General features: G+C 41.5%; 3 protein-coding genes across 3 annotated transcripts; 2 read left to right on the forward strand and 1 right to left on the reverse strand.

Annotated features, from left to right (window-relative positions):
• Positions 1-24,311: 24,311 nt before the first annotated feature.
• Positions 24,312-33,411, forward strand: FBP1 (fructose-bisphosphatase 1; the record flags this gene model as incomplete). The annotated part of the gene is made up of 7 exons (XM_079548255.1): positions 24,312-24,481; positions 26,499-26,661; positions 28,346-28,438; positions 29,463-29,606; positions 30,804-30,941; positions 32,116-32,235; positions 33,220-33,411. The coding sequence occupies 7 exons, from the start codon at positions 24,312-24,314 to the stop codon at positions 33,409-33,411; spliced, it is 1,020 nt and encodes a 339-aa protein (XP_079404381.1).
• Positions 33,412-38,472: 5,061 nt separating this feature from the next.
• Positions 38,473-56,585, forward strand: LOC306957069 (fructose-1,6-bisphosphatase isozyme 2; the record flags this gene model as incomplete). The annotated part of the gene is made up of 7 exons (XM_079548432.1): positions 38,473-38,645; positions 41,219-41,381; positions 42,221-42,313; positions 47,542-47,682; positions 48,857-48,994; positions 54,330-54,449; positions 56,391-56,585. 7 exons carry the CDS (start codon positions 38,473-38,475, stop codon positions 56,583-56,585), a joined length of 1,023 nt encoding a protein of 340 aa, XP_079404558.1.
• An 8,687-nt stretch (positions 56,586-65,272) lies between these two features.
• CTSL (cathepsin L) lies at positions 65,273-68,619 on the reverse strand (the record flags this gene model as incomplete). The annotated part of the gene is made up of 4 exons (XM_079548734.1): positions 65,273-65,637; positions 66,412-66,529; positions 66,818-66,986; positions 68,548-68,619. The coding sequence occupies 4 exons, from the start codon at positions 68,617-68,619 to the stop codon at positions 65,538-65,540; spliced, it is 459 nt and encodes a 152-aa protein (XP_079404860.1). The 3' UTR covers positions 65,273-65,537.
• Between the last annotated feature and the right edge of the window lie 3,470 nt (positions 68,620-72,089).

Genomic DNA, 72,089 nt, shown 5'->3' on the forward strand with positions numbered 1-72,089 from the left:
GATGCTAGCCAATATGAATAGAGTCACTCTGATTATCTGTACATTAATGAGTTGCATAAAAACACAAAGAATGGGAAATAAGGAAGAAGCGATACATGGTACTTGGATAACATTGCATTTATACTTACTACAAGCTTGAGTCATATGCAAACCTGGGAAAAGATTCCAGGTTAAAAAAAAAAAAACAAAAACATGGCTGCAAAGCAGACAGGACTGAAAAATAAAAGCCTGAAAAAAAAGCCTGGAGAAGAGAAGGCTGCAGGGTGACCTCATTGCAGCCTTTCAATACCTAAAGGGAGCCTACAGAGGGGAGGGCAATCAACTCTTCGAAAGGGTTGATAACTGCAGGACAAGGGGAAATGGTTTTAAGGGATGGAACATTTGGTTGGATGTGAGGGGGAAGTCCTTTACAGAGAGAGTAGTGAGGTGCTGGAACAGGCTGCCCAGAGAGGTTGTGGATGCCCCGTCCCTGGAGGTGTTCAAGGCCATGTTGGATGGGGCCCTGGGCAGCCTGGCCTAGTGTTAAGTGGGGAGGTTGGTGGCCCTGCATGTGGCAGGGGGTTGAAGATTCACGACCCTTGAGGTCGTTTCCAACCCTGGCCATTCTGTGATTCTTTGACTGTTTCTAACTCAGTGCAGCTACCATTTATAAATACCATTTGCAATGTGAAAAGTTATTTTCCTGACATTGGAAACATAAAAAGCAATCTTCTCTTGCCAATGTTGACACTCATAGACTACTCCTGCAAGTCAGCATGACCTGTAAAACTCAACTTCATTGTGAGTGAAGGAAATAACACACACAACTACAAGGGATGCTCCAAAAGTAATGCCTCTTATGTTATTATTCAGGCCCATGACATCAGTGGCAGATGATTGTAGTATGACAGTAGAGGCTGAGGCTTCCCACCCATATTCCACCCTACTTTGTTTCTGTGCAACAGATGGCAGCACAGGGGCAGTCTAACAAAATGGCATCTGACATGGAAGTGGTTATCAAACAGAAGAACATCAATGAATTCCTCCATGCAGAAAAAAAATCACCCACTGACATTCACTGATGCTTGCTGAACATTTACAGAGACCAACCAGAGGATGTGAGCACAATGAAATGGTGGGAAGTACATTACAGAAGCAGCAACAGCTGGTGCATATTTCTATAAATAGAACACAAATTCATAAAATCATTGAAGTTGAAAAAGGTCTCGAAGATTTTCTAGTCTAACTGTCCACCTACCACCAGAACTGCCCACTAAACCATATTCCTAGCACAACATCTACATGTTTCAACTCTTGTTCATCACTGGCAAAAATGCATAGCTAATGGTGGTGACAATGCTGTAAAACAGCACTTTGTAGCTGACAATTTGCTCTACTAAATAGTGTTATTGTGCTCTTTGCTGTCACTTCCATTGAAATAACAAGGAGGCATTACTTTTGACTTACATAACACTAAAATCTTCAGATGAATTACAAAATACCATTTATTAAGGTACTAGTTTTACCTTCCATGCTTCCAAGCATTAGAAGAAGCCAGTGAACAGAACAACTTGTTAATCACCTTGAAAGCTTTAATATATCACATGTCAAGTTCTTTCAGGAAGTTACACTTAGCAACAGTCTTACAAGAAGGGCATGGATTCAAGCTGTATAAACAACTTTTAACAAGAAAAGCAAATAAGGTCAGTAGCAACGAAAGACTAGAGCTTATTGCTGATTGCCCACTGCTTCTGACTGCGTTTTCTCCGCTCTCCTGTTTACTGCAAACAAGTTTACTCAAAAAGCTGGAGCGGCAACTTTGCCTTCCAGGCTTCCAGAAGCGCTTTGCGCCAACCGGCCCGGCAGTAGGCTGTAGGGCAAAGCCGGCGGCCCCACGGAGGGCGGTTCGGACCCCGGCGGGCACCGCGCTACTCCCGCAACACGGGTACCGGGCTGAGGGCTGGAAGCGAAAGAAGGCCGGCACACGCGAGACAGACAATTACTCACGATCGCTATCAATACCACTCCTCGCCGTCCCGGGAGCTCGACTGCCCGCTTCTGCAGCTTTACCCAGGCACGCTCTCCACCGAGCCCACGCTGTCCTACAGCTCAGCTGCGGCGCATATGGGTGACGTTATTGACATCACCCCGCCCCCCAGGTCCCGCCCAAATGCGCGGCCCAATGGTAATCGCCCCGTCCCTCGCGCTTGGCCCCGCCCATGCCCCCTCAAGGAGTCCTGGAGGGGCGTGGTGTTCGCTGTAGGGAGCGGTTTCTCTTATGTCCGAGGACCCAGGGTTCTGCTGACAGGTTTAGCCCAGCTGCATCCTAAAGACTCATACACATTAGCAGAGGAGTGGCTGCAGCGTGGTGTTCAGCATGTGTGGCCACACAGCGGTGACTCCACGTTGCTATCCTGTTATGAAACCAACTAGTCAAACAAAAGGATCCCCAGAATTCTGCATTTTGCAAGCCCATTAAAAATAAAAAACCTGTATTTGTCATTAGGAGATCATTTGTCTTTGGAATTCTAATCCTTTGCTTTAATTCTAAATGTCTAAATGACTCTGATGCATCAATATTTTTGCACTCACATGATGCAGTATAGTGCTGTTAACATGCTATACCGTTTGCCACACCACCAAATGTTGGGTTCCAACTGTGTGTGGATATAGTTAGTGAATTTCTCTACATCTTTTAGGTGTCCCTGTGCTTTCTTCATTTCAATCCTCTTAAAACCTGATCAGTCTTCATATTTTGTCAACATCATTTAGAAGATAATAGCACCTCTTTCATGAAAGCTTCTAAGGCCTAGTTCCCTACTGATACACTTTACGTAGCTTCATTTTTCTCAACAGAGACGTGCCAAAATTGTGTCCCTCTCTGTGATATTTCAGAAGCTTTGCTCCGAGTGTAGGCTTACAATTTTAATCACAGCCACTCCAAGAGCAACTTCCTACAATGCATGATACAAATAAGAACAATATGCTTATTATCAGCAGACCAGACCTCATCATACAAATTTAAGGTTGAATTTGCTTTCTCAAGGAATAAGCAATAAAGAAAAAGAATAGAAACTTCCAGACAGCTGATGACAGATTGCAGCCTCAGAACTGCCTGGTTACTGGTACTGCTCTTTGCAGTCATGCTAGGATGACAAGATGCAAAAGTGTACTTTTTTGCACATTCAGATGGAGCACTATCATTACTGTTCAAGATAGCAAAAATCCCATTGGTGTCAGCAACTTATTTATTTTCACATAACAAATTTATCTAGATACTTCATTCTGTCGCTTAGTTTGGCAATGAATAGTTAAGTTCCTGAAGCAATTTATCATTGATTAACTATTTTCACAGCTACCTTGCTTCTGTCTCAGAGCACACAGGGTGCTGGAGCTGTTAGCTGGCTGCTGAAGAAACCAAGGATGCTTAAAACAGGCAAATTATTTTGTCACTTCTGTCTGCAAAAGGAATAATCCCTAAAAATATCCAACAGTGCCAGCACTGAATCAAATGCAGATTAGGGGGGGTAGGCAGCCAACAGCTGTAAAAATCAAGAAATAGTTACCTTATATTTGTGGTGCTTAATTTTGTGACTCTTTCTGCTTTGAGACCTACTTGGAGCAATCCCATGTGCTAGGGTGTTAGAAGGTAAGGGAACCTGTGAGAGCAAGTCAGCATTTGAACAACACTTCTTCCAAGCTCAGGATTGGTGTGGCCATATGAGTAAGAAATCAGGGAAGGGTGGCAGGAGATCTGTGTGGATGAGCAAGGAGCTTACGCATAAACTCAAAGAAAAGAAGAAGGTCCATGAAATGTAGAAAAAGGATCTGCATGGGGAAGACTCTGACTTTCAGGAACATGGTCAGAGACATAACAGCACATCAGTGTGGTTAAAAGCTATTAGTCCACTTTATTATTAAGCGCTATTCTATTTATACATGTTAACAGAGCATTCTGCAAAACACTCTTCATTCACACAGACGCTTAGCCAATCAGATCCATGAGACGTTCTTTGTTCTTCAAAGGTGTCTTTGGTTCTCATACTGTTTATCTTGCTCCACAGCTGCTGCTCTGAACAGTTTTTCTCATATTCCCACACATCTGAACACTTGGGAAGAATATAAGGAAGTTGTCTAAAGTGCACCTGGAATGAATCTGGCAAAGGAGATAAAGGATAATAAGAAAGGCTTTTTTTAAGTATGCCAACAGTAAAAGGAAGACTAGAGAAAACATGAGTCCCCTACTAAATGAGGGGGGTGTTCTTGTAATGGGAGATGCTGTGAAGGCAGATACTGAACACCTTCCTTGCGAAGACTTCACTGGAATCGTGGACACTGGGGGTAAGGGAGAGAGTCGGGGAAATGGAAGGCTTTGCTTTGGTGAGGGAGGAGATGGTCTGAGAGCGTCCTGGCAACATCAATGTGCATAAATCCATGGGCTCCATTAGGGTGCATCCAAGGACCAAGGGAGCTGGCAGAGGTGATTGCCAAACTGCGCTCTATCATCTTTAAGTGGCCTTGAAGAATGGGAGAGGTGCCTAAAGACTGCAGGATAGCCAGTGTCTGTTATTCAAAAAGGGCAAGAAGGAGGGTCAGGGAAACTACAGGGCAGTCCATCTCACCTGTGTCCCGGGAAAGGCAGTGGAACAGCCTGTTCTAGATGCCATCTCCAAGCAACTGGAAGAGAAGAAGGTTATCAGGAGTGGAGTAGTCAGCATGGGTTCACCAGGGGAAGATCTGCACAACCAACCTGGTGGCATTCTATGATTTCAGTGCTGGATATGTAGATGGCAGGAGAGCAGTGGATGTAGTCTGACTTGATTTCAGCAAGGCATTTGATTTTGTCTCCCACAGCATCCTGATAATGAAGCTGAGCAAGTGTGGGATAGGTGAGTGAATGGTGAGGTGGGTGGAGAACTGGCTGACAGGCCAAGCTCAGAGGGCTGTGATCATCAGTGCGGAGTCCAGCTGGAGGCCTGCAGCTAGTGGTGTTCTGCAGGGGTCAGTGCTGGGTCTGCTCTTGTTCAACATCTTCATCAATGACCCGACTGTGAGCACACAGTGTCCACCCTCAGCAAGTTTGCTGATGATACAAGGTTGGCAGGAAGGCTGACACAGCAGAAGGCTGTGCTGCCATTCAGCACGATCTGGACAGGCTGGAAAGCTGGGCAGAGGGGAACCAGGTGACGTTTAACAAGAGCAAGTGTAGAGTCTTGCACCTGGGGACAAATAATCGCATGCACCAGGCACCAGTACAGGCTGGGGGACGACCTGCTGGAGAGGAACTCTGTGCAGAGAGACCTGGAGGGCCTGGTGGACAGCAGGTTGGCCATGAGCCAGCAGTGTGCCCTGGTGGCCAAGAGGGCCAATGGCATCCTGGCGGGCATTAAAAAGAGTGTGGCCAGCAGGTCGAGGGAGGTGATCCTCCCCCTCTGCACTGCCCTGTTGAGTCCTCACCTGGAGTACTGCATCCAGACTGGGCTCCCCAGTACAAAAAAGACAGGGATCTCCTGGCAAGAGTCCAGCGGAGGGCCACAAACATGGTGAAGGGCCTGGAGCTCATCTCTTACGAGGAAAGGCTGAGAGACCTTGGTCTGTTCAGCCTTGAAAGAAGAAGACTGAGAGGGGATTTGATCAATGTCTATAAAATCTAAGGTGTGGGAGGCAAAGGTACAAGGCCAGGCTCTTTTCAGTGGTGCATGATGATAGGACAAGGGGAAATGGTCACAAAGTGAAGCATAGGAAGAACTTCACAGTAAGCGTGACAGAGCACTGGAACAAGCTGCCCAGAGAAATTGTGGATTCTCTTTCTCTGAAGATACTGAAGGTTGTGCCTATCTGTGCAACTTGGTCTAGGGAGACTGCTTGGGCAGGGATACTGGACTAAATTATTTCTAGAGGTCCCTTCCAGCCTCTACAATTCTGTGATTCTGTGATTATGTGATTTATATATTCCCAGTCTGCAGATGCCCAGGCTTCTTGGTGATGCCAGCCTACGGAGTAGGGAAGAAGGAAGTGGAAACATCTCCCTAGCTTTTCTGGTATCAGATAAATAATAAAATATTCATTGGAATAAGGCTTCAAATCTAATCTTCCAGAATAAATGCCTTAACCATAGCTTGGCAAAGACAGATTCTCCTTTTGTTTAGCTCCATGAACATGTAATTATTTATGGCAAGTGGAAAAATTTTGAGAGTACCTCCCAGAACACCAAGTTGAATTCTCTGCTTCATTTCTAGGCATGCAGGAAATCTAGATTCCTTCCTAAACTGAGAAATTTGCAAATAGATTTCCGTGTCCGAAAGCAGGTGTGATTATTCTTGAATTATAGTAAAAGGAATGCAAGCATCATCTTTTGTGCAGATGTTACATTCCCATTAGTCAGGGCACAATACTCGGGAAAACTGAGGAGGAAGTGTTGTGAGAATCCTAAGCGAAAGGATTTTAGTTATAGGTATATGTATTTGGAGCAATGCAGCACTTAAAATACATTGCTTTCAGGGTTGAAACTTAAGTGGATTCAGTTACTGTTGCTAGCAGCTCAGCACTTGTAAGAAATAGCTATTGATACAATTTCTAAATTTAGCATTTATCTATGGCCTTACTCTCACATCTCAGATTAGTATTGTGATCTTGCTTGCAGGAAACAAAAATTATTTGCTGAAAGTGTGGGACTCATTGTTCTTGTTAGAGAGATCAGCTCATTGAAAACCTTTTTAGCTAGTATTCACAAGCAAAGTTTAATGGAGTGAATCATCACCATAGAGGGGGAAAAAGAAAAGTCTATTCACTCTCTAATCTCCAAAATAATGTAAATAAATAACATAAGTAAACATATGTATAATTTAATATTTTCCTTCAGGCCTGTAAGCGTTAGTAGTATCAAGTGGCTAGTCTCTAGTAAGTTGAAAGAGAAGATTCAGGAGAACATGGGATGCCAGAGAGTCGGAATAAACGTAATCACACAAGAATTTCAAGAAGATACTATAATTTGAATGGCCACAAAGCTTCTGAAACTTAGCTGTGAGGAGGAGAGTGGCTGTGGGGAATTGCCATTGATGTTTTAATTTCTCCAGCTACTCATGTGTCAGAAAGAAATACAGTTGCAGTCCTGAAGTTTGTGGGTTACCCTTCCAAAATGACTGTTACTCATGATCTAGAGACCTCTCAGTGTGCACCCTACAGTTTTTAATGAAGAAGATTAAGAAAATCGGCACCTTGACAAGTGTTGGCACCTGGGGCCAGCTGGACAAAAAGGCTGCCCAAGATGTGACTATTTGTCTGTCTTTCCCACTAAGAGCCTTCACCCACCTCCGCCAACTGCATCTGTCCCATTGCCTACAAACCTCAGGAGCAAACTGATGTCTTTTGCCGCAAATGGGGTAACATTTCCAGACAACACCAAAAAGTATATAGGGTTCATCTGTGGAATTTAGCTCAGTTCTCTCCATCATTTTACTCAAAATTGACAAGAATCTTTGTGCAGGGCTGTTGAGGAGACAGGTGGGAGAGCCTTAGAGAGCAACTTATGCAAAGGCCCATATTTCTTTTAGGCCATGAAGCACTATCTCAATGTTCAGGTGACATACACTCCTGTCTGAGAAGGATGTATGTAATAATGACTGAAACTGAATGTAACGTAACTTGGCATGAAACTGTGACAAACTCATCTACCCTGTTCTTAACAGTCTTTCAGCTAATAAATCTGGGAACCAAGAACTCAGAACTGGAAGAGCTGCTGCTCTGAGAATATCAAAGAAGATAGTTCTTAAGGTGATAGTTCTTAAGGTGATTGCATTCAGAATTAATTAGAAAACCACTCAGTTTCCTTCAGCTCATTCACTAAGCTTTCCACACTTAAGCGCAGAGCCATGAACTCTTCATGCTAGTTGCTCTCACATGTTTTGAAAGGAAATAAAATAGATGTAGTGAAGATAGAATTTCTGTTTTAAAATACTTCTGAGTTGTTGAGATATCAAGGTGATGGGTGACATAAAAAGCATTGTGCCAGCGTTACAGATTAAACTGTGTATATAGTTTTAATAAAATAAAGCTGCTCACCTTCTGATTTTATGGGCATTTTGGACCTTTTTGAAAGGATTTGTGAAAATCCTTTCATTGGCTCTTAGCACTTGGAAGACAGTGTCTGGGGAAGCTGACAATGTGCTTGCTGGGTCTGCAGTACACTGCATGTATTCAGGCCTATCAGACCCTCACATCAGCTCCAGTCTGGGGTAAAATTAAGAACAGAAAAAAGAAAAAAAAAAAAAGTTTAATTAAAAAGAAAAATTTCTCATTGCTTTCATAGGACTTGAGAGTAAGATTTTTCCTTATTTAATTTATCTGGTACATAGACTTGAGAGCTTGTAGGATTAATTAACATTTAATCTGAATCTTCTGTCTGACACAAGTTGAGGAATTTCAAATCTGAAAGTTATACTAAGTGGACAGTACAATAGGAAGCAAATTCTTGAAAAGTTTTCCGATATTGTATTAAGCACCGTGTTCATGAAAGCAAAAAAAATGTTTTTTTAAAAATGCATATTGCAGCTTTGAGAAGAGGACATATTGCTGAACACATGCATAGTATGACTCGAATGAACTGCTTTCATACCTTATTGCTAGGTGCTGTAAATGTAGAAAGATAATTTTCCCTGAATTATCCATAAATTATAGATTTCATTATCATGAGTTGGACTTTGATCAATTATACGCTCCTGTGTTACTTGTACAAATTCAGTTATGCTCTTTACCATTCCTTGGAGTTCCTGTCCCATTAAATATGAGAGTTACGTGAGAAAACACATTAGAAAAGCTCTTCTTCATCAAGTTTGTTTTCTTTCAAGAGAGAATATGAGATTAAGTTTCCTAAAGCAGACTTCTGAATTAAAAATGTTGATGAATTCTAGAGGAGACAGCCTCATCTCCTTCTATGGACTAGTGGCCTGCCTGGTGGAAGACAGAAAGGCTACTGACACAGTCTACCTAGAGTTCAGCAAAGACTTTGACACTGTCTCCCACAGTACTCTCCTGGAGAAGCTGGCAGCCCTTTCACGGGTACAATCCTTGCTGGAGAAAGAACTGGCTGGAGGGCTAGGACGAGAGAGTGATGGTAAATGGAGTCACATCCAGTTGGCAACTGATCACTAGTGGTGTTCCCCAGGGGTTACTGGGGCCTGTCCTGTCCCATATCTTTACAGGAATTCCTGAATGAAGGGATTGAGTGCACCTTCAGTAAGTTTGTAGATGACGCCAAGTTGTCAGGAAGACCAAGTGCTGGGTCTTGCACTTTGGCCACAACAACACTAGGTAATGCTACAGGCTTGGGGCAGAGTGGCTGGAAGACTTTGTAGAGGAAATGGACCTGGGCATACTGGTCAACACTCAGCTGAACATGATCCATCAGTGTGTGCAGATGGCCAAGAAGGCCAATGGCATCCAGACTTGTATCAGAAATGGTGTTGCCAACAGGAACTGGGAAATAATCATCCCTCTGTACTCAACTATGGTGAGGATGCACCTTAAGTACTGTGTTCAGTTTTGGGCCCCTCACATCAAGAAAAACACTGAGGCTCTGGAGCATGTTCAGAGAATGGCAGTGGAGCTGGTGAGGGGTCTGGAGTACAAGTCTGATGAAGAGTGGGTGCGGGAGCTGGGTTTGTTCAGCCCAGAGAAGAGGAGGCTTATGGTAGATCTTATTGCTCTCTACCTGAAGGGAATTTGTGGTGAGGTGGGGTTTTATTATTTCCAGGCATTACTGGTCTAGGACTGATGTTAGGAGTGGGAATAAGATTTGTTATAAGGACAGCTGACAAACTAGGTGAACACAGGTCAAGAAGCAGCTGCTTGGATAAATGACAGTTTGGCTGAATTTAAGTTTTAAACTAAATTTGGGGCCCAAAGGGTATGATTAATTGCAGTTAGTGCTAGGTCCTGAAGGGGGCCCTAGTGCTAATCTGACTGGTGATAATAGGGCCCAGATGGCAATATTTTATACTTTGGGATAAAGGGATCAATTAATACCACAGAAATGTCAGATTTGGATTATGAGTCAAACAGCTGCAATGTGGTTGAGGCAATGCAGAGATTATTGGGTAGATGAAAACTTTGTGCTTGAGAACATGAAAACCTGAAAGTGGCCAACATTAAATCTCATGCGAGTTCTGTATGTTCAGCATCAGGCTGTAACCACAGCCCTCTGCTCTCGCGTGGCAAAGGTGCCTCACCACTACCTGTGGATCTGGTGCTTGCAGGAGACAAGAGGTAAGTGTTTTAAGAACCAGATTTGGAGAGAATGCGAAAGTGGGATCTCAAGGTCTTTTGCCTTGAATGCTCAAACTCCTGACTGAAAATTCCACCTACATTTTTTTATGGGTCAGTAGAATTTGACCCCAGGGAGACGCTTTCTGTGGAAAGGCCATTCTGCATGACAAAAAAACTGGGAGACGGGCAAGGACCACTCAGAAGAATATAATAAATTATTCCTGATTTTGAGGAAGTCTAGGCAGTTTGTCAAAAAACACTCTTTATCATTCTGATTACTTAATATTATTACCTTGCCACCAGTTTAGTTAGAAAATGAGGTTAACCATGAACATTTTCAGTTTTAGGAATTGAAGATCATATTATAAAAAAGTACTATTTAGAATAGTAACCAGGAAGAATATAGTTCTCATACAGGTCTAACAAAAAAATTTTAGAACATAGAGTTAGAACTGGAGAAACTGTATATTTCTGCGGTGAAATTTTCGCTGTTATTCAGTGTTATTCAGAGATTTTCTCTGTTATTCTGTGTTCAGAAAGCAATGCTGATTCCTGTTAAAAGTGCTGGCATAAAATTTGTCTTCTTTCTCTGCTCCACTATTAGCTCGTCCTCATCCTTCCCCTTTTCTCCTTCTTTCTTTTCTCTTCTTCCCTGCTTAATGTCTGTATTTTTAAAAATTTTACCTAATTCTTTTGTTTCAAAAGGAACTTCCCCAGCAAATTTCAATTTGTAGAACTACCCGAAATGCTATTAAAAAACATTAGCAAGAAGCTGTCATAATGCACAACTTTTTGTGCCTCATTTGCTGTGTGCATTCTCAGGGGCTAATCAACCTTTAGATGCCAGGCTTGCAGTGGATCTGTAAATCCTATTTACCTATAAACGCTTATAGCCATCCTCTTATATAAAGCATCCTCTTATATAAACGGATGTTTCACACTCTGTCTACCTTTAAGGAACGGAAGAGATCCTACGTCCTGTATAAATTGGAACAGAAGCATCATTTGTCCCCAGTATGCTGCAAAGGTACCAAACCTCACAGCTTTCCTTCTAGATGGTGGTGTCTAAAGCAGGACTTGTGTACTCCTGGGAGTGCTGCAGACAATCTACTGTGGTATTGGAGGAAAAGACTTTTTTACCATTCATAAATGTTAAAATGTCATCCTTCTTTAATTTCTGTTTTTCCCTGTGCTTTTATATATAATTTCTGTAATATGTTAGTATAGTACTACATACATATAACTTTTAAATAAATATTGTGGGATTGCTTACTCTTAAATTTTTAATAAATAGGGGTATGTGATCAATATACGTTTTGAGACCACTGCTCTAGAGCACTGGCTCATTTGGAGCACTATGTGAATGTTTTGTTTGTTACAAGTAAAATACACACAACCATCTGTCTAGATCTGTGACACGAAATAGGAATCCAATCAGCCACTATGTGTGGGAATTAAATGTTGTTTCTGCAGTAGAATTGGATAATATTTTTTTTATTTCATGATCTCCGCTGTCAGTTTTTTTTGGGAGTTTTTCTACTTGGGGATGATCTCTGATAGTTTACATCACTTATCCTCTAGACTAACATTGCCAGGAATGCACACTCTGTATATGGGTGTATATGTGTATTTTGTCACACACACTGCAAGAATATCCTGCATGGGACTGATTAAACCAGAGAACAAGTCATGGCCTGCCTGAGGAAGAGCCTGAAGAGACATTGGAAGGCCTGACATCAGCCCTGCCCTCCACCTCCTCCCTTCCCCCCCGCGTGCTCTTTGTTTAATGAAGAATTTGAAAAAAATCACAATAAATGTGACAAGAAGAGCACTGAGACATCTTGGAAACAACAGGATGGCTGCTGACTGACACTAGATAACAAATAAATTATCAATAACAAATGTAAACCTTCTGATAAGATTGTGAACCTGGAGTACCCAACCAGCGGGGAAACAGGGGAGGAGGGGGAGGCAAGGGGGAGAAAACAGGGTATAAAGACTCTCATGTTGTGTCCATAGGTTCGCCATTGCAATCACAAATGAAATCTGCTTTTATCAGAGATACCATCCTGACAAAAATTATTTGGACATTTCCAACATATGGAACATCTTCTTTCCCTGTAAAGACAGGCTAAATTGATTTCTAGCTGTGCCCGGTTGTGCCTCATCCTTTGCAATTCAGGCACAGTGAAAGCCGTGGATAGAATTTTATGACTCCTTCTGTCTCAGAAGGATTTCATGTCACAGAATACACATGGCACCTATTTAATTGGTATTCAGCCTGTAAGTGGCTGAAGTAGTGATCTGGTCTTTCACATGGAAGTACTGGATATGCAAGGACAGCTTCCCATCTTTTCTTTACATAAACTTGAAGCATTTGGGATGCATTATGTGGCAATCTTACCCAGTTCCTGCACTGAAAATGAGCATTTCCAATTCAATATATGCTATTCCTACAAGTTGCTTGTTGATTTGTTTGCATGTTTGTTTCAAATTTATCATGGGAGAATTTTTCTGAAAGTGATGTGTTAGTACACATTAGCAAAATGCCACACGATGCAATGCCATGACTAACATGCAAAATGCAAAGGAAAAAGCTGACGGTGATTCAGAATGGCAGAGGAAGCTCTGTCCTTGCAAGCATTGCAGCAGCTCATTTGAAAAAAAGGAACATTCACATCTTCCTGCTTTTTTCTCTTTTCTCTCGTTCTCGGACGGCAGTCTGCATGGGACAAAGTCTGTGATTTACTTTCCTGTCTGCAGAGTGCCAACAATTCTGTTCGTCGCTACAAAATTATGCCCTTTCCTCAACGCACCGCAACCTCACTTCGTCGGGGCTTGTTGCAGAGGAGCACTGCCACCTGACGGTCACGCTGTGGTGCTGCACAGCGGTCCCTGCTGCTGCCGAGCTTTTAGGGGCCTTTTTCTCGAAGGAAGTGCCTGGGATGTTTGCCCACGGAGATGGTGGAGTCACGGATCCTGGAGGTGTTCAAGAAACGTTTAGATGTTGAGTTGAGAGACATGGTTTAGTGAGAGCTATTGGTGATATGCAGACAGTTGGACTGGATGGTCATGTAGATCTTTTCCAAACTTGGAGATTCTATGATTAGACTTCACTTATTCCTACATTATCTTTATGCTAATTTTCTTCTGATGAATATCCTATTTTCCTGAACGAGTGGCAGGAGAGCAGTTGTTTTAATATTTGCAACGTGAAAAACCCTTTTCATCCCTAATTTCTGTATTTCTAGCTTCTCCTTGGAGACAGGATACTGGAATCTTTTGCTCTGCATTTGCTTCTTCCTTCTCTGGGCCTTCTGCAGCATCACTCACAGGCATTCAGAAAGGTGGTAGCTTTAAGCTTCTCAGCACTTGTGCCAAGTTTTTGGACGGTTTGTACAATTACGAAGTGCCACACTGCTTTTTCAGGTGGCAGATTGTACAGATGCTCCTCACAAAGCCTGCAGTCATGTATTTCTGTCAAGAGAAGTGGTTGCATTCTCCACTGTATACTTCCAACAGTGGATTGAGTAACTGTCTCAGCCTTCCTACTGGAAACTCTGGCTTCCAACACTTCCAGCTCCCTGGTTGGCACAGGAGACTATCCTTCCACTCAGGACTCTGCTCTCACTTACAACTCTATGGCCATCAAAGAAAATGCAACAGGTAAAGAGTGCTAGACTTAAATAACTCTGGGTTAGGGCTATATCTTGCAATACAATATGGAAATGTATGTTTGTTTTAAACTTGCTAGGCATGAAGCTCTGTAAAACTCACAGTCCCTTGAAATCTGTAAAAAAAAGCAGTGGCAGGACAAGAAGCCAGAGAAATGATTGGGACAGGTGCTGGAAAACAAGACAGGAAGAACCATGAGATTCTTGGTGCCTAATGGAATGCTGTGTGCTCCAGTGTCAGGAAGGATGCAGAGGGTCTCCTGGAATCTGAAACTATTAGCAATATGGGTTGGCTGTCCTAGAGGAGCAATAAAAAGCCTGTCAGTGTATGAGAAGACTGAGGTTTACGAAACCCCAAAGATGACACATCAATGGAATGAAGTGCTGTTGTTCATCGGAGCCTGCAGTGATAAAACTATGGGGAACTTGCTGAAACTAGAAGAAGATTAGCTGAAAGACTATGAAGGAATTTTTACATACAGTGAGTAGTGAATGTCTCAGGCTTTCTTTAACAGAGGATGTGGACCAGAGCTTTAAAGCAGGATTAGAAGAATGCTAGGGTAGTGACTTCTAAAGGAATGTAATGGAGCGCAGCCTCCAGCACCTTTTGTGGCCTTTCATTATCTTTCCAGTTCATTCCTGATGGAGTCCTGGCATATGATGATGGCACGTTTCATACAAGTCTCTGCCACGTTAGTCACATGTTCTTTTTCATCTGGATCCCGGGAGTTGGTATAATCATCCAAGTTAATCCCGTGCATAATCTCTATCACAGTTAGTTCTTTCAATTACTGGATACTTTTCTTCATGGTAGTCCATTTGCCCAGGTAAAATATAAAGTCTTCCCTAAGGGGGCATCTTTCTTTCATGGTTGACAAGGGTCACTGCCATAGAGTGAAAGACTTTCCCTTTTTCAATTTTCAATGCTTTGTCAATGCCACTTTCCCTAGAAAGATGTCCCAGCTGCTTGGCTTCACTGACCACTGAGTCCAGGCTACTGGCCCCATTATCTCAGCACCAGAGTTGTCAGTTGTCAGTGTGCTCACCTGGCTGACATCTGTAATCTTTTTGCAAATCTCACAGCTCATTCAGTGTTGGGATTTGAGTGGTTCCTGTTTCTTCCTCCTCCTCCCACCTTTGTGAAGGCCCCACTCCATCTTCATCTTCTTCTTCTCTGAACTTACAAGCTATTTTCTTTGCTAAACATTCTGACTTTCATAGACATTTTTTTCATCTTGCTTATAAGCAAGATATCAGAGACAGTATCAGGGGTGCTCTAATTGAATTTACCACAGGGATTGGAGTGACCACAGGACTGGTTGTGAGGGTCATGGCACCTGCATGACTCATGAGGAGAGTTAGAGTAACTGCAGGGTCTGTCAAAAAGGTCTGAGAAACTGCAGGACATGTCGCAGGGGTTGAATCAGCTGCAGAGTTTGTTGTGAGGGCTGGAGCAGCCATCGAGCCTTTCACAGGAGTTAGAGGAGCCACAAGATCAGGAGTTGAAGGAGCACCAGGGCTCATTGCAATGCTTGGAGCAGCCACAGGACCTGTAGCTGGGGTTGGAGTAGTCACATGGCTGTACCTCCTGGCATTGTGCATTTTCCTCAGGTGGATTTTTTTCTTTTTCTTGTCACAGTACTTGTAATAGCCACAGGACCTACAGCAGGAGCAACTACAGGGCTCATCACAAGGGTTGGAGTGGCAATACAGTCTGTTTCAATGCTTGGAGAAACTGTAGGACCTCTTGCAGAAAGTGGAGCTGCTGCAGGGACTCTATCACTGGAGTTGAATGGTCTGTTGTATTGTCTTCACATCCAGAAGTATTCTCTTCCCCTTGAGGATGCTGAGTAATATTTATCAGAAGATATCTGTAAGCACAACCCAGGCCCTAACACATGCAATGTGTGCCTCTTTAGGGCTTCTAGGGAGACAGAAAATCTTTTCCAAACATTCTACTAGTTTTTCTAGATTCTGCAGTTGTTTAGAGGTGAAGTTCCAAATTACTCGGAGTGCCCATTTCTATAGGCACCTGCACATACCATCCCACACTCCCTGCCACTTAGAAACATCCCACCTCAGGGCAGATCTCCAGATATTCTTAAATAATTGTTTTATTTAAACATAGACTGAAAGACATTTGTGACACATGGCAGTAGGAGGATGCTGGTTTGATCATCCCATGGATATACAGAATTCTCAAGAGCTATTGTAATTAGCTCTAGAGCACTAGGTAAAGAAGGAAAAGTGAAAGGAAGGCTGAAGAACTGCTGGAAAGTGTCCTCCTCTTTTTCCTCCATAGCCAGGCCCCCTTAGGAGACAAAGCAAAGGGGGTAATTACTAATAGTATCAACAGTATTATTTCTGTAGCCCAAAGATGACTGCAATACCAAATATTCAGAAAACATTAGTCTATTGGTTGCCTCACTTACAACTCAATGGCCATCAAAGAAAACGTATATGCTTTTATCATGGTGTAAGCCAGAGCCACAAAACATAGCAAAATAAAAACCTTAATCCAGCCCCCAGAAATGACAGTCCAACAGGGGAAATAAATAGCAAGGTGCTACATAGTATTGTTCCATGACAGGACTTTCAAAGAACTCCATATTTATGGGAAAGAATCAGTGCCATGACTAGCATTTGCCAAACTACCACAACACCCTTGGTTAACATGCTCCAGTCAAGTCTGCCATTATTTCAACTTTTTGAGCCCCATGTTGAGCATCAATTTGACTGTTGTGATTTAACCTGGCAGGCAACTCAATTTGACTGTTGTGATTTAACCCGGCAGGCGACTGAGCACCACACAGTCTTTTCGCTCATTCCCCCTTCCCAGTGGGATGATGGAAAGAATTAGGAAAAAAAGCAGAATTTGTGTGTTGAGATAAAACTATTTACTAAGATGCAAGAAAGAAAAATAGTTATGACTGTATACATATATATATATACAGACATATGCAACAAGTGGTGCACAAGCAATTACTCACCCCTCTCAACCAATGCCCAGTTAACCCCGTGAGCAGCAGCAGAAGAAATAAACTCCCACCGCCATCACAACTCCTTCTGCTCAGTGTTCCCTCCCAGCTCCTTGGGCCCTTTGCTGCAAATGGCCCTGGCTCTGTGCAGCACCGCTTAGCAGCAACTATAGACAGCAGTGTCTTATCAGCATTGTTTTCCTCCTAGATTCAAAACATAGCATCATACCTGGCATTCTGAAGAATACAATTTTGTCCCAGCTAAAATCAAAACAGCATTCCTAATCCAGTCACAGATATCAGGGAGCAAGAGGGGAATGAAATGCAGAAGGAACTCTGGCACACAGTTGCAGCTGCCGCTGTAGAGCTGAACCCAGAGTGAGACATATGCCTCACTTTGTTCCTTGTGCCCTAAAGCAAATGGGGATCCAGCATGCCTGCAAGCTGGAGGATGAGAAAGCTGAAATACACTTCCTAAAGAGAGTGAGCAGTCAAAAGCTTGACTACAGCAGTTTCCCACTACCCATAACTACCTGTGCCAGTTTCCCACTACCCATGATACATGCTGTGTTTTTATTATTGACCTTATGCTGTGTGATGGACTGGCACTAAGAACTGCACCAGCACATTTGAAAAGCAAATTTTGCCTACACCCATTCATGCTGACGTGAGTGACGAAAATAAATTCTAAAGCAGTGTGAAAAAATTACCCTTCCCATTTCAATCCTATGTGTGTACTCATGCACAGGTGAATTGAGTACTACCATGGATTGCTTAATCAGGACAAAAGCATGCAGGGTCATGAAGAAGTTCTACAGTATGTTCATCAGTCAGGCCTGATGACTTCTTTTCTGTGTTGCAATACTCCAGCTGCAGATCAGGCCTAGTGTACAAAGATAGAACACAATGGTGACACATTCAAGATTGTATTATAAAAGGAAATGTTTTTGCTACTACTGCCATTGGTAAAGTGAGGCTACTTGCAGCAGTGATGGGAAATTGTGAGAAAAGATCTAACTTCAGATCAGAATTTTATTGCTAACTATAGCTACCTAGCTAGCTAGCTAGCTAGATATATATCAGTTAATTGAAAAGGATTAAGCTGCTGTTTATTCACCTTATCAGAACCAAGCAGATTCTGTATAGTGATCTGAAGAAGAGGTTTCTTTCTACTCCCCTCTCACTCCCATTTCTAAAGTCATAACACCTCACAGTGGAGCTCAATCTAAGTGGGCTGAACTTTCTTGCTATTTATGCAGAGTCAACCTAGGAAATGCCTGACATCTTCCTTCTCTCCTCTGCATTAAAACACAGAGAATGTCACAAGGGCTGTTACTTGTTTAATAAGTGCTTCTTTTTCCTATTCGCTCTTCTGTCTCTCGGACTGTGTAAATTCCTGACATAATCAGGAATTTTCACTCAGGTTTCCTCTCTGGACCAGGATAAAGTCTTTTCCTTGATCTTCTCTGCTTGCCTCTTTATTTCACAAGACAGCTACACTGATTAGCTGATGCTTAATCAGAATTTAGAAGCTGTAGCAAATGATGCAAATTATGGATAGAATTAATTTTAAAAATGTAGAGATTAGAATTCATTTTCAGAAGCTTTGCTGCCTGTACTTTTGTCATGTAACAGAATACGTTCTGTAAAGAACAACAGGGAGTAACTGTTAGCAGTCAGTGTCCTTTCTTGGCCATGTATTTCACAGGCTTACATGGAAGAAGACTTTTGTGAACATTGTGCTGCATTTCTGTATCATTCTGTAGTCTGTGTCTCATTAACAATCATTTCTGATCATACCCCCCCTCATACTACAAATAAAACTGGAAAGGAAAACCACTGTAATTTCATAAAAGACTTGTGCTGGTAAACACCTGTGACTATATGGAAACTCTGTACAAAAGTAAAATTACTAAAGCCAAACAAATGTTCAAGTCAAACCCTCACAGCTGAACCTTCTGTGCTAACATTCATTTAAGATGTGCAACAGGATCTGAAACAACTGAGCAGGCTGCTCTTTAGGGTGAAGTGACATAACTATTTAATCTGGCAGTGGGACATGCAAAGACACTAATGACACATTTGCCCAGAAATCTGCCCTAGAGGTAGCACTAGAGTCTGAGCAGAGAATTTGATCTTTTCCAAAATGTTCTGGCAATTCCACTTGAATTTTTAGGTTCCCTTTTTAAATATAGAAAGGCAATGCTTTTCCATTTGATTGTTGCACTGAGAAACCATATCATGTAACCATGGAATTATGTTGAGAAAAATTATTTCTTCCTGCAAAATGAAGAGTCCAAATACTAACTCTACCATTTGATCAACTTAGTGAAGAGTGCACTGAAACTTCTTCAGGTTCACAGCAGTTTTTGAATCTTGTTAATGTAGCCTTGCAGTGATTATTTAACAGGCTTTACTTTATGCATTTTATAGGATGGGAAATGATAGCATGAGTAATTTCAGATAGCATAATCTTTACTGTGCTTAGAAGGTAGGATCTAGTGGTTCAATAATAAATTCAAAGTTCTAAAAATGACAGTAAAAACTACAATTCAACATTTATTTTTTAGATGAATGTATACTTTATTTTCAGCACAGTGTCTGCGTGTTACATACTTCGTCAGCTTACAGAGAAATCCAAACGTTTCTCAGAAGAGCCTCACATTACGACACTGAGTGATCACACGCTGCTTCCACGGGAGGGCACTGTACAAGCACTGCAGGGCGGTGTAGAAGCACAGCTTGGAAACCCCTTACATCAACATTTATATTGATATTGGCTTTCCAGTTCAATCGGCAAAGTAATCTAACACATGATATCAAATTAATCCCATTTTGTATTTAATACACTAGATATTAATTTTTAATCAATTTGTCCTTATAATTGCATCCTTCTGAAGTTTGTGCCTTCTGGTATATTCCACTTGTGTCCACTGATGTGATGCTATCACAGTCATAAGCAAATACTCTGGAATGCTGGCCCAACATGCCAAATTCATGTAATAGATAAATCCTAAAGCTAAAAAGAGGAAAGATTTATTGCGTGGATATAAATCCACCTGAGAATTCCCCACATGACACCTTCCCCTTCCTGAAAGACTGTAAATACTTCTGCAATTTCTCCAAATCCACCTCTCAGAGCAAATGATAACCAGCCTCAGGCATCCCCTTCACACTGTCGCAGTCCCACTCACAATGGCACAGGAAGTTAGAGATACCATCTGTTAGCTATCACCCTCTGTGACTGTTAGATCTGACTCACACCATGAACCTGAAAAGAAATTTCCACATCTGTCACACATTTCCACAAACGGAATTTCTCTCAGCAAAAGTGGGATTTATATCTCCCTATCCCACGTGGACACTCTTACTTTGGGGGAAAAAAAATACCCTTTCTGAAAGCACTTTATTCCCCTTTTCCTTTTGGCTCTCACTTGAATCTACAAGAGGCAAACTTGGTAATAAGGTACCTGGGAATCATTATATGTCTTATTTTCAACTTAATAATAATTTGTTTAAAAATGTTGTGGGTTTGCACAATTACAGCTCTAGATCAGCTGTAGGCTGCGCCTAGTTTGATATCATCTGTTTGCAAATGAGATTATGTTTTCTTCTGAACAGAACTGACAGTTTCAGCAATGTTTAATCAACCAGCACTGACCTTTCTTCTCACATGACAGAAATTCGTTTTCAATAAATGTTTAACTACTGATTTCTAGGGGAAAAGTTCAAAATGTGTACAGAATCCTATTATGTAGTCTGAATCTACCCTCTTTTGGTTTAATCCTATATTAGTTTTACAGTTACCACATAGCATGATTGCTGTAGGAATTCTCATGTATTTTAGGATACAAATAGAATTGTTCTGCAGTCCAAGGATTTTCTGACACTTGCATTCTCTACCTCTTTTTTTTTTCTTTTTTCTTTTTTTTTTTTTCCATTTTGCTCCTGTTATTTACACTGTGTTCTGAGGAACTGGCAGATGAAGTCACTGTCCATCGTATTTGAAAGGTCATGGCAGTCTGGTGAAGTTCCCAATGTCTGGAAAACACATAACCCCCATTATCAAGGAGGGAAAAAAAAATAAGATCCAGGGAACTACAGGCCAATCAGTCTCACCTCTGTGCCTGGCAAGATCATGAAGCAGATCATCCTGAAGGCCCTACTAAGGCACATGAAAAATAAAGATGAGGGTATGGGTGCTAATCAACATGGTGTCACCAAGGCCTGACAAACTCAATGGCCTTTTATGGTGGAGTTATAGGATTAGTGGATAAAGAAAGAACAACTGACATCATCCACCCAGACTTGTGTGAAGTGCCGATGGTCACACTGAGAGAGTTGCAGTCAGCGGCTGTATCTAAGTGGAGACTGGTGATGAGTGGCATTCCTCAGGAATCAGTGTTGGGACTGGTGTTATTTAACGGCTTTGTAGACTACATGGACAGTGGGATTAAGTGCACCCTTGGCAAGTTTGCAGGTGCTTGGTATAAGCTGAGTGGTGCAGCTGACATGCTTGAAAGATTGGATGTGATCCAGAGCTTGAGAAGTGGACATGTCAACCTAATGAAGTTCAGCAAGGCCAAGTCAAGATCCTTGCAGCTGGGTCAGGGCAATCTCAAGCACAGATACAGGTTGGGCTGAGAATGGCTTGAGAGCAGCCTTGAGGAGAAGGATTTAAGGATGTCAGTTGATGGGAAAGATTCAACACGAGCCAGCAATGTGCACTTGCAGCCCAGAAGGTAAACCGTATCCTGGGTTGCATCAAGAGAAGTGTGACCAGCAGATCGAGCGAGGTGATTCTGTCTCTCTGCTCTCATGAGACACCACCTGGAGTACAGTGTCCAGTTCTGGAAGCCCCAGCACAAGAAGGAATGGAGTCGTTGGAGCAGGTCCAGAGGAGGGCCACAAAGATGATGAGAGGGCTGAAGCATTTCACCTACGAGGATGAGAGAGCTGGGGGTCTTCAAACTGGAGAAGAGAAGGCTCTGAGGAGACCTTGTAGAAGCCTTCCAGTACCTGAAAGGGGCCTACAGGAAGGCTGGGAGGGATTTTTTCTAAGGACAGGTAGCAACAGGATGAGGGTAAATGGTTTTAAACTGGAAGAGGATAGATTTAGGTTGGATATTAGAAACAAGTTCTTTACTGTGAAAGTAGTTTGAGCAGCCTGGCCTTGAGGGATGTATCCCTGCCTATAGCAAAGAGATTGAAATTAGATGATCTTAAAACCTTCAACTCAAACCATTCTATGATTCTGTGATCTTTTGGTATTACCTTAAGATATTTGAAAATACTGACAAAGAGACAAGAATTTATCCCATGCTACAGCACTTGGTAAAATTACTAAGTTCTCTTTTAGCAAATGCATATTTGGGAATTGATCAGAATCACCTCAGGATATACCCATGTTATTGTCTAGGTAGAGTGCAGAAAAACTGAGCCAGATGTCTTGGCTTGATAACCATTTCTCATAGTAGGGAACAAACCGTATAGTGCAGACTCTGTCTGAAAAGTTGTGTGAACATTAGGCTTACGGAGCTAAGCTTTACCTTCTCGCAAGTCGCAAATGTCCTTGACTACTAGATCTTAATTATTTAATGAGAAGTCCACTTTCTACAGATAATAAAATCCCAGAAATGACCCGTATATGGGCATACTCTTGGACCATGGACATGAAAATATGTTGTTTTGACTTCACAGACCATAGAACCATTGAATGGCTTAGGTTGCAAGGGATCTTAAATATCATTGAGCTCCACCCCCCACTATGGGCAGGGCAGCCACCCACCATATCAGACTGCCCAGGAGCCCATCTAGCCTGCCCTTGCTGTCTCCAGAGTTGGGGCATCCACAGCTTCTCTGTATAGATTGTGCAGTGCTGCACTTCAGAAAATTATAAACACAATATAACTGATAGAAATAATTAAGTTACCTCTCCACAGTGGAAATGCATATCTGGATGGGCCAGTATGAAATCAGCACTCTTTCAAGTGACTCTCTCAGTTCACTGTTTGCTTGTTTCTACCTGATTTCCATGGTAGGAATGGAGGAGAAAACTCTTGCCCCAGTTCCTCACCACCACCAACAGGGCATGGGTTTCCTTCAGAACCTGACGAGATCTTCCTGAGAACTGTTAAGAAGGTGAAACCTTAGGTTGCAACTGCTCTGATCATGGTTATTTTATACAAAAGTATAGCTTTTCTTACAGGTTACTGGTATATTTGTTAGGGTCTTCACAATAAAGGTCTTTGGTCCCCTTGTTTTCCTAGTTTCTGTTCACAGGCTCTCGTCTCTACACAGTTTATGCCTTCTTATCCAAGCTTTGCAGGATGCTTGTTATTAATTGTTCTCAACAATGTGGACAGATGTAGTTGTCACAGATGGGTGTAAAGAGCTAATAAGATATTTTATAAGGCTTCCAAAAATCCACCAGCATCTCCAAGAAACACCTTTATGTTTCTAGTCTGGAATATGAAGTACTGAATCATCCCCTTCTGAAGAGCATGACACCTACTTAAATCTGTGGCTTTCAGTCCTGCCTATAATGCTGGGCATGGCTGAATTAGGCCAAAGCTGCGTGCACTGGGCAGTAGTAGGTGTTTATGCAGACCTCTGGTGTAGGAAAGGTATGGATAGACGAAAGCATATAAGCATGTGAAGATGTACCCTGCATTTCATAGTATATGGAATGATTTGAGCCTGCGACTTCAGTTTTCCCACCCAAGTCTGTGCCCTTCCAAATAATGGATAATCTTAACTAGTGTAAATAATCACAGTTTCTTGGACTCATCTCTTCAGATAATGTAAATATCAAATTATGGGCAACAGAGGAACTCTACTTTGTAACAAGTAGACCACTTACATCCATATTTATATTTTTCAGATTGAAGAGAAAGATTGTGCTCAACTGTTGAGTAAGCTTGGTTTAGTGTGTACATTTTTTCTGATCAAATAAGCAGTGAAATGTATTGTTTTGTTTTACTGCACAGTTCAGAAGACCAGAATCAAAAGCAGTGGGATTCAGGAGGGTCTCGGTTCCTGGGGCTGTTTTGTAACAACAGTATTTCATAGAATCACACTACACTCCGAGTTGGAGGGGACGCACATGGATCATCGAGTCCAACTCCTGGCCACACACACGACCGCCCCAAATCCAAACCCTACGCCTGAGAGCGGTGAGCAAACGCCCTCTGAGCTGCAACAGCCCGGGCCCGTGACCCCCGCGCCGCGACCCCGCAGCCGCCGGCTCGCTCCGTGGCGCCGCGCCGATCCCAGAGAAGGACCGGCCGCTGTTGGTTGCGGGGCGGAGCGGGGGGTGGGAGGAGCGGGGAGCGGGCGGAGGAGCGCGGTCCCGCCCTCGGATGTAGGTGCGGAGCCGGCGGCGGGACCGCGGTGTCTCTTGACCCACGCCGGCAGCATGACGGACCGCTCCGCCTTTGACACCAATGTCATCACCATGACCCGCTTCGTGATGGAGGAGGGCCGGCGGGCGAAAGGCACCGGAGAGTTCACGCAGCTCCTCAACTCGCTCTGCACCGCCGTCAAGGCCATTTCCACTGCCGTGCGCAAGGCCGGCATCGCCAACCTGTGAGTGACGCTCCTGCCCCGAGCAGGGGGTCGGGGCTGCCGGCTGGGCGCTGCGGGAGGTGGGATGAATATAAATCATCGGGCTGCGCTGTCGTCCCTCCGCTCTTCCCACCTTCCTCTCGGGACTGCGGCAGCATTTCGGACAGCATCTCCTTCCAGGAGCAATGAGCTGTATTATTTGCTTTTTGGTCCCCTTAGCAGACGTTGCTGCTGATGGACCCTCACACACACCTTCATCAACTAGGTGTAGGTGTTTTGAACAAGAAAACCAAAGGAGCGGGATGAAAGGCAAAGTGTATTCAGTTGAATTATTGCTCAGTGGAGTTAATAGCTCATATCAGTGCACTGCTTTGTGCTATGTGGCACCTCATCAAGCTGTGTTAGTTTTGAAACCAGACCTCACAAGGTGCTAAAACAAAAGTAAAACTATTGTAGATAACAACTCAGTGATATAAATCACCGTAGTATGGATATAAACTGCTTCATTACTTAATGAAAGGTAGCAGTACCGTGCTATGTACACACTATGTAGTGGAAAACATAGTATGGGTGAAGGCAATACAGAGTAGTATTTATTACAAAGTGTATACTACTATTAGAGAGTTGAAAAGTTTCGTGAAGTTGACAAAATAAACGCAACTCCAGGAGACAATAAGGATATTCCACTTGACGCATTTTTGAAGTAGTTTGCTCTGTCTTGACTTCTACTTTTACATGATTCCGATCACTTTCTCACTGTTACATTCTAGCTCCTTCCAGCGCCTGCTCTTCTGATCATTGAGGACAGGGATTCCCACCTCCACCCTTGTTTGCTATGGCTGATGTACCATTCCTCATGTCTCCCTTTGCTGCTGTGCTGAGCTACCGCAGGCTCCATGTCTGTGTACTGCGTGTCCCACAGGCTGCATGCTGGGCATATCCCCTCTCAGCCCCAGCACTTTGGGTGTGGGATCTTTAGCTGCTGGGCACATGTGGAGCATACTCCCTACCTTCCTCTCCAAAGTTAGAGTTGGAGGTACAACACTCTCTAGAAACGCTTTTGCACTTGCAGAAAAAATGTTCAAGGTGCCACAGTGAAACAGAGGCAAACAGACACATAGGGAGTCATGGCAGGTCTCCTGCACGCAGCACACTGCTGCTTTCCTAAGTTCAGCATTATTGCAAAAGACCTGAAATACCAGTATTTGGATTGATCAGTGTATCTTGACCGAAGTACGTTGCAGAAATCTCAATGTGTGCAGAGCTGGGTCTTTGTTTTTCTCTGCTGAGAACTGAACTTCCTGGTCTCTCTTCTGGACGCTTTCAACATCGCCTATCACAAGGTCTCCCGGTACTTCCTGATGCCAGACAGAGCAGTTCTGATTAGCTGGCAAGGCTTTATTTGTGCTTTGTGCTTGTGTTTCTCAGTTTTGTTCTCAAAGACATGTTTATAGCTTGAAGTGAAAAGCTGAAAACACTGAACCATAAAATTGTTGATTTATGTGTGAGCAAAGTGTTTGTTCTGGAATTTGTACATGGAACAGCTTATCAAGAGCAAATTATGCTGAGAAGTTACAATGTAACTCACATGGTGACATTCACTTCTTAAGTATAGTTTCTAGCAAAATCTTAGCTTTTATAGTAAACAGCTGTGACTGGAGATAGGATGAAGGGACAATTTATAGTTTATAGTTTATATAGTTTATAGTTTATATAAAGTAACCCAGATTTGTAATTCAGCCTTCACAGCCTGCTGTGGCTGTATGTGTCTATAATTCAGGGACTATTGAAAAATGATTTCTTACTTTGTGTACCTCACCTTCAGTTCTAGATTTTTCATGACACAGGTAATGCTCGCAGGTATCAGCAAGGATCCATTGGACAGCAAATAAAAAACAGGTGCAGAAACCTGAGAGCTCACCCCTTAGTACTGTTTCCTCTGCAGGATGTTGTTCAAGCACAGACTTGTCATAAGTGGGCTGCTTTGGAAGCTGCAGTGCCCTCCTCTGACCAGTCGCTCTCTCCTTGCCTTACCTAGGTATGGGATTGCTGGTTCTACCAATGTGACAGGAGATCAGGTGAAGAAGCTGGACATCCTTTCCAACGATTTGGTGATTAACATGCTCAAGTCATCTTTCAGCACATGCGTTATTGTGTCAGAAGAAAACAAGGATGCTGTAATAGTGGAAGCTGACAGAAGGGTTGGTAGTGTTAAAAATTCTCAGTACTCGATTTTGGATCAATCTTTATAATGGTATCTTTTCAAGTGTGGGAAATTGAAACTGAGCCAAAAATTTCAGAGACCATGTCCTTTTCCATATAGGCACACACAAACCATTTTCAGTTAGGTTGTTCTGTAGATGCGTGTGTTCTCCTGTCCCTGTGTTTGTCCTGTCTGCTATTTCTGTTCCCAAGACCGGATTTTTAAATTTGTTTCTCTCCACTTTCTTTCTTACCTACTTTTTCCTAATTGCAGAGGAAGTGTTTTTCATGTTTCTTTCTCCTGATTTCTGGAGCTGCACTCTGAGTCCATCCAGCACTTTTGTAAAGGAGCTGTATCAGTAAAGCACTGGGTACCTATTTGTTGCAGATCAGATCTTCTGTTCTCCAGTTTGGGCAAATTCTCCCAGAAGCCCTGAAAATAAGATTTTACAATGACACAAAAAATCATTCTGACTTTTTGATCTTAATTATATGTCCTGGTCTGCATATACTTCTTGAATGCTTGTAGTTCCTTTTTGCTGAGTAATATTCTGGTATTTTAAAAAATCTGAGCAAAAAAATATAGAGAAAACAAACAGCAAACATAATCTAGGAAGTATAACATTTGCTATACAACAAAGCAGTTGTCTCTTTCTTTGCTGAGAATCCCTCAAAATGTATTGTGTTGGCATTGGATAAATTTTAAGTCTGCTTTAGATCTGAATGAATGTGATTACAGATCCTCACAGATCACTGAGGGAGGTTCGATGCTAATGCCTCTTTTTAAACAGAATATGAGGTAATGTGGCACTTTTCTCAGAATTCCTACCCATATGATAGCAGAGTATAGCATTTCTGGGTTTAAAAAGGTTTCCGGTTTACAGGATTGAATTGAATGAAAAGCAGACATGCAAACACAGTATGCATGATTATTAGTGATTGTGGACGGGATAAGGGAAAAATGAGCTACATAAAAAGCACAGCTGTTTTCCCTGTACTGGCAGTTTCCTTCGTCTGCAAGAATCCTTAATACAGCCATAGGCAGAAACCACTCCTTTCTGGGGGGACGAGCATCCAGCCCACAGGGCAAAACCAGGAACTGGCTGCAATAATTTCTGAGTGCCTGTCCATTCTGAGCAGAGGGCTTTGTTAAGCTGTTAAAGTAGAATATGCAGTAAACGTTAGGTGTCATTTAATCCCTCTAGTTTCAGCTCTTAATAATAATAATAAAAAAAGATAAATACTCTTGTCTTTTTCCTTAAAATTCAGCATGCAGTCTCATTAGGGGTGAGAAAATGTAGGTTAAATAATAGATATTAGAGGATGTCTGTGAAAACGGATCAGCATTAACTTGATATACGAAACTAAAGTAATTACTTAACTATTTAAATAAAAAATAATAATAAAAATAAAAAAACCCAATAGCTTTGGTGTTTCATCATTTGTTACTTACTTTAAGGACTCCCCAGATTCCACTGTGGCACAAATCACAATTGTAATCAAGAATGAAATGCAGGTCACATTTCTTTCAATTATGGAATTCTGTTCCTTCGTAATCTACAAGAGCATTTTAATTTATATTGATTTGGAAATGTCTGAGAATGTTAACCTACTGAATACTTTTATTTGCAGGAGGTAAGCAAATAATGTTACTATCTTATGTCACACGTTTTATATTTTTAGGGTAAATACATAGTCTGCATAGACCCTCTGGATGGATCATCTAACATTGACTGTCTTGTTTCCATTGGGACCATCTTTGGCATCTATAGAAAGGTAAAAATCTTTCCTATAGAATGGGAAACAATATTATTGTGCACCTTTGAATGAAATAGAATTGCATATGAAAATTTAATAAAATCTAACTACTTATTTGTGAGAGAGACTTTCCACGACTGACTGTAAGTTAAATCTGCTGTTTCAGATGCTTGTATAAAAGATTTGCATCACTGTATTAGGAGATGAACATTAGAAGAATATGGAAGACTTACTGATACTTAATTAGTCAGCTAGAGGAGTCACCCCTTACAAACATAGCTAGTATTAGATTCATAAATAATTTTCTTGAGACAAAATACCATGTGATTGTTATCTACATGGGAAATGCACTTTCAGGTTTTCTTTTTCTCTGTACTAATAGTTATGTTAGCCTTAGGACAGGCTTCAAATATAAACCAGAGCTGAAATATGGCATGTGCATTTGAGTGTCTAATTCACTCTGAAAGGCAGAAACCTTGTCTGAAAAGCCTGAAATACTGGATTTACATGTCACAAGATGGGGGAAATAGTAAGTCAGATAAAAACACACCCAACTGTCTGTTTTAATCATCTTTTGTATGTTCTCACATCCCTCAAAGTAACTATTTTCCAATTCGTTTTTTGATGAAGCAAAGGAAAATAAAACTACCCTAGGCATTTTGCTCAGCTGTAAACTCCGTGAGTCATTTTTCATTGCTTGCTTTTCAACTGTGCCTTGGACCTTTGCTTTGAGTTGTGTTCATCACCACCTACAAGGAGGTGCGCAGCTCTATATTATCATCTTAATCCTTTCCTGTTTCCTGCATTCCAACAAGGCTTATATAAGAGCATTTCTAGATGAATGTGTTTGTCTCTTCCATATAATTTGTTCATTATACATAATGCATACAATAATAAAACACATCTACTAGGAATCCTAGTTGTAAGCCATGAAAGCATTTGTGCTTGGATATGCAGTAGAAGATTATTCCTATCTCAGAGTTCAGTTATATTATATACCAGAGTTAAAAAATGAAGTAATTTTTTGTGCTCCTTAATCTAGGTATCCCCTGATGAACCTACTGGGAAAGATGCTTTACAACCTGGGCGTAATCTTGTGGCAGCGGGTTATGCTCTCTATGGGAGTGCCACAATGCTGGTACTGGCTACTTCTACTGGAGGTGTCAACTGTTTTATGCTTGATCCGGTGAGAATGTCTTCTGCTTGTTTGTTTGTTAGGGATGACAAAGTACAGTCTGTAAGACTCATTTGTTCATCAAAAAGGTCAAAGGAGCAATTTTCAAATTAAAGCTGATGTGGAAAAATGAAGTACAGTCTGTAACCTATCAAAACTAAGATCAAGAGATTTTTGCATTCTGCTTGCCTGCTGCAGTCAGTGATTCAGCAATAGAAAGACAGTCAAATCAGGGAAGCAGATATGCAGTGTGTGTCAAATAATGTGGCATTTAAAGCAAGGTATTTTATGCAATGCAGAATGCAGCTGAATATTTTTTATGCCTTTTTTTTCTTAATGCTAGGGCCTTAGTAAACTGTTGAAGCAGATATTCTTAACTTTATTCTATATTTTCAGATCTCATCGTGATGAGTAAAAGAGTAAGTGATGTGTGTGAATGTGTTAGACATTGTAGAACACATTGATGTATAAGCTTTAAAATCAAAGGCATACTGACCACAGCAGAAAGTTGTTTGCTATAATAACCCATATTTGTGTTATCAGTTAACCAGAATGTGGCACTTGCCTGCATTAAGGTTTAGAACCTGCAGCTGTCAAGAAGCAGGAAATACAATATGGTGCTCCTTGTAAAATAAGAGCTTAATTAGCTGCATGTGTTTTTGTTTATATTCAGATAGGAGACAGCTTTTAGCATGTATGAATGTTATTTTGTTTGCTTTAACTAACATAGACATTTACATCATTGAAAATTAAATAGCCCAGCCCTTGGCTATAGAGATCTCTTGGCTTCAGTCTTCTAGTTAGCCCAAGCTAGGACAAACTAGATTGTATTAGTATCTATTTGGAAACATTTGCACATTGCTTCACCTGGCACTCTCAGTTCCTGAACTCTTCATAGTCATTCCTTTGTTATGAGTTTAACAAAAGTATGGAGAGATAAATGAATTTACAGGCAACAGCATTATTTTTTTTTATATAGAAAACTAAGAGAAAGCTGGAAATGGTAGTATAAAGAAGCTTGCATGACCCCAGGATTCCTGCTCTAAACTGCATCTAAATAGCAAATACCACCTTCTTCACAGATATTGAATCATTAAAGAAGGTAGCAGCTTTAGTGATTATTTCCTAAGCTGTGTATATGATTGGCTTTCACTTTGTAAATAAATGAGAAAACAACACTGACATGTTATGTTTCTTTCTTATTTTTAGGCAATTGGAGAATTCATTTTGGTTGATAGGGATGTGAAAATCAAAAAGAAGGGGAATATCTACAGTCTCAATGAAGGCTATGCCAAATACTTTGATTCTGCAGTCACTGAGTATCTCAGGAAGAAGAAATTTCCTGAGGTAAAAAGTGCAGTTTCAGAGAAGCTTTCTGATCACAAGTTACACTTAGCAATTCCTGCTTTAACACCAGTTACTGCCTCACATAGGACATTCCAGATCTTGTTTGTTTTCTTCTTTTTAAATCTATTTAAAATGTATCCATGTGTGTAGGACTGCTAGTTAGAGCAGCTGATCTTCAGTATTACCTTCCACCTCTGCTTTTTCTTCCTTTTCTTCTTTATTTTCTGATTTTCTATCTTAATCAGGGGCCTGAGTAACTGTTCTTGAGTTAAAACTGGGCATTCAGTGGTAGAGAGTAAGTGTCATCTGGTGATGAAGAAACATTTTCTACAGGCATTTTAGGTTGCAGCTGCCCCACTGCCGCGTCTGATTAGATGTGGAAGGATGTTGGCCTTGTGCTCAGTAATAACATGGGCTGTGTCCCCAGGGGCCTCTCATGTGAAAAGTTCATGTTCTTTCAAGTCTGCTTTGTGGTCATGCAGCTTCCTGGTATCAGAAGGCCTGAAGCTCTGAGGAATACCCACAGAAACATGTCCGTTTTTACACCTTCCTTCTGTCCTCACTGCAATTATTAGGTGAATAACAATGTCAACATGTAGTACTTTAATGTTCATCTCCACACTCAACTTCCTGAACGAAGACTGGTAATTTCTTCTGGTGACTTCTAGGTTTTTAGATCAAGATACTAAAATGATACTGAAAGACACTATCTGAGTATATTGAGGAACAAATTTTAGTAGTCAAATGTTAACTTTTTGTTGACAAAAGAGCTCTAAAAACTGAAGCAAAAGGGTAAAAAGAATTACTAACAATTACTTCTTTTGCTTTTTTTTTTCCTCATTACAATAGAATAAAAACCCAACACCACTTTCCACCACTTGATCTTTTTGCTACTAAAAATGGAGTGTTTTCCAAGGGTTAGAGCACTGATGGAGAGCTGGATAGCATTGTCTGCTGTTGGCACAACCACTTATCCATTCTGAGATCTTCCATCTGTTCTTTTTCTTGGACTTTCCCAATTAGAAAATGAAGAAGAAACTGAGTTTTTAACCTAAACTACTTGGAATACTATGAATTGCAATATGAAGGAGTTAGATGTTACAACCACTAAGATAAAAAAAAAGACTAACCTGATGTGCTCAAAAGTTATGTCTATTTGAATGTCTTTCTATAGGATGGCAGTTCACCATATGGTGGGAGGTACATAGGATCCATGGTGGCTGATGTACATCGCACACTGGTGTATGGAGGAATCTTTCTGTATCCTGCTAACTCCAAAAGTCCTAAAGGGAAGGTAAATCTGCATAAGTCCAATTACAGAAGAAGTTGCATTACATAGATATTTCACTGTCACAGATCAGTATTTTGATTCCAGAATGTAATTCCTACAACTTGGAAGCTTGTATCTCTGATATGCACATATAACCCACTGTTTGCACTCTAACACAAGAGACAGCAACCTATTGTCAGACTCCAATTTAGGGCTGCTTCTAGCCTGTGTCAACTGATTTTTCTTTATATTCACATGAGTATGGATCATTAGTAGGAACACGCTAGGGAATGCTTGTTTAAGCAGTCTTCTCCATACCATCTCTGCCCAAACACTGGTATCCCCAGTTAAGTGGAAAAATTATGAAACTAAATAAAGGGCTCACACTAATTCCAGCTGAAATTCCTATTACAGTCCGAGGTATCAGAAGCTTAAATGTAATGTGCTCCTTAAGAGAAGCTCTGCTGAACAGGAAAACCTCTATATCTTTTTCTTAGTGGTGCTGCCTCATCTGGAGGAACCATGCTTAGCTGCTTCTGCAGGGCAACAGACAGTCCCCTGTGGAAAAGCACGCTCTTAGGGGCTGACCGGGTGACTATTTATTCAGCAAAGACCTTTCATCTGTTTTGTAACTGTCCATAAATTATTGCTTCAGGTTGCAGATAAGATGCAGTTACTCATTAGGGAAACCTAGTGGCATACTCAGGGTCACTGTTTTTCTTACTATATGATCTGCTGCCTTGTTAAAGGCTTCGCTTTATATATGTGCTTTATCTCTGTGTAAAGACCACAGTGCAAACATGAACTGTGGAGAAAGCACTCAAACTGAGCAAATCCAGCATTCTCTCTGCTTTGTTTACAATAAAAATCCACACAATTCTGGAGTCAAGTTTATATTAACTATGGAGTACTACAAGTGTTGACTGGCTTTAAATCAATTGCCAGATAGTTATGTGATTGTGAGCATTGCCTGGATTGACCACTGTCATTTTGATTTTTGTCTTACAGCTGAGACTGCTCTATGAATGCAATCCTATGGCTTTTGTTATTGAGAAAGCGGGGGGAATAGCAACAACAGGGCATCAGTCAATACTAGATATAGTGCCTGAGGATATCCACCAAAGAGTGCCTGTTGTCTTGGGATCTCCTGATGATGTGAAGGAGTACCTGGAAATTGTCAAAAAACATGCAGCTAATTGAAGAAGGCCTGCTGCAGTCACTATGCAGATGGGAAGGAATGCATTAAAGCTAAACCAAAGAACATATTGCAAGTCTGTCAGACCTTTGTAATAAGAAAGGGGATAAGCCACATTTTCATAAGCTTTTTTTTAAAATGCGGTTGTACTGTAAAACAAAAGGCATTAAAAGATTGTATTAAAGGAAGCATTGAAAGAAAACAAGGGGAAAATGTTTGGGTTTTTTATTTATCTTTTTTAATTACACAAAATCACTGATACTACAAGAAAAGATTGTGCTATGTTCACTGATACCTAACTTTCTCAAACAAACAATATGGTTTCCAGAATATCTCATTCTATCCTCTTCTAAAGATCTTACAGCCTCTTACACTGAGTGGCCCTTCTTTGACCAGTCCATAGTTCTTTGATGAAAATATAAAGGCTAACATGGATGATTTCACACATTGTTTCTAGGCCTTACAAGTTATTCAGTGTACTTCAGTGTGGACTTATCCTAACCAAGAGTTAACATTTGTGAAATATGCACATTAATATATGATAACTCTGATACATCCTGTTAATACAGCCAGCTAGTATTCCATCAGATCTAGGTATATAAGGATGGGAAATGGAAAATGAGATATCTTGGAGGAGGATTTTGAATTTCAGAAACAGCATGTGCAGCTTGGTACCATTCTGCTCCATGGCCATCATCGCCACATTGCCAGAAATTAATCTGGTTGAAATAGAACATCTCTTCTACTAGCAACCCTCACCTGGTGTTCTTTGCGTTATTTTGAGAACATGCATTACCACAGAAGGAAAGAATTGTGCTGTGGAAGCAGAATTAAATTGTGAGGATTCCCATAAAGCATGCCCGCATTTAATGTGCTGATTCAGAGCATGCTGCTGGGAACACCACATTAGCGCTTGGGAGCTAGATGGATTGTCCAGCTGTCCAGGACTGCAAATGCCTTATAGGGTCTGGACTGTCCTGACCATCCCCTCTTAGCTCTCACTCTGCCTGTGCTCTAGCTATCAGTGTTGTGAAGACATGTGCCTGGTCCTGAGCAGCACCTAGCCCTCCACAGGCCATGCTGCAGTCTGGAAAACAAGGAGGCAGTCAGGTGGGAGAGGACTCAGGCCCATGTGGCCAGGCAAATGGGACAGCTGGACTACTGCCTGCGTAGTCACTCTTGTAACCCAGCCTTTTCACCACAGGCTGTCTTGCTCATGCTAGGGCCAGTGCTGCTCCCTCTGCCTACTCAGGTTGGACACCAGCCACTGGGGTGTAGCCACGCTCTCACTTTTGTAAAAGAGATAAAATATAGTTTTTGCATCTGTTTTATCTTTTCTTTGTGTTTTTGAAAGGAAGAGGGAGTCTCCATTTTGGTTGCGTGGAAGTGCTGGGTGTGGGTGGAGATGTCACTTCCATCCTGAAGCACTTCTGGGGAACTGCTTGGCTCTTCCTCCTGCTTTTCCATGTTTACTGGCTCTAGCATTAGCTCATTAGCTCTAAAAGGCCTCTTGCTCACCAAATCAGCCACAGCAGGCATGGTGCTGGGAAGGACTCCGCTGATGTTTTGGATGCTGCTCCTAGCGCAAAGCATGTGACTGTTTCTACACTGCACAATTTATTTAGACCCTTAAGGTTTTAATTCAATTTGTTCTCAGAGCCATAACTGGATACTTTCATTTATTTCATTAATTGGACTCTAATAACAAGAGAGCTGGGAGCCCTTACAGTTTTTGGTTGTTTTTTTTTTCCCCCACTTTCCACAGATCAGTCTGGACTACAGTGTCTCACCAGCCCATTGCCCAACTTTTAAGATAGACAGCACCCAACAGCAAGCCATTTCAAACATCGATAGTAACTCCTCAGCTGTATTCCACCCTCAGCCCCTTCAAGAATCCTTGGGCTGCATACATCTATTTTTAAGATAACATACTGGCAACAGGGAAAGGTTATAGAAAGAAAAGCAATACTGCCTGTGTTTACCAAGACATTTTCCAGTGTTTCGTGTTTTTGTTTTTTTTTTTCCCTGTGGGTTGACATTTTGTAGTGAGTGCTTTGTAGTGAGTTGTTTCTTTCTTTCTATCTGTAATATATGTACCCATGATAGGAAGAGCTCCCACGCAGCCACTTTCAGGGAGAACTCCTCCATCAGCTCATTCACATTTCCTTTGCAGGGCTATCCTGGTGTATGAGAGCTGTGCAGAAGGGCTTGCTTTGGCAGGGCATCCATCTTCAGCTCCTGCACTACCTCTGGCCCTGCTCAGATGCTGAACTATGGCATTTGGTGAAAGGTCACCAGCTCTAATTTCAGGCAGCACCCTCCAAGCAACTAACATTTATGAGCAGTTAGAAGAGGTGTCACCTTTACGGTGCAGGGATACCCTATACACCAATGGCAGTGGGAATCAGCTTCAGGAACTCTTGTATAATCACTGTATTAGGAGATAGATCTGCAGACCCATCAAATTAAGTTGCTTTATTTTTAGTATCCTTTCTGTCCTATTACAATCCACTTTATTGACACACACTTTAAAAACAATCTTATTTGTTTCTCTTCCACCTATTAAATAATAATATTTCATATAGATTAACAGTAGGGCTTTTTATCATTTAGAGGATTCTTACATATTTATATAACCACATTTCTTACTAAAGAAATGTTGTTCAAGCTGTACCTTAAGGTGTTCTAAACTTACTAAGAACTACCCACAGCTGTAGAAAGCATTTGGGAAGTTTTCAGTTAAAAAAAAAAAAAAAAAGGAAAAAAAAAAAAAAAAAAAAGAACTAACAAGGGAAACAATGACCTTTGAACACTCTTTGAACTGCTAACTCCAAAACAAACTTTAGAAGTGGTTCTGAACTTTGTCTTTTTGACCAGTGTGCAAGATCACTTGGAATCAATACAAAGAAGGTCTACACGTGATGTTTTTGACAAATGTTAGAAGCCATAGTACACAGACGCCCACACCGTTGACAAATTTTATTTGCTAAGTTGATGAGGACCACAGTGCTACACAGGAAAGAGATTTTGCATTAAGTGCATTTTAGTACTCCTCATGCTGAGAACCATAATGATGATGAAATAACTTGCAGAATGTAATGGTTGTATTTTAAACCAGCAGATTTGTTTACACATCTGATGTGAATCTTTCCCTTCTTTTATTCATAGCTTCACCGTGATCTATCCCACAGCTCTGTAAATATAACTTTTTTTGTTTTTGCTCAAAGTCTCTTGAAAGAAAGAAAGGCTCCTGTCCTGGCAAAAGGTGTTCTAGAATACGTGAACGGCCTAACAGACTTTTAACTAGATCACAGAAAATAGAAAATGTTCCAGATAATTTTCATTTCCCACCTTTTTGTTTTTGAGGATGGAATCTGCCTGCTACTCTATCTGAGAGGTCCTGCTCACCAGTCCTCCTTACCCTGAGAGTTGCCCAGTGACAGAGCAAGAGGCAATGTGCACAAACAGGAACAAGTTTAAGCTGAGCATGAAGAAAAACTTATTTACTGTTCAGTGACACAGCAACACAGCACTGGCACAAATTGCCCAGAGAGGCCGAGGAACCTTCTTTGGAGATCTTCCAACCTGCCAGGATGTGATCCCGGGACTGGATCTGCTGACCTCCAAAGTAGAAAATCTTTGCATTCAGATGTATCACAGATGGGGAAAGAGAGACATTTAGGAAAATAGTGAGAAATACTGAAGTTAAAAAAGGAATGCAAAGGGATGTCAGAACTCTTGGCCTACAGCTGTAGCTCCTACAAACAAAAATAAGGCTAAATACAAGTTCTGTTGATAAATTAAATTTCTTCTTTTCTAGTATGATTCTAGCCCAGTAATTTGGTTTCAATGACTGATAAAAATTAACCTCATTGCAACTTTGTGTTTTACCTTCAGATTTTCTAATTTTGTTGTAGGCTTTCTAGACCTTCATCTTAAAAATAAGAGACTGCTACCAATAAGTCAAAATGAAGACTGCAATACATGATTGTTCTGATTACCTCCTCTAAGTGAGAGAATAGAACTGCAATTGGGAGCTGTAATTCCAGTGCACCAGATGATAGCATGCGCCTAATGCACTGCACTTCTACCCGTCTTCATACTAGTGCCATGTGTTCCAGGTTTGTTGCTTGCAAGAAAATGATGGCAGAATTATGCAAAGTGAGACATATCTACATTTGCACTGAATCACAGAACCATGTAATTATGACAGAGACAAGATAAAATCAGGTAAGTATCATTTGTTGATTAATGAAGGGATGATTACTTAGGAAGCATCAAGCCATAACTCACTCAGAGTTTTTCATTTATGTAAACTGTATAACATTAGAAGCAGCCTAGACTGAGAATTAAGTCATTAAAATGGTACTGCAACTACTATAAAAAGCACCTTTAATATACGCATATTTACATGCTCAGTGCTTTCATTCTGTAGTTCATCATGCAAAACTTCTTGGAGTACCCAAGGCTTAGACCTGGCTGAACCATTTTTCCATGTAATTTAGATTAACTTCCAAATGTCTGTGGTAGGTGGATAAATGGCCTTCTGGCTTCAGCCGCAGAGCAGTATTTTGCCTTGGAAAGTGCCATGCCCCACTGCCAGCTTTGTGGAGGGCCGGGAAAGGATGGCCAGATAGGAGACAGGGTGATGAGAGAGCTTCTGGTTGTCAGCCCTCTGCTGCTGGGACTCTGCAAATTGTGCAGGGCTTGTCTTGCTTTGCAACTCTAAGACTATTGCTGCAGGAGGACTGTGTTCAGCCACAAGGCTTGTGAGAGCCTTTGCCAAGAGCAGCCAATGTACCACAGGCTTGCGTTGTGAGAGCTGTATGCCAGGAAGGGGGGTGTGTGGAAGACAGCAGAGCAGTGGCTGTCTGAAGAAGCATGGAGCCAGCCCAGGCACAGCTATTTTGGGACCCCATCACATGGTCACAGAAACATTTGAATAAACTAAGACTGGTAGCACAGCCAGGAGCTTCCCCTCAAAATAGACTGCTGCTGGGTATCTCAACACGGCTAGAAAGCACCCAGTCCAGCCAAGAAGATAGAAGCACTGGTATCCAGCAAAAATGTCGGACAAAGTCCCCTTTGAAACAGACATGCTGACTCTCACACGGTTTGTCATGGAGAAGGGACGACGAGTCAAGGGAGCCACCGGGGAGCTGACACAGCTGCTCAACTCCATGCTGACTGCCATAAAGGCCATTTCCTCCGCAGTCAGAAAGGCAGGCCTTGCCCACATGTGAGTCCTACTTAGGTGTATGGGGAGGAGGAGGAGGAGGTGAAGAGGCAGCTGCTTGCACCGCGAGGCTGGGAAGAGGGCAGTGTTTTCCAAGTGATTGCGCGAAGGAGGTCAGGGCACGGGTTGCTAGGACTAGTAAGCAGGAGATCTCTCGTTTTGGAGCACTTTAACATTAAGTGCAAGATAAACACTTAGGCTGGCTGCCTTTCTGCAGTATGGGTCAGGACCTTGCTGTTCTCTTCATTATACCTTGTAAATGTCGGTGCTGATGTATTTCTAAGTTTATTGTGAATGTGCAGAACACCACACTGCACTGTTTCCGCTGGCAGCCAAGCACAGTGCTGAGCAGTGCCAGCCAGGGCTTCTTCTGTGTTGAGACAATAGTGTTCCACCTGACCACAGTGTAAGTAAAGCTCTAAAACAACAGCTCTGTGAGAAGTGCTGTCACACATGGGTATGTTCCCTTTCTTTCTTGAGTAGTACCAGGGTTATATGTAGGGAGTCCTAAAAAGTCCTATATCAAAAACAAATGGAATAATTTGGCATGTAGTCATTTAGGAAATCAAATAAAGATTTGCCTTATCAAAACTTGCAATGAATTGAGCTGTTCTTCATACAGCCAGGTAAGAATGACCTCAGTGTCAGCCTTTTATCAGTGATCTCTCAGAAGCAGCTCAGGGAGCTGGAAAGTCCAGCTAAAATAAAATACTGTACTTAAAATATTCAATTATTGCTTATGTAGTGAAATATATATTTGTATACATCCCTGTGTGTGCATGTATGCATGCATGCATGCATAAAGAAGACGTGGAAGACAGCTGTGTAAAACAGATGATGCTTGTAATTTACCCCTTTATCTTTTCCCCCAGCGGTAACACCGCAGCATATAGCACCCTGGGCTCTTTATACTTCTGCTGAGTTCTCAGTGATCTCTGCCAACCAAAAATTCAGTGTCTCAGTACTGCCACAGTTACCTCACAGGTGTGGACTGTAATTTGTAGAGAGGACACAAGTTACACTGAAAGTCAGCAGTAGCCTCAGGCTCCTCTGCTATTTAAACGGTAAACTATACTTTGCCTCTATTAGGTGAATCTGAGCTGTTCTGATTTAGAGGAAGTATTGCTTCTACCTAATTCCTATCTTTCAACATACAGCTTCTCCGTGGAGAGAACCACTGTTTAATAGACTAGAAGTAGAATAGTCCCCTTGCACACAGGACACAGACAGTGCTACAGGAATCTCCCTTTAGAAGGCAAACATCCGTTGTATCAATAAGCTAACGTTTTTTTCTATTAACAGAAGCTTTCAAGTAATGACAAAGAAATATTTAAAATATCCAAACAAACAGATGAATAACATATACCATTTGAATTGCAGCCATGAAATTTTAGAAATTTCTGTTGCAAAACTTTCAACCACAGTGACTGTTTTCCATTCATCTGTGCCTTCTTCCCATAAGCAAGACCTAGGATCTTAACATTAGAGAAAAATGCAGCTAGAGTGCTCTTATTTTTTCTTGCTTCTCCAAACAGGAGAATGGGAAGTGACCTCTTTGATGTCAGTCAGATATCTCAGCATGAGTTTTTAACAAATTTGCCTTTCAAAGATGAAGGACTTTACAAAACTATAAACTTGGTTTGGGAACCTGCCTGGAAACATGGTAATTGGAGATCGGATGCTTAGCATGCCCTGAAAATCACATTCCTTTCCAGTTCCAAAATGGTAATACCTGCAACGCTCAATACCTCTGGAAAGCTCAAGCAGCTTTTGGCTTTTAATGAAGGAAAAAACTTGTCCCCAACAGCTAATGCTGATGCTGACCTTACTCAACAGGATTAATTAACAGCCCTTCTCCCCCTCCTTTTTTCTTTTTCATGGTGAATAAAAATGCCATCTGGATTTCCTTTATATTTCTGAGCTACCCTGATTCAGCACATCAGGTTAAAAGTTCTTTTTGTTTCAGACATAGATATAAATTTCAGACGTACATATGTATTACTGTATTCTGCATAATCAGTATATAGATAAAATCAGGATGTAGAATGGAAGCATCATCCTAATCTAGCCAACAAATGCTTCTTTATACATTATGGGAGAATAAGAGACTTAGTCAGTGACTAAGTCTAGAGGCATGGCTTAGAATGGTCTGGAGCTCTCCCTGAAGCTTCTGGTTTTAGGGCTGAATGGAGACTGAGGGGTGAAGGGCTTTCAGGAGCCTTGCACAGCTGCATAAGCAGCAGGTGGGACCAACAGTGAGTGTCCCTTCTCTGCCCTCAGAGCTGCTGCTGGCCCCTCGTGGGGCTGCAGGCAAACCTGACAGCTGCCAGCAGAGCTGGGGACTCTGCTCCTGGCTTCAAGAGCATCTAGAGGGGAGAAAAGGGACACCAGCAATGCCCCAAAAACGATGCCATAGTCTTTCCTTTGTTCAGACATACCGTTTCTAGCAGCAGTAACCACCTCCCAGTGCACCTTGATGGTTTGAATACAAACGTTAGAGCGAAGGTGAGAGGACAGATCTACCCTTACCTGTGATTCTCTAAAAATCCCCTTCAGACGTTTTCCCTTCTTCCCAGGTTCGGCATAGCAGGCACCGTGAACGTGACTGGGGACGAGGTGAAGAAGCTAGACGTCTTGTCCAACTCCTTGGTGATCAACATGCTGCAGTCCTCCTACAGCACCTGCGTGCTGGTGACGGAGGAGAACAAGGACGCCCTCATCACCCCTAAGGAGAAGCGGGTGGGTGCTGAGGGAGCCGGGCGGCGGCAGGGGGCACTAGTGCTTCTGGGAGAGGGCCGGGCCGCCCCTTCGCCGAGAGCTGGGAGCACCTGCGGCGCTGCTGCTTTGTGTCAGTACCTCGGGCGGGCGGCGCGATTTCGGCGGCTGAACGCTCTGTGGAGAGAAAAACTGTTATTAAAGCTTGGAGGAGGGGGGAAATTATTTCAGAGTTGTTCACACACCCAACTCCCGTCTATATATTACCTGGGTGCCGGTGTTACAGTTTTGGATTACATTAATATTTAGGCGAGATAAAGTGGGTGGGGAAGCCGAGGCCGTCATGGCTGCATTTTGCATTACAGGGCTGGAGGAAGCACCTGACTGCTTCACAGGGATCACATAGGATCCCCTCAGGAGGGATCCTATTCTGCTCTCGCTGGTGTAACTGACGATCTTCCTCATGGCTTTTTTCTTCTGTCCTCAAACCACACGTTATCAACAAGTCCTTTGGTTCCGAATGTAACAGATCAAAGCACATCTATTCAAGCAAGATGCTGGCTTCCAGAACAGCTTGTCTCCTCTGCTTTCAGATTTCTCACATGACCTGGATACAGAGGACTGCTCTTTCTGCCAGCAGACTGTGCTGTGTGAGCAGCAGTGCACTCTCCCATATCCCTGGCAGAGGAGGCATGGTGCTGCAGAGCCAGCTGAGTCCATGGGCCAGCCCTCTCTGCTGGGCCTTATATGTCTGTACGGCTGCATGCAAACATGGATGTGAGAGTCAGCAAGTGAAGGAAAATAGCAGTGCAAGACAACTGGACAGGACAACATTTAATGCTCCCTTGCCTTTTCTATTTCAGGGTAAATATGTGGTATGCTTCGACCCTCTGGATGGCTCATCCAATATAGACTGCTTGGCACCCATAGGAACAATATTCGCTATCTACAAAAAGGTAAGAGAACAAACAGAACACATGTGGCAGAGTTTTCTTGGCAAAAGCAAAATGGCTTGGATGTATCAATGTGTATCAGTTTCCATCCTTGATCCTTTATGTGATCCTTTATCCTTTATCCTACACATAAAGGATCAAGGGGCTCTGCAAGGAGCAGAAGGGGTAGAACATGAGGTTCACCCATGATGAAGAACTTTCTGAATTCCCTGGAAAGGGACTCTCAGACTTTTCTGGGTAACAGAGACAGGCACCTAAATAAGACCATCCCACCATCAGGCAGTTGGGGTAGATCATCTCACAGCAGGAGGGCTGAAGGGTCACTCAAGTCTACCAGTTGGTGTTTGTCATACTGGATTCTGACCAGTGAGGGTTAAGGCCGTGCCTGTGCCAAATCACTGCTAGTGCTGCAGTGGCCTCCTGGTGCACATTTCCATGCTGGTTGAAGATGGGCGTTTATGCAGATGCTAGCATTGGAGTACAAAGGAAGCTGTCACCTAAGATGACAGGGCCTGGCCAACAGCTTCCCTTCCACAGAGTTGCACAGAACAGCAACTGCATACCCAATTAATATATGCTAATAGCTACAGTCATACTGAGTCTTATGACTTGACTGCTAATCTCCCAGCAGTTGGTGTTTTGCTTAAAGTCTGAGCTCACAGTCGTATGACTACAGGAGACCCTCAGCCATCATTATTTTGAAGAAACATTTGCAGTTCTCATGACTACAAAGAACTGCTTGCAGGCTCAGACATGACACTTCAAAAGTATAAAGATGTGCTTTTAAAATCATCTCTCATCTTTTAACTCATCATTTTCCAGACAGTCTTTGGCTTTTACATTTTGGTAGGCAAAGCCATCATTGCCATTGAGCAGACATCTGATGATAAACCAAATAGTCATGATAAAGCCTCAACAGGGTCATGGCACATGCAAAATGCTGGCATATGACTGGCCATGATATCCATGGTCAGTGCCAGCATACCCCACAGATTCTGAAACAACATGTCCTGTATGGCTTCTGACATGCCCCTTTCTGCAGGAAAGAGCTTGGAAATCCATGCCACATGTCCTGATGGCATGCAGAAGGACCCTCAGTCTTTCCATTATTCCTGTAAAGACTGCTAAAAACACTGCAGTGCTTTCCTACATTAAGGTAGGCAGTAGCTGTTGAAAGCACTGTTTCACAAACACTAAACATTAGCTTCCTGTTTGGAAGCATGTTTAGGTTGCTCTGCAAAAATATGAAAGCAAATGCTTCATGTGATTCATGCAGCATGGCAGGTTGAAATACAGACTGGACTCCTTTGTAAGCTTTAGCTCACCTGTTGAGACACGTTAGAACTGTTGGCTGCCCAGCCTTCCCTAGGCTTCTGTGCAGAACAGAAATGTTTCCTAAAGAACTTGAGTCCTTCCCAAATGCTAAGGTCTTCTATTCATTTTCTGATCTTTCCGTATTTGCCATTATTCTGTTACGTATTAATCCATTTGTTATAAATACCTATATTCCTTTTTTTTTTTTTAGTTTTGTTTTTTCTTCAATGTGGGTGGATACAGTTCAGGACTTAAGAAAGAAAAAAAATTAGCTGTTTGGTATAAATTATTATATCCAAATGAAAATACTGCTGCTGTGATGAAGCATAGTTCTTTGGTAGCAGGAAAAACTTACTATGTTAGAAGATGTAAGAAACAACACTGCATCCATGGACTTCCATTGGGTGGAAGACTGCTGTTTCTGAAGTAGATGGTAATTAATGTGCCTTTCTCTCAAATTAGACAATTTTAGAGCAACATTATTAACTTCAAGACTATTTAACTTTTTAAAATAAGTAAATAATTATAAGAGCTTTATTAGTTATTACTGTAGAAATGTTTATCCCATGGAAAGAGAATCATTTAATAAAGAAACTGTAAGTTTATCTCAATCTGTTTAAAGCACATGAAGGCTGTTTTGGAAAAGCTAGAATAATTCTAATTCCAGTGGATGACCCTTGGCACCTTTGATATTTAGTGCAGTTCTCAGTCAATTGCATTGTTGGTATTCCCATGTTAAAACCTTAACTCCATTTCCAAAGGGACACACTCATGACTTATTAGCTTGAGGATATTAGAACTGAAATATTAGCTTGAGGATTATCAACTCTTTTCTATAAAGATCAGACTTGGACAATACACTTCAAATCTGAAAATGATTACCCATTTAAGCAACCCCAGGTACTACCACCTCCTGCCAGAAGAGCATTGTGTTTGTTTCTTAGAGAAATCACCAGGAAATAAATTCCGTCTTAGACTTATTTCATTTTCCACTTGGATTTTACATTCTGAATCAGGCATGTCATTGATAAAATGATGAGAAAATTCAGAATGGTGGAGCTGACAGGTTCACACAGAATAAGTCAGGTAAGAGGTAAGACCTTGGCAGTCATTCGCTGGTGCTGAGGTGGAGTGTCAGGATGTGGTGGTAAGAAAGTACTTTTCCCCGGATTCCTTCTGTATTTTTTTTCATGCTACTGAACTAACCATACAATTCTCAATTAACTGTCAGCATACAGACTATGAAGCTCTACTTCTTTGTCAAATTTTGATTTTAATTTGTAACAATGCCCAGTGCAACAGATGGCTTTTCTTCCCTTCTCCATTTCATGAGGACAGTTCTTTCCTTGCTCCTCCTTGCTGCCTACCACTTCATGTTGTCCCTCATGGGGAAGGTGTAAAGATTCAGAGTAAAAGTATATTCATTAAGCACATGAATGAATACAGATCTGGAAACCATGGCTTCCCAAACCTGCTCCCTGTGCTACTGAGGGCAAATCATGTGTTTTGGCAAATCTTACATGTAAAAAAAATTCAGATTCAGATATCATCTGTGGGTACCTAGAAGCCTCTATCTTTCATCTGCTTCACGACAACAAGGAGCTAAAATGGCTGTGAAAGAGCTTGTAATAAAAGACAATGTCTATTTCAGTCATTTGGATAAAGACTTATAAAGAAATTTCATTATCTCCATCTCATACTTAAAACACAGCAGAAAGGAAAACCGTCTGTGCACCAGAAAGAAGTGACAACATTCATCAGCTATCAGAGTGAGCGTAAATCTCCAGTTTGTTTCACAGAGCATGGCACTTGGCAGGACAAAGCTCCTGCAGTGCTAACAGTGAAATACCAGCTGATCAGTAGCTTTTTTACATTCCAACAAGCTCTGCAAAATGTTTGTTTGAGATTGAACTGTTTTCCTTCCTTCTGGAAGCTATTTATACATCATGTTCTATAAAACAAAAGTCTTTGACCTGTTTATATAAAACTATATTTTTTTAAATGAGGAAAGCATACAAAAAAGACTATAAAAAGCGTAGTATGTTTGCAACTGGTTGTGTAAATGTAAGTTTAATTCTGCATATAATGTTGCAAACAATCCATCTACTATCAACATCCGGTGTCATTAAGGTTGAGATGTGTGTGCGAGGGGGATATAGTTTTGAAAGAGAAGATGCTATGAAGGCTTTAATAGTTGGTTCTTAGAAAGAATTGTTTGGCAAATGGTTAGCAACTAGTCAAATAGTAAATAGTAGTCAATATTCCCAGGTCTGATACATACAGACAGACTTTTAAACTTCATTACATGTGTATAACTTTCTGAATAAGCAGTTTTGCACAGAATAATTCTAAAAGACTTCATACCAGGTGTATTTTTACATTTTGTATTTCATGAAGATCTAATTGGCAACTAGTTGATTTTTTTTTTAAGAGAAGATCTGACAAAATAGTATTAAAAATAATTGTAAGCAAAATGTAGCTACAAGGTCAATAGAATAAAGTAACAAATTATTTCAACTTTCAATTCAGTCTTTCAATTGAAAATAAAAATATTTTGGAGATAAATCACTGTCCTCAGACATTTTGAAAGATGTACTTCTGATGCCACATATGTCTGCTTTCCTATAGATGTAGTATCCTGTGGTGAACAGGACTCCAAGGTTACCCCAACGCTTTCAGTTTACTGGGACCTGTTGGAGAGTTTCTTGTCAGAGCAGAAAATGTTTCTTTTTGTTGGTGTGGGAGGCTGTTTTTCTTTGGAAATAACTCTGGTAGACATTCGTGATTTTTTAAATAATCAACTTGTTATTTATCAAATATTTGATTTTCTGCACAAAACATTCTCCTGTTGTTTTTATATTTTAACAAGATCTTTTTTGCTAGGCCTGCTATTTCTATTTATCTGCTACTCAATCTAATTAAGCCCATGCAAACACTGAGAAACTGAATGAATTTGAAATGATAAAGTGCTAAATCAGCATCTCAATAATAAAGGGTCTGAGCAGATTCTCATTTTAATTCCCAGTTAACGAGTGTCAAAACCTCCACAGAAACTCCATCACAAATGACAAACTCTTTAGGAAGCATCAGTATCAACCATTCTTAACCCATGTTGTAGTTAGTAAGAGCAGGCTGGAGCCAGCTTTCCCATGTGCTTTCACCAACCTCTGCTAAACTGAGGAACACCTGTGGAGCTAGCTAGAATTTTTTTTGTCCCTGGTCTGCTTGGCATGTTCTTCTTCAGTAATAACTGTAGTACCAAATGGCAACATGACAGATAGAAACTGATGACAGATTAAAAGTCTGAAGTAAAATGCCGTGTGAAAGTTCTGTGCAATTGTGTATGCAAACCTATATTTGCACATACATTACTATGTAAAGATGTTTATTCTGCTATGTATATGTATGAGCACTTATACTGTCATTTCTGTTACCTGTCTCTTCATCAACAGAGACAAAGGCATGATCTCAGCTTCACTGCCTTGCAACATCTGCCCTTTTACTCTGCATTAATGGAAGCAATTTCTATGCAGTGTAGTGTGTGTGGTATTAGTTATCACACTCACCTCACAGTTACTCCTTAGACTGATATCAGTATGATTACTTATGTTTAAATTTATAGAAAATTAGTAGTAGTTGAGTTAATATACTAGGCTGCATTGCTCAGGTATCAGTTTTGTAGCAGATATCATACTGATAGAATTACATGCATGAAATGACAAATTCACATTGCCCTACCCAAGCACTCACATTTACTTGTGTTGAACTTGCCTTGAACTAGTGAGAACAGTCTCTATTTTGATTCCTTCAAAGGGTAAGACACAAATAAGTAATCTATCCCAAGCTATTCTTTCAGTGTTGTTCTTATTGTTTCTTACAATAATTTAACCTCCAGTCCAATGGTAATGTGTCTTTAGGAGACAGATGACGAGCCCTCTGAAAAAGACGCTTTGCAGCCTGGGCGCAATATTGTTGCTGCAGGCTATGCCCTGTATGGCAGTGCTACGCTGGTCGCCCTCTCTACTGGGCAAGGAGTGGACTGCTTCATGCTGGATCCGGTACAGTCCTGGTGTTAATAACATTGCCACAGTCTTTTAGAGCTTCCCATGGTTGAGTCTGCTCGATTTTGTTGCTCATTGTGTCTGAAACCCAGGTAATCTATGCTGTTCTCTTGTCACCTTCATCCTGAAGCATCACACTGCCATCTTACTCATGCTTAATAATTCATGAGTATGTTTGCTGCACTGCATCTGCTTGATTTCTTTGCTCTGTGAGTTAGATTTTAAGTCAAACAGCATTTGGGATCCTGTTCATTCAAATCAGACTGCTGGTTTGCACAGAGAAATACTTCGAAAAACTCACTTCAAACAGTATTTTTGCCTCAACTTGAAGGATTCCTGCTGTTTTCTTGGTTTTGCTTCTTGTCTGCTATAGAACCTCAAGATGTTCAGGGTTTTGTCTGGGGCAGGGAACACTTTTTGATAGAGGCTAGGTGGAGTGATGCCTGAATTCCTGAGTGCAAAGTAGCTTTATGGCTAAATCCTCCAGACTGCATACCCAGCAATCTGCAAAAGCTGAACTGTAAGCACTCAAGCAGACTTGTGCTGCTCATTGCTGTTCAGCCCTACAAATGTTGCTGGAGGAGTGGAGGAGACTTCTTGTTGGAAAAACTGGCTTTAGATTTAGGCAATAATATAGAAGTTGTTTTTAATAAAATGGTGCATTGCAAACAAATCTTAATCTTTATAAAGAAGCTATATAGAATCAGGAAGAACTGAACAGGTCAGATAGTGTGAAGGTGGAGGCTGTGCTCCAACTGCAGACAGCAGCCTCTGGAAGGAACTGGCATTCTGGAAGGAACTTCAAGATATTTACACAAGACAGTCAAGGGGAGTTCAAAAACCGAAGGAGAATATAATATATTCATTTGTAACCTTGTGATCTGTGACACAAACATTCTGTGTGTTTTCAGGGTTGACTGGTGCTGCTAAATAAGTTAGCTATTGAAGGCAAACTGCTTTTTGCTTATGCTACTGATGAAACAAGTTTCCATTAAGTTTAAACAGATTCCATGCTTTCTGTTCTGAATACTGTGAAGATTTACGCAAGACTGGTGCTGAAAGGGCCAAGCTGTGCTAGTATGTCTGCCACTGCTACTGTGAGAACTGCCAAGGGAAGCCAACAAAGCATTCTGCTGCTTGCTCATAACTGATCTTCCCTGTCATTCTGTAGGCTCTTGGAGAATTTATTCTGGTTGATAGAGATGTTAAAATCAAGAAGAAAGGGAAGATTTACAGTCTCAATGAAGGTTATGCGAAGTACTTTGATCCTGCAGTGACAGAATATTTAAAAAAGAAGAAATTCCCTGAGGTAAGAACATATTAGCACTGTACTCAATATACTGTTTGCTAGTTAGTGCTGCCTTGCATACAGTCCAGAGTAATGGGAAGGGATTTGAAGACATCTCTGAATTCAGCCCCTTGTGAACATTTGGTCCCATTTGGGGTATGTATCTGATCTGCTGGCTTCTAGTACCCTGACTTCTTTTGTAACTTACTCTTTAGTTAAGAAACTCATAGCTTGTTCACTACTGCATGGAGGGAATTATGCTGTAAATGAAAAATCATTTAAAAAACAAGAGCAAAAGAAACCAGCTTAGAAAACATGCAAGGGAAATGTGGCCAAACCCTTGCTTTCATACCTGGGACTACCCTGACCAAAGTGCAACACCTTGCACTTGGCCTTGTTGAACCTCCTTAAATCCATGTGGGCCCACTTTGGAAGCTTATCCTTTAGATGGCATCCCTCCCTCTGCCAACTGCACTACTCAGCTTGGTGTCATCAGCAAACTACCTGAGAGGGCACTCACTGAGTAGATTTGATAATTTATGTAGTTGATAAAGATACTGAATATGGGTCCCAAGATGGATATTTGGAGGACACCACTCATCACCAGCCTCCATGTGGACACTGAGCTGTTAACCACAACCAAAACTAATCCACTGAATAGTCCAGACTCCAAATCCTTATTTCTTCAATTTAGAGATAACAATTTTGTGCAAGACCACATTAAAGACCTTGCATAAGTCCAGGTGGACAACATCAGTTATCCTTCTTTAGCCCACTGCTGCCACTTCAGGTGTGCCAGCTGTCTTGGGTCACCTCTTCATTTTACATGGGTCTTAACATCATCCTAGAGGATCTGTTCCACAGTCTTCCTAAGCACAGCTATGAGGCTCACTGGCCCATAGTTCCTCTGGTTTTCCTTTCTCTCTTTCATAAAAATGGGAGTAATATTTCCCTTTTTGCAGCCATTGGGGGCTTCATCTGACAGCCATGACATTTCAAATATGATGGAGAGTGGCTTGGCAACCACATTTGCCAGCTCCTTCAGGACATTGGGATGTATGCTGTCCAGTCCCATAGACTCGTGCATATTCATTCTCATGAGGCAGTCTTAGACTTGCACTGCTAGTACAGTGGGAGGGATTTTTCTCCCCTGACCTTCACTGAGAGGTTCAGGGTCATGAGAGGTGTGGGAAGCCTGAATGACAGTGTAGGCTGAGGCAAAGAACTCATTGAGTTCTCTCTCTCTCCGTATCTATTGAAGTCCTGAAGTTCAGGTCCTGACTCCAAGCCACAAATCTGGCTGCCTGAGAAGGGTCATTGCACTGATGTTATGGGCCACAATGCACAAGTAATTCCAAAAGTTGCTGCTACAGCCCAGCTACAGCTACATTGGTGCTGCACCCTCAGCATATAACCCAACTGGAGTATTGCACAGATTTGATGTGGGTCTCTCTTTCTTCAGCATGCAGAAGGACAGTGGGGAGTATATGCTGGACATACAGTGCATGAAGGTCTGTGACTTGAGGAAGGACTGACTATCTCCCACTGTGTGGGGTTTTGGAAACATCTCAACCAGGGGGACCACTCTCACTCTATGGCCTTATGGCCATTGTAAGCCCAGAGGCTAAGCAACAATATCAGCCCTTACAAGTTTCTCATACTTTTCTCCCCTTTGACCCATTCTGTTTTCCCTCTGCGCTGTATAATGGGCACCACTGTGCTAAAAATTGTTTTTGCACAGATTTCATTCCAATCCTTTCATCTAGTAATGGTTTTAGGGCCATAGCACCTAGTTGACACTGATTGTCTGATAGGAGAACTCTAAAACATTCTGTGATCATTTTCTGACCTTGTTATTCCACTTCATTTTTATCTTAGCTTAGAATCATAGAATGGCTTAGGTTGGAAGAGACCACACAGTTCCTACCTCCTGTCATGGCTAGGGTTACCACCATGACATCAGGCTGCTCAGGGCCCCATCCAACCTGACCTTGAACACCTCCAGGGATGGGGCATTTGCTGTTTCTCTGGGCAGCTTGTGTCAGTGTCTCACCACTCTCATATTAAATAATTTCTTCGTTGTAACGAATCTAAACCCAACCTCTTTTAGTTAACCCTTTCCTGTCACTGCACTCCTTTACAAAGAGTCCCTCCTCATCTTTCCTGTAGGCCAGCCATAAGTACTGGAAAAATGTTAGAAAGCCTGACTGCAGCCTTATTCTCTCCAGGCTAAACAACCCCATCATTTACAGCCTTTCTTCATGGGAGAGGTTCTCCATCACTTCCTGGAGCCATGTGAGGTTGAACGAGTCTTATTGCAGATGTTGACTGACAGTCATGCTATAGAGACTCCTTGGTTAAGGACTCATCTTGGCATTGCCATCAAAAACTTACCATCAAGTACAGGAAATATTCTTCTGCCAGCCAGTCCAGCTGTGTGCAAGTGATGTAAAAAAAGCTAAGAAGAGCATCATGTTTTTGTCACCATAAATGTATGTAGAGGGAAGCATGCAGTCTATTGCTGCTGCAGTCTAGAAAAGACTTCATCCACTCTCCTACTTGTCATAGTTATGCAAGAAAAACATTGTCTTGAGGTGCTGCTGCAGAGGAACGTAGTTTTCAGATATTTGTAGAATAAAGAAGTGAGAAAATGTCTTTCATCACACTGTGAAGAGAAAAAAATCACAAGATCTGTCTGTTATGAGCCACACTTTTTCCCTAATGCAAAGGATGAAACCAAGAGCAACAACAAGGTTCCTTAAATGCCACAAATGCAGGTGAAGGGAACATCAAAGTTCTCCAACTCTTTCATTAACATCAGTTATAACATTGCAAAGTTCCCACTGGGCAAACACTGCTTGGCACTATTCAGATCTTTAGTTGAGCTTCCCTAGCGTTCTTGCTGTTATTTTGTTTGAGAGGAAAGCCTAGGCAAAGGGCCAACAATTGTGCAACATCTATTTACTTTCTCATTTGTAGGAAAAATATATGATTGACCAAACTGGAGAAACAAGAAGTAGCATACCTAGTAACTAAAAGGATTGTTTACTCCTCCTAAGCAGGTAGCTGGATGCTAAGGGAAGTGAAAATTTTGTTGTAGTCTGCAGTTCAAGTAATTACTGTACCAGAATGGAGTGATTTCTCTTCTGTACTTTTCTGAGTACAGTCTCAGCTCTGTGTTTCTAGAAAAGGAATTTCTGTCAGGGTAAGAAGCAAAACAAATGCTCAGTGGACTCATATTAACCTCACTTTACATTGCCCAGTTACACATAAATTGTGTAAATGACCTACATATGAACAGGAGATCTAGCATATCCCAAAAGTGTCTGATGCTTTGTACACAGGGTGGGTCAGTTGTGCAGCTCATTCTTATTAAGCTGTATGCTTGGGGGATGAAAATTCCCTATCTGATAATGACATAAAAGCAGTTTAAAGCATCCCCTGCTTGTGACCAGTATCCTATGACTTTTTGTTATGTTTAACAAACTTTTCTTGAAGTCCTCTTCTGAAACTTTGTACTCTTCCTTTGATGTTGCTGTTGTTTAATTTTTATTATTATTATTATTATTATTTTTTAAGAGAAGTTTAGACTATAATAATGTATTTCCATGAAAAGTGCATTTTCCAAAACTACATTTGGTCTCTTGAAGTCACCTCTAAAGATGTTTTTGTCTGGCCTCAGACTTTCGTATCGGCAAAGTCACAAGTGCAAACTACTACAAGGCAGAGAGGCTATTGTTAGAAAATGTGATTGTTTGAGTATAGGCCATGGAAATTTCAAGAATGAATACTTGAAATCACTGTTCAATTATGCCTTAAGTATTATGACCAAGACTCAGGCTTAAGCAAAAAGTAATATAAAAGCTCCAAGCTGTGTCTTACCCTGTGTATACCCTTTTTTATTGCCTATACAAGAAAGAAGCGAGGAAAGTAGCTCAAGAACAGCTGAACAAGGATTATGACCTAGGCTGGAACAATTCTCTATTCCTGTTTTACTACCAGCTGTAACAAACATCTAAGTCTCTCATGTTGACGCTCAGAACTCAAATTCGTAGTGTTGTATTGCATTATACTCTGTAAATTCATGAGAATCTGTTCCCATTTTAAAAGACAGTGAATATAAAAACTTCACAGCTATACAGAACAGTTAGATAAAGTGAGTGCAAAATAAAATATGTTTTCCTTTATCTGTATTTTACCCTTTTACTTCTGCTTTTCCTCTCACTTGAATTTTTTTCTCTCCTGGCCACCTCATGATTTTGCTGTCTAATTTGTGACATCTGGGTTCTTGGAGCTGACACTGCTAAACAAGTTCTCACTTCATATGTTTCTCCAAAACTAGTACTGGTTGTAGAAAGCACTGAGATCTCTTATTAGACAACTGGTCCAGACAGAAAAAGCATATGGAGGTCATTTCAAACTTCTAGCATTTCAACATGTATATACACTTTTTTCTAGGGGAGGCCAAAATTCCACCCCCGCTTTGTTGAAGATATGAAAAGACCATTGGACTGCCTGACATATGAGCTTTCAAAAAGCTTTTATTCTTTTTACATCTGTATTGTGTATTTCTCCTTTGCAAACATAGGGTGATGCTTTATTTTTCTTATAGTTGAGCTCATTGCTTTTATTTGTGCAAGGCACCTTGCTTCTCTTCTGAATTTTCTATCTTACTGTTTGTGGGTTTTATTTGTTTTGTTTTGTTTTTGTTTTTGTTTTTATGGACAGCAAACCTGAAACTGGTGTGAATTTTTTCCTTTATTGCGCTCACTAAAATGACCTTTCCTTCAGTAATGTCAATCTCTATTCTGAGGGCAAGGAAAACTACATTCATGAATAAATTCCTATTATCTCCTAATCTAAACTCCACAGTGCATGCTGTGACCATCTTCACAACTTGAAAATAAGCTAAAAGGAAAAGGCTGAGAGCCCTCTGGGAAAGGTCTAAACTTGTGGTGAAAAGTGATATTCATCCTCATGCGTTGGCTTAGCGACCTGTGACAGATCAGAAGTCAAATGGGTACGTTGTTCTGATAACATGAGGAAGCTTTCACTCTCTTTTTTTACCACTTGCATTTTCACAGGATAGCAATTGATACCAAGCTGTTGTGCACTCAAATTACAGACAACCTAGTTTTCACACTGTGAATACAGCACTTTAAAGCACTTATTTTAGAATCTCATCACTGTCTCACAGAAGTCTAAACTTCAAACTGGTTTACACCTTTACAGTGTCAGTAAACAACAGATTATTTAAGCTATTGCTCTGATACCTGTTTTATAACAAAACAACGTTCTCCTGTGCTACTAGCTGTCTAGCCTGGTAGATATAATGCTCCATTTGTATGTTTTTCAGGATGGAAGTTCCCCATATGGTGCCAGGTACGTGGGCTCCATGGTAGCTGATGTTCACCGTACATTGATGTATGGTGGGATCTTCATGTATCCTGCAAATCAGAAGAGTCCTAAAGGAAAGGTAAATCATTTGACTTCTTCTCTGGTAAACTTGGTCAAATGAATACCTCTGGTTTTCCTGGAGATGGAAAGGAATCATTCAGATATACAAGGAGATAGTAATTTCCCATATAAAGAGAGTATTGTTATTGGACACAATGGTTGGTCAGTAATTCAATTTAATAGAGAAGTTTAGACAGTTGTGAATTTAGGCAAGAAATGTTCCTTTCTGTTCTTATTTACAGACCGATCAATGTTTTTCACTAAAATCAAAGGCTTTACTCGTTTTTCTAATGAAAAGAATTTCAGTATGATAGAAGCCACTGAGATTCCTATCCACAGCTACCCAATAAAATGTTGATCAGAGGGAAACCTTTGACCTTTTTGCTGGCAACTAGAGTCCAGAGGGGATATGCTGAGCTCTCCAGGGCTTTGCCCAGTGCTAGATAGCTGGGCTTGTTTGCCTGATGTTTCCAAAGGTACTGAACTTGCTACAATTAGCACTGAAAACTCAGGTTTCTACTTGCCCAATCTCTTACGCGTGTGTCAGAGCATACTCGTATCTATAGTGACCGAGGACTACTTGTTGCATCCTTGTGAATGTGTATTTACCAGAAGAACAGCAGATCCTGGAGATCCGGGAAATGAGGAGAACAGGAAAACAACAGAATACACAACAGAAAAGATCTGCATGTCTGTCCAGGCACATTTGATTTAAACATACAATACAGCAATTACAATATTGCCTGAAGGAAAACCACTTTTCTTCAGACATGTGGTCACAATGAAGAAACAAAAAACTCAACATGTTCCCATATTGGTACTACTGCTTTTTATGACTCTTTCAAAAGCTGGCCCAAGGAGAACAATGAAGGCTGTTGGACCCACGTTACCTGGCAGGTGGGGTTGTTGTAGCAGAAACAGCATTTCAGTGGGCTTTAAAGAATAAGAATGATGGTAGTATGCATTACTTAGGTTTCTGGTATGTCACTGTTTTATTTCAAATACAGTGATAAAGGAACTATGGGTAGCAAAGTTCTATGTCCATTCTTTTTTTTCCTTTTCCTCTCTCTACAAGTGCATTCTGTAACGTTTCCTTTTCTTCAAAAACCATTGTCTTTTGCACATGCAAAAAGTCTTTTAAACATAACATAAAGTAACAGTGTAGCCCAGGAGAAATTCAGACTGACAACGAAAAAAATCAGCTAAAACTAGAGGCAATGTTTGTTAAAAAATAACTAGTTCTCCTTTATATTCTTATAAATACAGAATATTTGGGCATAAATTCTAAATAAGTTTGCATTTAACTGGAACACAAGCACAAAAAGAGGTAACATTTTTAAAGTTGTGAACAAATACTGTGACTTACCTGTCTCCATACTAAACGTGAAAATTTGCTTATAAAATTACTCTAGTTACCTTTGAAAACAATTACTATCTGTATGAATTCAAGCTACGGTATCTATTCACATTTCTGAAGAGCTGCAACCAAAACCTGAAATTTGAAACTGGGAGCATCAAGTTTCAAGCTCCAAAATATCCTGACCAAACGCAATGTGATTACCCCACTCTTTGAGACAACAAATAAAGCCTATACATTAGAAGAGCTTTCCGTCCCCAGGAATATTACCTTAGCTGGCTACAGTGTTTTGCTCACACCTATGGGCTCAACAGCTACTTTTGACATCTTTGACAAAACTCAGTTTCAATGATGATGCACAGGAGTATGTCAGCTTGGAAACCATGGTGCTGATGTGTGGATGCAGGGTCAAAATACAAACTGTGAAGGGAGATAAAGGAGGGAAGAAGAAAGGATTAATGAGAGAGAAACATTGCTATTTAGGTCAATAGGCACTTCATACAAAATTGGCCAGATTCACAGCTTACATTCTGGTAATGCACTGGTAATTCTGGTAATGTAATTATTCCCCGAAAGAGTTACATGTTCTCTCTTTCTTTCTAGCTCCGACTTCTCTATGAGTGCAACCCAATGGCCTTCATCATTGAGCAGGCAGGTGGGATAGCAACTACAGGGACAGAGGCAGTGCTGGATGTGAAACCTGAGGGCATCCACCAGAGAGTTCCTCTTATTCTTGGTTCTCCAGATGATGTGCATGAGTATCTTGCTTTTGTACAGAAACACCAGAAGAGCAGCTAAAGGCTTTTCCTTTCTTCAGACTTCAGACTTTGCTTGCCTGTCTTTAGTGCACAGTAAAAATATTCCTTTCAAGCTGGTGGATTCTAGCATTTCAACACTCACATCTCAGTGAACATCCCACTAAAAGAGAGCAAGAGAAATAGTGAAAATGGCTGATGGGAAAAGCAAATGTTTCATTTCTCCATGCAGAGAAGTGTAAAAATCCTTTCATTCTGATTTATGCAATGCAAATGTAGAAACAGAAGCCTAATTAAAAACAGAAGCTACATACTTTACATAATATTAACAAAAAGAAGGGAATAGTGTCAGCACCCCCATTTGATCTGAAGCTAGACATCTGACACTAATGATGGCATTTTTTGTGACATGATTTTCATACCGACATTTACAATACTGTTACTGGATTTTCTGCCAGAAATTTTGTTGCAGAGGCTTTTTATTTTGCCAGCTCAGAGAAAACCGAAAGTTTTGTAGTGTTTGAAACAGTGTTTTCAAGCTCCAATGATATATGTCATGGGTAATTAATAAAGATGAAAAAGTAGTGACACCGCTAAGGAATGTCAGTTTTTATATGAATGGGAAGATGTCTGATTTTATGTACAGACATGTAAACTTCAACAACACAAATTAAAATAAACCATTGCTGCAAATGTGACACTGGAATCATACCTATTTTCCATTTATCCATAGTCCACTGCAGCAGAAGTTGAGTTACTGCACCAAAGGCATTGGTGCATCTCCATTTTCTCTTACTTCAAAAGATTCTAATTTCAGATTTACATTTGCCCTTTTGTACACCTTACCATTCCTAGATATCTCTACTGGTGCCTTACTGCCAGGTCTCCAACTGACACTGCCAAAGGAGATGTGGAATGAGCTCTGAGATTAGCTAGCATTCGCTGAGCAATGAGAGAAAAAAATCTTAATTAAATGAAATATGTAATTATGTTAAGCAAAAAGAGTAAAACCAGATACTTAGGACACTTCAAGCATTTGGCACACTAATTCTTTTATTACCCCTGTCTCCTGCAGCTCTTATCAGCATCTTATCTTAGATGGGCATTTCTTTTGATCATCTTGTCTTAAGCAATTCCTGCCCCATCTGCTCATTTCCTGCTCAATGCTCCCAGCCATGCTCAGATAAGGTTTGATTAGGACCTCACCGTGAACTACATTAGGACATGGACAGAAGTTAAAAATACCCCTGGCGAAACTCCCAGTGGTTATTTTTAAACTTACAAGTATGTTCTATTACTCATAGAGAAGTCTCACATTGAATACATGCAGGTGTAAAATTATATGGAATGGGTATTTACTTGCAGGCATTGTTATCACAGAGGTTTGGTTGTGATTTCAGTACTGCCTCAGCATTCTCTCTACAGCTATTTCTCTGTGAAGAAGTGTCACCTACCTACCACCACCATGTACACCATGTACTTCTTACTCTGTCCTTTGTTACGTGCTTCCTGAAAATCTGCTATCAACAACAAAACATAGCAACGCTTAAATCCTGGAGAGTGAAGTGGAAGCAGAAAAAGCTGGGAAGGTGTAGGTGACAGCCAGAGGAACTATATCACAGAGAATGTAATTGTGTACTCCACCATGAGAACTAGTGCACACTGTATATATATATTTGTACGTATATGTAGTCTCTTTCTCTCTTCCCCTGCATCTCCATATAAACACACCTGTAGCAGGTAAATTCGGCATTATATTAAGAAATCCTGTTGCATTTCTAAAACAGGAGAACTAAACCCAAGCATAATTTGAGACTTATCTCAGATGTTTGCAATACCTGTGCCACATTAGAAGTGGGGTCACTAGTATCTGCCCTGTTTCCAAGGGCCAGGAAGGAAGACAAGGACTTGGTAATCCCCTGAGTAACTCTAACTCTAACTGTAACCACTGCTTTTAGGGACATGCTGAAATAAAGATCACATTGTGGTTGGTATGCATACCCTAGTGACTAAGATCTGTGTTTCTGTGTGAACTGATAGACTACTGTCTGCATACTGCAGTGTTCTGAGCATTCAGTGCCTTATCCTCAGCGTAAATACATCTGAACTGCCTGACTCCATAGCAAAATCTGCATGCAATCCTAGGCACTCTTCAGCGTAGAGCCCGGCACTGTGTGCCTGATATTTCAAACAGCTGCAGCTCTGACAGCTGCTGATGCTCAGACAACACAGCTCACCACCTATGGGCTGTTGGGTGGCAAAGAGAGATCAGTATCTGCTCTGAACAGAAAGTAATCTCAGCTCAACAAGCAGCCTGTGCAAACCCCAAACACAGATTAAGTAAGCAGCAACTATCTTTGGTGTGCACTTTAGTTTTTCTTCATCGAGTCCCACTCTAACCTACATAACCTGAAAAGTTTTCTAATGTATTTACTTGGCTACTATTATGTGTGGTGAAATCTTGCCACTGGCAGAACAGGGAAGAGGGACAAGGGGAAGGGCACAGGGCTGGAGGCAGTGCAGCAGTGCTCTAGGCAGGAGGTTCCACATTGCACCAGCTCACATCTCCAGGCTTGGAGATGGCCCCTGTTAGTCCACCAGTCCAGAGCTCAAAGTTTCCCCTCCCAGTGTTTGACCAGTTCAGGCTGTTCCCTGAGAGCTGTCTGGCACAAACCACAGGGTTGTAGTGCAGGGTTGTTATCTGCAAAGTCCTCGTGTTTGTTGAACCGCAACTTCTTGTGGTCAGCTGTGTAAGGAGGAAACACGTTTCTCATCTGGTAAGAAAATGATTCACACTATTTCATTTTTTTAAGGATCTAGAAGTCACATGTAGTGATTGGAGAGGTGAAAAAGAGGACACACCAGCAGCTGTCTCCAGAGCTGATGGAGAACAGGGAACCCAGTACCACTGGGTGCTGACTGAGCTCAGGGTGAAGACACTTTGCTTGTGGAAGAAGCTGGTGCTTTACATTACATCTCAAAATGGCACCAATTTCAGAACTTATTTTCACCTGTTTCAGAAGTAAAATAAAAACAAACTACCTACAGTGGCTGTATCCAAAAAACAAACAAGCATAAAAAAACATAGAGACTCCCACCACTAATAAACAAGCAGTTGTTTTGCATGTTACTTGGACTGGAAATTAAACTCGCCTGAGTAGCCAGGCACAGAGAAAAGCGACAGCCTCATGACTAAAATCACAAGGCTGGGGGTTAGAAACAGATCTGGACTGGTGTGAGTCCAGCAGGCTGCTGCCTCAGCACCTGGTGCAGCAGAACAGTGACTGCAGGCCTGCAGCAGCAGCACAGCCCAGCACAGTCACCAGGGGTATCCTAGCAGCCACCTGAGAGAACAAGAGAGCTGAAATGGAAATGTTGCTTGAAAGTGGGCTTTGAGCATTTACATCAAAAGTCTGGTTTTTATTCTGTTTTCTATAAAGCATAGAAGTTATCTTGCTTTTTAATAAAGCTAGCTGATATTTCTAGAAAAAAATCAGGCAAAAATTATTATCATATATAAAATGAAAGCAGTATATCTCAGGATAATTACAAGGAAGAGTTAAGACCTTAGTTTAAGTAAATTGGGTTGCCCAATTGGCTTATAAAGAAAAAGGGGTGATTAGTGCGTTTAGAGCAGAAGTGAAAGATTAACCAGAGAAAAATGACAAAGTTGTGAAAACCTGTAGGACTTTAAAGTATCTGTTTTCCATACATACTTGGGGGCTATGAACTAGGAGGCTTAAATGGAAATAAAAATTAACACATTGACAGAGGGCCTTCATTCAAGTCATGGAGAGGAACAGAAGCAGACATTTTGAGGAGACAATGCCTACTGCTCCATGCTATCATGAAAACGCTCACAAACTAAACTCATTCTGTTCCTTGTTTGCTGCACAGATTTGATTTCAGCAGATGTGACAACAATCTAAACCAAGCTTGTATTTGGATCATGCATGACTTCACTGAGCTGATTTTAACACTTGATGGAGCGTAATAGATAGGTATTCATGCTGGGATCCATTCTGCGGAGTTGCTCCCCCTCAGCTCAGCAATTCGCATCATGGGTTTGCAGGATCCTGTTCATCAGAAGCCAAGTGGGTCTCTGGTGGCAGCTTTTCTGGTTCTGACCATGGCTGTCAAATGAGGACGTTCAATGGGTGCACTTGCAGAGCTGTGAACTAAGCTGAGGCAGAGCCCAGGCACTACTGCTCGCTACACTCTAATGGTTCTCACTTGCATTACAACGCACAGTCAGCAAATGCCCGGGAAGGAGGAAGCCAGTTTCTCCCCACACCCAGCAATAGCAGTCACTGCCACGTGCCCCAGACGCGTCACTTGGTACAGGCTGGCCGGGCGCCTGCCAGGTGACGCATTGCGCTTCACCTTTCTGGTAACCTCACTTCCTGTTTTGTTCCTGCATGGACAATTTTCTCCCTCTTTTAACAAAATAGCATGATTTGTCTTTCTAACATACGGAGATAAAAAGAAGACTGACTGCTCAATGAAAAGAAATCAGGGGAGATAGGTGAAGGAGAAAGAGCCAGGCAGACAAAAGTAGGCCTGGAATTTAAAGTTAGTGAAAGACAAGCTATATGCTTACCTTTTGGCTCGCTGAAGTTGCAACGAAAAAAAGCAAAGGCAGTATTCTCTCAGACTCACCAGCAGCTGCTAATCAACTGCACAACCTCTGGCAAGCAGATTCATTGCTTTTGGCTTTTTCCTCTCCCATCTTTCAGCTGCATGTTAGTTCAGATTAAAAGCCTGGGGAGAAGAGGGATTTCCTTGCTTTTGGATTTACAGAGCACCTAATAAATGGGACTATAAAATTTCTTGAATGCACACAATACCGCAATTGAAATAACATTTCACAGTGATCATTAGCCACTGGTATGCTTCTTGCTCTCTTACTCTGAGAGTGATGCGAGGGGCAGGAACCAGAGCTATGGTACCACATCTAAAAATGCGTGCTGATATTTCTAGACATCTGCTTTCAGCACAACTTTATCGAGAGAGACTACCAGGTTGCACTGAGAAGTAGCTTTGGGGTCTCCTGGAGAATTTGAGAACCACAGATTAATAAACAAAACAACAGCATTTTAAAAATAAGCCAGTTTTTTTTATATATATATAAATGCCTGTCTTCTTGTTTGTTTTTGGCCCTTGACTCACTAAAATTGGTAGCAACTCTTCAACAGATGTGTAATGTAAATAAGTAGAACTGCAGAAATAAATTTTCAAGACAATTGGAAATTGGAAAATGAATATTTATGCAAATTAGTGTGACGAGAAAAGAAATGAAGCACAGTCAAGTTCCCTGTAAATACAACTGAAGATTCATCCTCTGGGGCCCCTAAAATAAGAAAATTAACCCATCCATGGATCTTTAGCAAATAGACAACCCTCACCCTCATTGAAGCTCACAGTCTATATGCAGAGAAACCTTTCAAAATGTCATCAAGGTTCGTTTTTGTGAATGGGATTTTTCTGGAGGGAATTTTGTGTCTGGTTGTATCCTTTTATCCATGTGCTCTAGGTGTCCCTGCACTTACCTGAAATGTCAGTAATGATTTCAAGCTTTGACAGAGTGGAATGAAAATTATTTTGTCATGGTTGTTCTTAAAAACACTTTGAAATTTTCTTTCCTGCATAGATTTGTTAGGGGCATAGTAGGCTTACTTAATACCACTGTAAATTTTCAGAAATAGATTAAACATCAGCAGTTAAAGTAGAATGAAGTTCAATTTTGCTTAACGTTTACTGATAGAATGAGGAAATAACTGCTGTTTAAGAGAAAAGGAATACATTTTTACATGATGGTTAAATCAATTTCTCATTGAAATTAAAAGAATGACTGCTTCATGTGCAAGAGGAATAATTTCTTTTCCTGGCTTTCCTTGCCTTACAAATACTTCTAGAATTTAGAATCCTATAACCATCCACAAAGACATACAGTCATTCAGCAGACAAACTGGAGAAATTGTTATTCTTTTGAGACCTCTAGGACAAACCTGATCGAAGAAGCACCAACACGCAGAAACCCAAGTGCAAAATTCCTTTTCTTCCCAAATATAATTAGAACAGTTCATTTTCACAATGAAGATGAAGGCAAGCAACGATGGCAGTTTAATCATTGTACAGAACTGCCATCTACCAAGCATGTAGCATAGTACTCAAATCATGTATTTACATATGCATGATGTAAGACTCCATTAACAGCATCAGTAACTCCAGTGCAGACAGGACCTAAACAGGACAGTCTAGTCAAGACAATGGCAAGAAGTGCACTAGGATCTTTTAAAGTAATACATCTTGTGGAAAAATGCAACTCTTGTTATCAACAGAAATATTATTAAAAAAAAGTCTTCAAAAATTTTGGGAACCAATATGTAGGAGCATAGATATCAAGAGCTTTAATAGCCCATAGCTTTTCTGGAGACAACTCAGGAGCTTTATTTGTGCATATATAACGTTTGCTTTGTCTTAGGAAAGCAGAAACACTATGGGGATACACCACTTTCCCCCACAGGACATATGCTCACTAGCTGCTTCATAACAGTACTTCTACAGTAAACAATACAATTTGTCAGAAATAAGGCGAATACAGTGGAATAGAAAAAACAGATTTAAAACAATTCTTGAAGTGCAACAGGTTTAAATTTCTACCACTGGGCTTACATGCAGCGGACACAAATTTTATTGCTTACAGTATCACGTAAGGAAACTTAGGCTGAAGCTTTTACTTAAGATGTCTGTGTAAATTTCCAGTAATCTGCATGACCCATTTTACCCTGTCGGCTTCTTGATAATTCCATTCAGAAGGGAGGATGTTCAGCCAGAATAGTCAGCAAGTTTTAGTGCATTCAAATAGCTTTTTTATCATGTTGGCTTTAAGTCATAGGCTGGTGTCTCTTTTGTGAGCTACATTCCCATTTACATGCATATGGCTTCAGAAAGTTATTTCCTCTTCTTTTCCTTTGTGTTCATAAACAATATCTTGATTTCCCGGTAGATTTAGTAACCTTAGCTTTTATAACGAAATACCTTTCATCTACTGCTTTTTTTTTTTTCTTTTGCAGCTCAAGGACTAGCAGGATTTCAGTTGAGCACACACTGCACTTGGTATTTTATGTTACCTGAAGAAAGGTAGAAAATTAGTAATACTTTATGTCCAGCAATGAAGTGTTGAGAGAGACAGTTTTCTGTCCACTCCCAGTGCTAGGGATGAAAGAATGAAAATCAGCTAAGGCATATGGAGCTTATGCAGCCAGTTTCCTGGCATCTTGAATGTAAACTACTAACATTTTCTTCCAAGCACAATCCTTATGGGTACGACCAAGTTGCTTTCCTTCCCTTTTGTTTCCTACATACTTCCACCAAGCAATGTGGATGTTCTCCATAACAGGTTTAACAAGTCAGCATAATAGCTCAATTCCAACCAGCACTTCTGGCTGGCGCTTATTAAGTAGCCACTGAAGGAGGCTCTTCCTTTAGAAAAAAATGTATGCAAGGAGATTCAAGTTGAAAGAATTCATCTGTAATCAGCACATGGACACACAGTTGATTAAGTTTAATTAATGAATTAATTTAACTTAAAACTTAAGCAGTTAAGTTTTAGCCATTCTATATTTCTGAATTCAGCTTTCCCCTCCCCCCCCTCCTCCGAGAAGGAGAAACTGCTACCTTAAAACTTACTTCATCCACAATAGGGAAATTCTGCTTCCGTAACTTCAGGTGTTCCCTTGAGTATATGACTGGCAGACTCAGGAAAGATAATTGTACATAAACACTTTTGGCTTTATCGAACCTGAACCTACACTAGCTCCCTTCCACTTTAGCCAAAGTACAAAAATGTGAGTCAACACCTTAAATACAAGGTAAGCCTTCCCCCAGTAGGTGTTTATGTCAGTTCCACTGAGTACAGGAACTATAGGTACCCCAAAGACATCTAATCAGCAGTATAGAACAGCTAGTAGCAATGTTTCAGTATCAGAGATCTACATAGGACACTTCTCTCAGGTTATAGTACAAGTCACTGCAGTGCAGTCAGGAATCAAGAACATCTAGGGAGTAAGCAGGAGAAGCTAACTAGGGCATAACTAGTTTCTACAGGAAGAATCCTTCCCCCCACCCCTTCTTTCCCTAACTAGAGCTGGGGCAGAAGGGGAAATAGTAAACTTGCCACAACCTATCATCAAGCCTTCTCATTGAATTCTTGCTTTGGATCTTCTTGGTTTGCCCTATCATGATCACAAGGAGACCAAGCTGTAATAAGCTCATATGAGGTAGGATGAGGAAAGTCTGGGGTCAGAAATATGGTATTCTGGATAAGAAATAATCAGAGGCTGAACATAGGGCATAAAAATACTTTGTTATAAAAGATAGAGCCGTAATATTGCCTCTGGATCAATGGGACAGAGCCAACATTCTCTCATAACAATATTCCAGATTAACAAGAAGTTTCAAAGAATGAGCATCCAATTTCAGTCATCTCTGCTTTTTCCAGTGAAGACATTTTTCTTCTTTCCCTTAAAGCTGTATCAAATACTACACTCCAGTTTATAGAAGCTGTTCATTCTCAAGCTGCATTTATGTAATTGATACAACAGACTTTCATTAGCAGACCTGTGCAGGATACCTAAATGGTGAGCTCCATGTAGAAAGACAGACCAAAAGCCAGTCATCTGTACACACTAAATTAAGTGTTTATTTAAAAAGTAAACCTTTGGGCTTATTTCTAATTAAAAAAGGAAAAAATACATAGAAGAATCTATTAGATTAAGCAGTTAAAAGCCAGCAATATTACAAGCTGTTTACATACCAACATTTACATTAATTTAAAATAAGTGGCATGTCACCAACATGTAAAACAGACTTCAAGAGTCTTAAAAAAAAAAAAATCAAGTTGACTTTTGAAGAATACAAGTCTACCACCTGTGTGACTGTTTGGTCATTCAGTTTATTATCCCCTTTTGCACTGAAATGTCCAGTCTTCAAATTATACAAGTGGATAACTAGCAGCTGTTGCGATTCCACAGTGGTTCTTCCTGTCTTTGGCCATGTAGATATATCCTTTGTCACCCCACTTCTCACCCCAGCTGTAATCAGAAATAAAAGGTTTATTTTCATACTCCAAAAGACTTCCTTACTATTCTTTCATGAAGTGTTTGAACTGAGAACTGCCTTCCATATTCACAGGAAATTTTAAACAGATGTACATAGCAGAAGGACAAAAAAAAAAAAAAAAAAAAAACAGAAAAGGTAGTGCAGCTGTACATGGAGGTCCCTGCCTCACAAGAGAACAATTTTGGACTACTGGAGCTCAGGCAATGCTCCCAGCCAATTTTAACAGAGGACACAAGACTGCAGGCAGCATGAGGGTGGTGTCCCATTAGTGCTGATAGCATGAGACTAACTCATGTGATATGCCCTTTGGCATTCTTTTTTTTCCTCCCAGCCCAGCAGGGTAACTACATTCTGAAAATTCAAATGTTATTTCATACAGTGAATAGCCCCACTGCTTCTGAAAATTCATGGTCCCCCATTGCCACAACCTGTTTTTCCTTTTGCTCTCCTATGCACTATCACTTCAGTGCATCTACTCTTCTCATGGGCTAATCTTCCACCAAGCTTCCTTGATCCCTCAAATCAGCTGAAAAACGCAGAGGAATGCAATTGCTGCTCAAAGCCTACCTTACTAGCAGGTCACCATCCTAAGCTGACTTTTAACTTCTACCCAATACCCCACGAACAGTCTCCACATTTTCCGTACGTAGATTTTAATTTCTGTTGCCTCTTCATACCTCCCTATGCCAAAAGACAAACTACCCTCCCTCCTCCCACAAAGAGTATGACACATAGAAAAGTTTTACCTGTTCTTAACAATCCAGTATTTCTTTCCATCTACATCTTCACCTTCAAAACCATAACCTACAACCAGAACACCATGGTCCAAGTCTTCACTGCTACAGTCTGGTTCATAGTAGATACCTGAGGAAGCATAAAATTGCACATGAACAAACTGATCTACTAGAATCCTTGTGTTCAAAATTGTGTTGATTAGCTAGAGAAGCTGTGCAGTGAGGGAAGCGAAATGCATCTATGGGAGAAAGTAAGCAGCAAGCATAAGCATATACAGAGTGTGGGAATCTGGACTAGAATTAAGAGGACTTATATGTCCTACTTCACAAACTCAGACTTTTTTGCTCTTAAACTGGAGAGTGAGTGATTACTGAGTATCCAAGAAGTTCCTCAGGCAAGTTACTAACAAATCCCCACCTGACTGATAAAACTGGAATGAAGAGTGTCCAGCATCAATAGCAACAGATACTGGACCCACAGCTGCTACTGCTTTCATGAGAGCTCTTTCATGTCCTTGAGGGATGTCAACAAAGCCAGTATCATTAGCAGCATTGTACTCTGCCTTGTAGCGACAGTCTTCATCATCCTGAATTAAAAGAAATAAGAAAACTACTAGTTACTACATGGTTCTCTACTTTACGCATGAGTGAGCATAAGAACTACCAGACATACTACAAGTTCACTGCATTGAAAGCAAGACACTGAGAAGGACCCAGTTGCGTCTGGTCTTCTTTCAAAGCATTCCCAAAACTAAAGAAACTGCTTTTGAGTTATTTAGAGACACAGAAAAAGGGGAAAAAAAACAGGGTTGAGAAGCCCACAATGAAAGGTTTACTGGGATGCAGAAGACCTTCACATCTAGGAACACTGCAGTCTCTAGTAGGGAAGACGAATTTCATTTCTGAGAAAACAATGTCCAGAATGCATTAATAGGCAAAAAAACAGAGCCAAGTATTCATTAATTACAAAGCAGTCCAGGAACTGCTAATTGAGCAAGCACTTAAATCCACAGTCTGTCAGTCTGGAAAACCATGAAGAATGATTTAGAAATGACTCATTTTTAATGTATGAGTTTACAGTATTCCTGTATTTTGGGCTTTTTTTTTTTTCTTCACACAGTGAAATCTGAACTGTCTGTGTCACAGGCATTTGTTTCAGGAAAGGGGTCAAGTTGGGACATCTAGCAATTTGATATAAAAAAAGTACGCATGTCCCTGCTTCATCTGTGTGATGAAACTAGAACTTCAGTTGCCTTTCCAACTAAAAGAACATGGGCCACATGCCTCAGTTGTTTACTTCTCATAATCAGCAAGTTTGTACTTCCTATAAACAACCAGAATTGCTGGAAGAGCCAAGTTTTAAAAAAAAAATTATAGGATACAGGCAGATAGGAACCCAAATCCTTCAAAGTTATTCACAGTGAATGTCACTGCTACTGCACATTCAGTCAACAGAAGACAAACTGCAAGGAAATTCTCTAGAGAGCAGCAGCACTGAAAGTAGTAAAAGCCCAAACGTTAAGACTAATGCAACACCACCATTTATTACCGCCCTTTTGTCCTCTCATGCCTGTTTAACTTTTGATAGATTTTTAGAGGTATTTTAGAAATCTGCTCATTACCTGCATTTATGCAGATTCAGCCCAAAAGCAGAATAAGACATAGTCAGATCTAAGAAAATCCACATTTGCTGCAAGAGTTATTTGGTCTGTGGGAAACAACCTATAATAGTTTAGTTATGAAAAGCACAATTGAAACCTTAGGACTAAGCAGCAGTTTGACAAGAACCAAGTCTTGGTTTGGTGTGTCATCAAAGACAAGGTCTCGCATCTGATGGGGGAAGCAATAACAAGATTTGCTCTAGTTTTTCCAGATGGTCTGGAAAGAGTTGATGATCTTTAAGGTCTTTTCCTACCTGAGCAATTCTAGATTCTATGATTTTGATCCCCTAAGATCAGTGCAGTATGCGACTGCTACAGAACCTGGGGCAAGCAGCCATTCTAGATTTCTTTAGAAGAATACAAGAGGAAAAGCAGATGTACTGATGGCTGTTTAGCCTTCATCCTCTCCAGGTATTTGTTTCCCCACACTGACAGTTTATACAAAAGATGCTGTCTCTGCAGCACATTCAGCTATGACATTTACCTTTGCAGTGTATGGGTAGGATTCCTCTGAATCAATTCCCCCATTATCTTGTACGTACTGGAAAGCCTGGTCCATGAGACCACCATTGCAGCCTTGATTTCCTTCTGGGCGGGAGCAGTCCACAAGATTCTGTTCACTGAGTGAAACAAGTTTTCCAGTTTTTCTGAAGTGTTGGCCTTCAAGAGCTCCTGTTGTGCTGAAAGCCCAGCAAGAGCCACACTGACCCTGAAAGTAAGAAGCAAAATCACAAATGGCTACGTTGGATATATTAAGCAATTACAGTTCCCATGCCATTGATCTAAGCATTAGAAAAGCAAAAGCCTCAAGACCAACTTCATTATCATGATTCTACTATGCTCAAGTAGAGACACTATTTTAGTTTTATGACATTTAGCACAGAAGGACTCCTTGATAATTCTACTGAGGTACAGAATTTTACTAAAATGGAACTTAATTCAGCATGCTTGCACTAGGGTTCATCAAACAACTCAACAGCATCTCTCCTCTGTGAACATGGAGGCAGCATTCAGGAAACTAGTTAAAAATCCAACAACACAGAATACCTGATCTTTAACTGGAGTTACATATCCCTTCTCTCTCCAGTCTACAGATCGTGGTGCTTCAAGGAAACTGGGCTCAAGAAACTGGGATCCTCTGTACTTCCTTTCTGACTTCTTGTGTATATAGCCATTCATCAGCTGTCTGAACTCCTCCGTCGTCTAAAGAAAATTGAAGACATGAAGTCACCATCTACTATACTACACACTGCTGTTTAGAAACAAATGTTTTATGCTTATGTACATACCATGTCACCAAACTGATTCATCCCCAACTTATAACTGTGTTTTCCCAATGAGTGATCCAGGTTATGCAGTTCAATCATTTTCAGATTCTTCTCCCATACCACTCTCCTCCAGCTTTCCTCTCTCTGAGAAGCCAGAAAAGCAACACTTCAGTGAGAAAGTTCAAAATCTCACTCAAGTGATAGCATGCTTTGTTATAATTTGTATACACAGGCAAATATGAACGCCTCTAAAACAAAAAAAAAAAGCTTCCATAAATGGTCATTTTGCCACTGCTATATGAAAAGCATAACTGAGCAGTTACATGAACAAAGCAAAAGGATTCAGGAAAAGAGAGGTTTAATTCAACAAATACATATCACGGGCAGCTTTAAAACAAAGCAATCATGACTCAGCTGATGGGGCCCAGCTGAGTACGGTTTGCATTTGCTGAGCTGAACACACATCCCAGGGGCCACCCAACAGGCACTCACCTCATGATAATCTTTACTGTGCCAGGACTTCCACAGCTGCCAGTGGCTGTCCAAATCGGGATCTAGTCTCGGTGCAGCAAAGGCCAGCCCCAAGCACAGGGACAGGATGGTCAGACACACGTTCATGTTGACGAATCTGCCGGAAATTGAGCAACGCCCATCAGGCAAAACAATACGCACACAAGCCCTGTTTGCCTCACAGCCACGCTGAAATACCCGGCTTGAAACAAATCCGTTCACAACAGAAGACTCGGTTCCCCTCTTCCTTTACAAGAGCAAACAAACAAGATGGGCACAGATCCCGAAGAGAGCTCTCGGACCGGAGAAGAAAGCACTCCGCTCCTCCCCCAACCCCCTAACTCGAGCTTCGAATCCCAAGCCTCACCACCCCGGCCCCCTCGGGCCGAGCGGACTGCCAGGCTGCAGTCACCCTCCTCGCGGCCATGGTCGGCTCTCGAGGCCATCTTGCCCCTCCGCCCCACCACGCCAGGCCTCGGAGCCCTCGGCTGCGGCCGTAAACAAGGGCGTGAGGAGCGGCCCAAAACCGGGGCCGGCGGCAGGACGGCTTAGCAGGAGCCTCGCCAGGAACGGCGGGGACCCGCGGAACCCCGGCAGCGCCTGCAACGTCTTCACGTAGCTCACCTCGATCGACACCGGAGCAACAAACAAAAACCACGGCGCGGCACAGCCGGTGGCGGCACTGCTGCCCCTTCTTTTATAGCCACCACGGCCGAGCCCGCCCCACCGCGCCTATTGGCGGCAGCGCCAGGACTCGCGCCCCCCTCCCGCCCGCTCGGGACGGGGCCGCGGCTGAGGTGGGGGTTTGCGCTCTGGCTCTCCGAGTGTCGCCGTCGGCTGCAGTCAGGCGGGGTCGGGCCGCGGCGGTGCGTGAGGAGCTCGCCGAAGCGATCTGTCGGCCGCCCGGGCACCGAAGGGTGGCTGCCCGTCTCGGTGGCAATTGCTCGCCCTGGGGGCCCCGCAGTGCCCCGGCTGCTATTTTAGGTGGTGTTTGTGTTGCGGTGCGGAGGGGCTGGCAAGCGAGAGAGAGGGGTGGAGTATTTAAGCTGTTGGGAGTTCAGTATAAAACTCATAATTGACAGAGCGTAAGGCAACAAATCTGGAAGGAAAGGAAGAAAGGCCTGTTGTTTGAAACCGCAGAAACACAAGTGCGGCCCCACTGATGGCTCTCGATCAGATCGAGCCGATGGGCAGCCTGGGAGACTTGCGTGTTGTCCCTTTGGCCTGCTGGGGCACAAACCAGGGCGTGTGACTTCACTGGTTCTTTCCTTCTGCTTTGTTTCTTTCCAGACAGGTGCCGGCCTTGCTGCAGCCAGTTCCAGCCTGGGAGCACTGCTGCTGCTTGCTGGAGGCTTCTGTACATTTGCTGCAGAGCACAGTTTTGTTCCTGATCTGATGCCAGGCACATGTGAGGGGCATCTCGCTCACGTCCAGGTGTGCTGCAGCATTTGCAGTTACACTAGTATGAGAAGCACTTCAAAGAAAGTCCTTTTTTTCCCCCCCACGATTTAATATGTGAAAACTGTTTTTTTTCTTGCCTCTGGACCTGATATAGTAAGAATCAGGTATTTCACCACGTTATGGCTAGTGGTCATAGAGATATCACCTAGTAGTGTCTCCTGAAAAGCAGAGAAAAACACTGAGAGTTGGAACACAAGTGAGATATTAAATCATTTGTGTGTGGACTTAGTGTGGGAGCAGACAGGCTTTGTTTTTTAACAGGGTGTTTGCCTGTAGAAGTAAAATAACTGTAGGAGCTATATGAGGCTCCTCTGTAAATTATTGTAAAGACAACATTTCCCTTGTAAAGATTGCTTTCCCTTACAAACATGGAGTAAAATGCAGAGCTTGTGAACTGTTGCACAACAGAGAAAAGGCAGAAATCACATGATAGGTGTTTCTCCCTTTTTTGATGTCTTAAGACACAAAATGTGTCACAACACACAAGGACAAACAAAATGTGTTTCCTTAACCAGATTTTCATGGGAACAGCTTTTGGCCTGAGGAAGGCCCGCAGAGCCAACACACAATGAGAAGCTGAAGAGGTTGTCTTGTCTTTTCAAAGTTCTCATTGCACACACACACGCACACAGAGAGAGAGAGAGAGAGAGAGAGACAGAGAGAGAGACAGAGAGAGAGAGAGACAGAGAGACAGAGAGAGAGAGAGAGAGAGAGAGAGAGAGAGAGAGAGAGAGAGAGAGAGAGAGAGAGTCAAAGGCTGTATACAAACGCTCAGGGCTGTCAGGATGGT

Source organism: Tetrao urogallus, assembly GCF_951394365.1.
Source record: "Tetrao urogallus genome assembly, chromosome: Z".
Classification (NCBI taxonomy): Eukaryota; Metazoa; Chordata; class Aves; order Galliformes; family Phasianidae; genus Tetrao; species Tetrao urogallus.